The sequence below is a fragment of the Mustelus asterias genome, chromosome 16 (assembly GCF_964213995.1).
Source record: "Mustelus asterias chromosome 16, sMusAst1.hap1.1, whole genome shotgun sequence".
NCBI classification, from domain to species: Eukaryota; Metazoa; Chordata; class Chondrichthyes; order Carcharhiniformes; family Triakidae; genus Mustelus; species Mustelus asterias.
Genome location: NC_135816.1, coordinates 91,185,250 through 91,257,338, shown reverse-complemented (window position 1 = coordinate 91,257,338; position 72,089 = coordinate 91,185,250).

Here is a 72,089-nt window from a genome sequence, read left to right as displayed (position 1 = left end):
TTTTACTGAGCGTTCACTCTTAAATTGAACATTAACTCTAACTGAACTTTAAGTTTTAACTGAACATTAAGTTTAATTATATAACTGAAAATAGACACTTCCGGGTTTAGGAATATCCCCGATGTAGAACCTATATTCGTAGTCTTCTCTGAAGAACCTCTTCAGGGCATGCTTCATATGATGTTTAATCTCTATAGCATTGTTGCTAGAAATAATGGGCTGCACGTCTTTTATCTACAAATTCCTTCACTTGCTTCCAGAAGATTCTGTCATCCAGCCAATTATGTAACTGGAAACCAATCACACGGCTCAAACAACCAATGCAATTACTTGAAAATAACGCCATTATGCTTAGTTCAGATGGTCTGTCTGCCACATAAAGGCAATTAAATTCGCTGCCATCCAGTCGACTGGAAAGTAAACAACTTCCCATATTTGCTCAAAACAGGAAGCTTCCGATCACAGTTGCCAGACCAAGTCATGACTCAGAGTAACTTTACGACCTGCATCTAATTTTAATTATACTTTGACCAAAAATCCCAGCATGCTTAACTTACTGTCAGAGTAGCTATTTTAAAGCCACTATTGCCATTATTATTTTCAAAATCAATCCTGCAGTTGACCTGTCCCTGCTACAACACCCTGAAGAGCAACAATGTGCAGAAACTGGGGAGAAGGCTGCGGAGTGACACTGGGTGAATTGCTTCATTGGAGGGATAGCACTGAGGCAATGGGCTAAATGGTTTTGAGAAAAAAATTAGTGAGATACAATTTGAAAGGTTGCATCATTGTTTTGTGTTGTAACTTGGCTTTGTGGCTTACTAGGTTAAAGCGGCTGTTTTAATAAACAGCTATTCTTGAACTGCAGTCTGAGCGTTGTCTCTATCTGCTACCTGGCTTCCCACTCAATTAACTCAGAAATAACTTGCCTTTCAAATTGGGCAGAACCATTTAGAATTAAGCAGCGATAGAGAAAAACACAATATAATCGAAAAAATCTTTATCACTAATGTGCAACTATTATGTTTTATAATGTGCCTGAACTAAATGCACAACGAGACAGATTGAATTATTGTTGGTGATAACAGAGCTGAGAAAATAAGATAGATCATTATACATTCCTACATAATTTAATATATTTTCTATACATTTTCAATTTGAATTCGGAGACTGAGATTGGCTTTCAATAATAATCATGACACATTTAATTATTAAAAAGAACAGATTCCATTGTTTCACTGAGCGTGAGACACATGTTTCACAATCGACAACTTAGCTCTGCATCTGGTGGAAAGATGTGAACTTTCAATCGATGGCCCAAGATGTGACTCATTTCTCTTTTCAAATGGGTATCATATGCAAGGGCTCCATTTATCAATGAGAGATCATGCCCGACACTGACATGCGAGAACATAATTTTCACACCAACTTTTAGTGCCACTGTCAATATCGACCAGCGCAAGAACTCTGCAAGGTTCATTCACTGCCTAAATTAGTACTGAGACTAAGGAGTCCAACCTCGGTATCTACATTGCAAGAGAAATTGCTCTGCTGTCTGCAAATTTGATGCCACTGTTGAAGAGCTGTTTTTTTAGTCGGACACACTCACTCAAAATGTGGTACGTTGTCCGCAGGTCTTTGGGCTTGGTTGCTGTTTAGCTGAATTGTCCACTCTAAATGGTTAGGTTATGGTGCGGTATAGCTCCATTTCCAGCTGCTTCAGATTCCCCATTCTAACATCCAGCACCAGCAAACCCCTCTGACAAAACTGCTTTAAAAAATCCCGATTCAGGATGAAGTATGGACAGGTGATGACCCAAGATTAGGTTTCTGGAGGAACACTCATCAGATGTAGGTACGATGTACTCTGTAAAATAAACATGAACAAGGACAACTTGAAGAAGAAAATTATGTTGATGGCAAATCCCTCCCGTTTCTCACATTATCTTGAAGAATGAGAATTGACGATGAACGCAAAAGATGATTCAGCTTTGCAGAAGTTATTGGTGAACTTGATTCATTTTGACCTCATTTTCAGGCCAATGCCTGGATTAGTCAATGGCAATCCCACTACATTCGTCAACTCATCGCTGAATTTCCTCTGGGTCACTGCAATAATACTTGTGTTGGGACAGGATCTCAATAATTTCAGCATGGCCCCTGTTTCTGCGGCGATATATCCTGGGCTTGTGCGATTGCCTCGGTAATAAGTGGTATTTGCCAGTCTGACCATTACAAAACACACAGCAGTTGTCAGCCACAACTATATAAAACTGGCTAATATCGTGAACAATAAAATGATGGACTTCCTTTGGATCTCCATCTCAATGTCAATCTGATGCACGCTACTCTGTCTCTGGAAACCCTTCTGCTCTCTCCTGGTCACTAAAATATACCACACAGTGAAATAATTAACCAAGAGAATAATAAAAGGGAACCAAACAAGACAGATGTTATGAAAGCAGGTTTACGCTATACCTGTAGGCGAGGGGAAAAAAAAGGTGGACTGAACTTACAGTCCCAGTGCACTTTATTAAGTATTTCCTGAGCTTGAACTAAAAACAAGAGAGGGATGTTCTTGAAAAAGACGAGCCCTGAGACGGTTGTTAGAACTACTGCCGCTGTGTTTTTGGTGCAATACTTTGTTTTTAAGTTCTGACAGCAAATAACTATAAATCAGTCAAATGTGAAGGAGACGGTGAACCAAACAGACAGGACGAGGGTGACAGCACCCATGTATAGAATGATCCTGCACACAGGAGTTTGGGATAGGAAAGGAAGTGGAAAGTGGTAACTTAATACATAATGAATCAATGCATTGTTGGACATGACTAATAGATCCGCTGTTGCCATGGCCATCACACAGACAGCGATGCATTTGGAAAGACCTATTTCCTCGGGAGAGTATTATAATTTTCAGCAAGTTCGCTGTGAGAGAAATACTGTTCCAGTTATTGAAATATATATAGCATTATATTATAAATTATATTACATGAGATACAGAAAGAGAGGGAGAGAGATGTGGCATAAATTGTAGTCCATTCAATGCCATCAGCAACACGAAGCAGTGTGAAAATAGGATCAGCATTGGATCCATTACTTGGGAAATCTGGTTGCAACTTCTCCAACGCTCCCACCACTGGGTGAAATAACAGTCCCAAAATCAGCTAAAATAATTAATGTGAAAATTTAAAGAACATTCTAATGTCAGTAATCCCCATCTGATCCTGAAAGACGTGCTGGTTAGGTGCATTGGTCCGGACTGTGGCGACGAGGGGAATTTCACAGTAACTTCATGAGAGTGTAATGTAAGCCTTACTTGCGACAAAAAATAAGTTTTACTTTTACTGATTAAGAAAAACATGAAGAAAATTCAAAAGCTGGCTCACTTGTCTGTTGCAGTAAATAACTGACTCTCAGAGTAGGCAAATACATTTCCTTACGGAAGTTGCAAAAGGAACAGGGAGATGGTTAACACAAATTAACTGAAAGGATATAGTGGCTCACCAGGAATACCGATGGCAGTGATAAATTGGGTAATAAATCTCTTTTATCAGCAAAATACTGGTTTCCTCATTTTCTTGATGGTTAATTCTGTTGGAGTTGAAAACCTTAGAATGGCGTACAGCAGAACTGCAGTAATGGAAAGGAGCTTATATTTATTCAGATATCAATGCTTGACTGATTCAAATGGGGTATTTCATAATTAGCATGAGTCACTGTCATTTACAGAAAGGCTCAGCTCCAAATCTGATCACAATTGGTACCCAGGGAATAGGTGAAGTCGTACTTGGAGAATTTGGAAACACACATTCAGGATAGTACTTGCAAGTGAAAACTGCAACTCACTGGTACAGGTTCTGACCCCATCCGTACATGAATATTGAAGGAAAGTTTTCTTTCAGGTAATGGTCCTGGCCTAGCCCTGCTTCACTCCTGTGTCCTACTACCTCCAGGATCTGACCCTGACAACAATCAGGCTGTGTATGGGCAGCATCCATTACTTTTTTTTCCCATTCAAGTAAACAGCATTCCTGGTTGCATTGAGATACAGTGCAGTTTCGTTCATTCAGTCAAGGTCCATTTCAGCTGATGCAACTATTTTCCGGAGGGTTCCTGGCCCTCCACCAGTGTTTGAATATCACTGAAATTACCTGAAAGATGGCACTTTGCTCCGGGGTTTCTGGTCACTTTCTGAGTTAGTTACGTGTAACGTGATATGACAAAACATTTAAAGCATGCTGACTGGAGCCAGAGCGCTGATAGAAATGGACACACGTTGATGAAATCTCCTGGAGCAAGACAAGCGACAGGGTCATGCAAATTCCACAGGAGGTTTGATCTGTTCTGTCGGTGGGCTCACCAGCATGAATTGGTTGTTTATCTCGCTTAAAACTGTGCAGAAATCATGAGCAGACGGTCTTGAGTACAAAAACTGCTATTTTATGAACTGATTAACACCTTGGTGTCAAATTTGAAATTATTTAGTAGGTTGGCAGCTTCATCAGCCTGATTTAGGGCAGTGAGATCACTACTGAAGCACAGATCTGAGCATTTGTCGATTATATGCACCATGGTTTGCATTTGTCCGCACAGGGGCGAAACCCTATTGTTAAGACCCAGGCCAGAAACATCAACTTGGTTTGTGAAGTGAGCCGAGACTCCTAAATTTAACATTTGATTTGGCAGAGGTGAGCATAAGGTGTTTCACTCCAGGTATGATTCAAGTGACCCACTAGGAAGCTTTTATCAAGCAAAGGTTATATATGAGCACCAGTCGATTATACCAAAAAGAATTAGCATAACTTTTACAAATTACAAGATTTAAACATGGCACAGTAGAGCTCGTAAAACTTAACTATCTCTCTTGTTCCAAGTTAAAGCAACATCCCACAGATCCATTCTTCAGACTTGGTTAGCACACAAAATAAATATGCTCAAACACAGCTGGATTTTCAGCTTTGTAACATCTATGGACAGGAATCCAAGCCAACTGTTTGCAGAGAAGGATATAGCCTCAAAACAGTCAAACTTCAGAGAGGTAAATCCAGTCTCTGGCAGCTTCCAACACAGCAACACTCTAACTTGAGAGAATGGGAACTAAATGTTGCTTATCTCAGCTTCAAGTTGCTCCTGAAAACAAAACTAAAAACTGGAATGCTCTAATGCTCTGTGAAAACTAGCTGCCCCTCCCAACCCCCCGGCATATCACCTGACCTATTAATCACCCCAAATCAATCTCTGCTCAGCAAACCCAAGGGATTATTAAAACCACGTAGACTGCATTAGTTCAGATAAAAATTTTGATTTAATTTATTATTTTCACATGTATTAACATACAGTGAAAATTATGGTTTCTTGCGCTACACAGACAAAACATGCCGTTCATAGAAAAGGAAATAAGGGAGTGCAGAATGTAGTGTTACAGTCATAGCCAGGGTGTAGAGAAAGATCAACTTAATGCAAGGTAAGTCCAATCAAAAGCCTGAAAGCAGCAGGGAAGAAGCTGTTCTTGAACCAGTTGGTACGTGACCTCAGAATTTTGTATGCATTTTCCGACGGAAGAAAGTTGAAGAGAGAATGTCCGGGGTATTTGGCGTCCTTAATTATGCTGGCTGCTTTGCCGAGGCAGCGGGAAGTGTTGACAGAGTCAATGGATGGGAGTCTAGATTACGTGATGGATTGGGCTACATTCATGACCTTTTGTAGTTCCTTGCGGTCTTGGGCAGAGCAGGAGCCATACCAAGCTGTGAAACAACCAGAAGGAATGCTTTCTGTGGTGCATCTGTAAAAGTTGGTGAGAGTCGTAGCTGACATGCCAAATTTCCTCAGTCTTCAGAGAACGTAGAGTTGGTAGGCTTTCCTAACTATATTGTCAGCATGGGGGAACCTGGACAGGTTTTTGATGATCTGAACACCTAAAAACGTGAAACTCTCGACCCTTTCTACTTCGTCCCCATTGCTGTAGACAAGGGCATATTCTCCTTTACGCTTCCTGAAGTAAATGACAATCTCCTTCGTTTTGTTGACATTGAGGAAGAGATAATTGTTGCCGCACCAGTTCACCAGATTCTCTATCTCATTCATGTACTCTGTCTCGTCATGGATTGTGATCCGACCCACTACAGTGGTGGGATCAGCAAACTTGAAAATTGTATTGGAGAGGAATTTGGCCATACAGTCAACAACATGATATCAATCATATTGCCTCAATAACAATAAAGGACACATCCTGCAACAAACATGATTAAACTATACGTCCTAAGGGCACAGTATCATCACACTAAAAAAAATTATCTGCCTCGCATTTCCCCTTAGTTTCTCTGGTTAAGCATCTCGCCAACATGATTCCACAGTGATGAAGGTACGAGTGATCGCACAATGTGCTGCTGTACTGAATATGAGAACCTGGCACAAACTGAGAATTCATAAATACATACTCCGACTCTTAGGGAGAGACATGGCATAATAGATTTAAAGGTCAAGGGACAGAGACAGTAGGCAAATCGGAGGAAGAAAGCACAAAGAAGAAAATAATCATAAACCTATAATCAAAGTCCTACATTGAGAGAGATTTTAAGTCAATTTGCTTTAAAAAAATACGGCAGTAATGAAGTTAGAAAACATTTAATTGTGCAATTGTCGATTCTCTTTTGGAACTCACTTGCGCAAATACCAGCTGTTATTTTTCATTTGATGATAACAGCCAGTCAGCAAAGCCATTCCAGAATGTCATGAAGCATCAAAAAAAATGCTAAGATCCCGGACAATATTTTGACTCCAGTAATGAAGGTTTGTACGCATTGATTGGTTGCACCTTTCACCTACCTGTTCTAATAAAACACGGGAATAGAAACATAGAAAATAGGTACAGGAGTAGGCCATTCGGCCCTTTGAGTCTGCACCACCATTGAATATCATCATTATTGATCATGCACTTTCAATATCCCACTCCCGCTTTCTCCCCATACCCCTTGATCCCATTAACCGGAATGGCCACATCCAGCTTCCACTTGGACATATCTAACGGACTGGCCCCAAAACATTTTCCGTGGTAGAGAACTCCACAGGTTCACAACTCACTAAAGAAGTTCTTCCTCATCTCAGTCCTGAATGGCTTACCCCTTATTCATAGACTAGGACCCCTAGTTCTGGACTTCCTCAACATTGGGAACATTCTTCCCGCTTCTAGCCTGTCCAATCCCATCAGGATTTTATAGGATTCTATGAGATCCCCTCTCATTCTTCTTGATTCCAGTGATTACCAGCCCAATCGACTCAGTCTCTCATCATACAACAGCTGAGTTAAAATGACACGCAACAGGATGTTTGTGATCATTCCTTCGGACTGAGCAAAGTCATCAGTGGTCAGTGGTCATGGTCGGTGCAGGCTTAGAAGGCCGAAAGGCCTGTTCCTGTGCTGTAATTTTCATTGTTCTTTGTTCAAAGGTTCCACAAAGCAGTAAGCCAATCTGCATTTAGCCTCTCCAATATAGAGGAGACTGCATTGGGAGCAACAAATGCAATAAACTAAATTGAAGGAAGTGTGAGTGAAACGCTGCTTAACCTGAATGGATACTGGCGGCTTTGTATAGTGTGGAGGTAAAGGGGCAGATGTTGCATCTTCTGCAATTGCAAGGTAGGTGCCCTGGAAAGGGGAAGGAGAGTTGTGTGTGTTGGAGAAGTAGATTGCAGGGAGCAGTCCCTGTGGAATTTTGAGGGGGCGGGGGGGGGGGGGGAGAGCAGGCGGGGGGGGGGGGGGGGGGGGGGATGAGGGGAGGATGCGCTTAATGCTGGCATCATGCTGAAGTACGCAAAATAGCAGAAGATGATCCTTTGAATCCGATGTTGCTGAGTGAAAAGTGAGGACAAAGGGGACCCCATCATGGTTCTGTGAAGGAGGACAAGTGTTGAGGGACGATTGCGAGAGATGGGCCAAACCTAGTTGAGTGCCCTCAGTGTGCCAGGAGGGGGGAGGAAGTGAGGGGAGGTGAGGGGTTTGTCGGGGGGGGGGGGGGGCGGTGGTGGGACTTGCTTAAGGGAAAATGCAGACATTTCAGAAGCACCATTTTCGAATGTGACATCATCAGATAAGTCGTGATTGTTTTGCAGAAACTGGGAGAACCGTATTGAGTCTTTATCGGGAGTCCGATTTGAGGAGCTATAGTCCAGATAGCTATACAGACACAACCAATGTTAGTTCATGGTGCCACTAGTTGCAGAGGACTATTGGTGTCTCAAGGGTCGGTACAGCTCTCACTGGTGAAGACGGGAATGGGTTAATGAACTTTGTCACACTTAAGCATTAAGACCCGAACTCTGTGATTTTGTTGAGAACACTGCAGAGTTCATGTTTTCTTCAGAGTTCGGTGTTTGTCATGTCTGTGCCAGATAAGAGGAACAGCTATTCTTGCTGTCTCCACTTGATATTAAGAAATGCGATTAACCCAGCTCGAAATAAGTTAAACAATCTCCATTTTATGTACCTTTGTTTAACACGATGGAGTTGACATATATGCCTTCTGAGATCGTATAACCATAGATTCATATATATATACTCATCATACGTTAATCATCTTATCCTGATATAAAGTATTATACAAACCTGGATGTGTATTAGTTAACCTGTTTGTGCAAAACCTTTGATGTTGTTTCAAGGATATAAATGATGAACAATCGTGGCCTTGGAGATCGAACAAACTACGCAGAGGAAGATACTGCTAATGCAACAAGAATCTCACCATGAACAATGACAGACATGTTAGAGAATTGCAATGTAATGAGGGCGGGGCCCGGAACATATATAAACTCTGTTCTTACATGTGTTCGAAGAGGAGGCTGGGGGTCCACTGTTAGGAACCTCACTTCTCTCACAATTGTGAAAGTAAACCTGCACTTTGATCCACTAATAGTGTCAGAGGTTTTTTACCTACAACAATTGCGGGCTCGTCCGGGATAATCTGTTTACGGTCCGGTTGAATGGCCACGACCGGGACACCAGAATAGATTATCGAAATTTAAATAGAGTGGGTCAAAATGCAGTAGGTAATCATCTGTGATAAGAGTGTGTGATGTTCAGACGTGAGTGAGATATAGACTGTCTGAGTGATCGCCGGAGTTTGAAGGAAAAGCCTTCATGTGTAAGAGTTAGAAGGAAAAGCCTTCTGAGGAGAAGCCGTCTTAAACAAATATAGTATATGTGGTGGTACGGAGGGATCTGATCACCCCTTACAGGTATCACCGGACTCTGATAAGAGCGACCTGGGAGGGGGAGAACGAGAAAGGAGAATAAGTCACTCCAGGTGGTGAGTATAAGCTTATCAGTGTTACGGCGGGACAAAGGCTGTGGGGACCCCCTGGGTCCCTAATAAATGAATTTATGATTAAGAGGGACAGACTCATAAAACAGATGATAAAAGGAGGATGGGATTTAGACCACCCACTAGACCAACAACGAAAATGGTTGGAAAAGGAAAAGAAAAACAAAACTAAGAAAATTGGAGTTCTCTTAGTTCACCAATTGGCCGGATTAATTGAACAGGTCTCAGTCTTGGGTCAGAAATGGGCTGATGACAAAGAAAAAAATAAAATGTTAAACAACAAAGGCATGAAAGAGCCTCCGAATTTGGGGAGCGACTCTTTAGAATATACCAAGAATGTTCAGGGTACCCGAAACTGCCCGAACAGATAGAACCTTTTTACAAGCATTTAAAGATGGGCTGTCACCAGCTCACCAAAACATCCTTAAAATGGGAGTTCTCAATACCCAGACTTATGATGAATTAGTGGAATGACATCTGGAATTAGAGATGGACCAGATGAGAAACCATACCTACAAATAAAACAGGAAAATGTTAGTGCAAACAGTGGAGGAGCTAAACCAAGGGGTGCGTGCCATATTTGTAGGAAACTGGGTCACTTTGTGAGGCACTGTAGGACTCCAAAGGTGGGTAGTGAAGTCTGAAAAATGGCAGATAATAAAGGACGAGGGGAACTGCAGGTCGTCTCATTGACGTGTACTTATCAATGAAAAAAGCATTAATAAAGAGGATGCAAAAGGATGGCTGGGATACGTCTCAGACCTTAGAGTAGCAGAAAACGTGGATATATAAAGAAAAGAGAAACGAAGCAAAGAGGATAGGAGTATTGTTAATGCATCAGTTAGCTGGACTAATTGAGCAAGATAAAGAAAAGATTAGAGAGTTAGAATTCAGAATAAGAGAATTGGAGAAACGAAACCAAGTCTTCGAAGAAAAACAATAGAGAGGGGAAACTGTTCCTCTACCTCCTAATTAGTCCACACAGGGACCAACCGCTCCTCCAGAGGAGTGGGAAGTGCTAGAATACAACTCAGCACCAGTAACCTGGTGCGCAGCCAAAACCAAAAATATAAACCCGTCAGCCAGTGTAAAACGGAGATTCAGAGAGCACTAGGGAATGCTCCCACTTATTGGAGCAGAATTACCACAATAAAACAGTTAAGAAGAGGGATCAGTGAATGTGAGAATCAAAGAAAAGATAAAGAGGAATCTGGCTTGCCAATGTTGTTCCAAAATCCCGATACGAATGAACAGGAGTGGTGGAATTGACCCAGTGTAGATAATCACCAGACATCTAAGGTAGCTGTCATTGCCCCAATGAATAAGACAGACACCAGCGCCAGAGGCGCTGCAAAGACAGAAGGGACTACTCAAATCAGGCTAACTTGGTTAGTTTGAAGTGTGATAAGACTAAAAAGGGAATAAAGGGTTAAAAGAAAACAAGCAGGCTACGAATCTCTCTCTCTCACTCGAGGAAGAGAGAGAGAGAGATGTAAGATGTAATTGCGATCGAGAGCCTCATGTGGTGGAATGGGGTATAGCAGATCAATGCGAGTTTAATAAATTAATACATTTTACGATAGGGGCATCGGACAGTGATTTGGGGAATGTGGGAATAATAGCATTAGATTATATCTGAAGATTCGTAAGGAGAGTTAACCATTTAAGCACACAGTAGATTCGATCTTGCATCTGCCTGTGTAAAAATAATGAATTTAGTAGGGATATTTAAAAGTGATAAAATAAATGGATTATTTGGATCAGGCTTTTGTTAAATTTGAAAATGTATTCTTGATAGAACTGAAGTTGAAAAGATAAATAGAAAGAATTATTCCTGAGTATTTGAAATGATGATTAATCACTTGTTTATATTCCTCTGAGTTATAAGACTTGCAGTAATTTTAAGATATAGTCAAAATTTAACAGAGAAGGGAGTTACATAAGGTAGAATGGGAGTGCGTGTGCGTGGGAATTATTATATTGCCATAATGCATTCTAATTAAAATGTGTTACATAGATCAACCATGAAACTGTATTAAATGACAGACTGGTTAAAAGAGAATGCCCGCCTATAATACCAAATTGACAAATCAATATAATTAGAGATGAAGGAAATAATTCAGTGGAATAAATGAGATAAGAAAATGCTGGGGAAGTATTTGTTACAAACGGTTAAAGATTAAAGTAATAAGATTTCTTGAATTTACTTCTGTTTTGAGTTGAATTACAGCTTGGAAGGCAGCAGCATAAAAGCGACTGTTAATCAACGGTCTGTATTCTTAAATATTTTACTTTCATCTCAGTTTAAGATGTTAAGTCTGAATAAATGTTGGAAGCTTCCATGTGTATCTGTGTGTATCTATGTGTATCTGTGTGTTTAACAACGTGATTGCGTGAATGTTTTGTTGTTGTTCGTTTTAATGTTGAGAAAGGAGTTAAACCTTGGAAGGACCATGTGCTCTTTCCTTGTCTTGAAGTTGAAATTATAAGAGTGTAGTTGAGAAGTTAAAAAAAAAAGTAATTTTGTGAAAAATAGAAAAGCAGGAAGAAATTAATAAGGTGAATATACTGTCTCTGAGTCAGTTTAAAGTCTATCAAATCAGTGAATCGTAGTTCTGATTACCCCAATTAACAGCAGGAGATAAAAACAGTTAAAACCTCAGTTGTTAATACAAACAAAGATGTTATCCTTGAGTATTTTTAATTTGCTTTTGATGCCAACCATTGAACATCATGAATTATTGGAACTTGTGTTGCCAGTTAGTTACCGATATGAAATTCAAGACTTGTGTGATGTTCCGATAACATGCAACAAATTACATCATTTAAATCATCTAACATTGATGATAGTTCTGATAGTGTAACTAGTTAAAATTATATACTGCCGTTGGAATTGTGCCATCTATTGTTCAAGGTTTTCCAAATATAAGACACTGCAAAGCTTAAAACCGAGCCAGCGAGGAAGCAAACCAAAACATTTCTAATCAAGTAACTCTGAAAATGAAGGAATTCTGATCTGGAGCTCAGTTTAAAAATGAAAACAGATTAATTTAAAAATTAAATTAAAAGGGTTTTGAGATACCTGAGAAAGGCAAATCCTGAAAAGCCTTAACCAATTTTATAATATATATTGTGTATTGATAAAAATATAAGTCTGTGAAAAAAAGGCTAGTTATTCCAAACATGTAACCATTCTTTGCCATAATTTGTAATAGCTTGTACAATTAGTATTAACATGACAGGAAGTAAAAACGGATTACTTGAAAGAGAAAAAAAGAGTTGGAGATTGGCTTTGCAGCCAGACTCAGAAATCTTGCATCATTTCGGTTATCTGTGTTTTTAAAGAGCTGTGTCTGGCAGCATAAACTATTGGTATCTGTGAGACCTTATGAGACAATCTGTCTATCGAAGCATCATTTCTGCTTAAACATTGCACTTTCAAATGTGGACAAACAAATGATCAAATTAGATATAATGTAAGAATACATCATATAAAGATAGGAGTTGTATGGCATGTGATTTCAATGAGAAAAGCGATGTCTTTTGATAGAATTAGCCAGCTGCAGCCAGTGCAAAGTGTTGTGTGATTCGCACTAAGCCAACTGAAGGGTCTGTTTATTTCTTCATAATAAACTCCACTGATCTGAAGTAAATATGTCTTTCTTTAAGCATTGGTTTCGAAATAACGGTTACTTGAGAGAAAGGAGAGCGAGAGAGAAAGCAGCCAAAAACCAGCCTGAGATTGAACAAAACAAAACATCTGTTTCTAAAGCATAACTAAATTAGATATTATTATTACATACAAGCAGTCTCCAGCGACATCAACAACTTGGCCATGAGAAAGTTTGTTTACCTTACATTGTACTTTCAGAGAATGCAGCTAAGTTCCTAAGTTGGACTCAGAATTCCAAGCTGATGAGGCCAAATTAGCTTAAATTAACTTAAAGCATAGCACAATTAATCACATTGGGCAAAAATACTGTGCACTGGCGAAAGCCATAAAGACATCGGAAAAGAAAACGTGGATGAAGGTATTTCCCACCATACTAAATAAGATTAAGGGTTGCTACAAACCAAACAACCGGATTAACCCCTTATAAGCTAATGACAGGACGGACGATGCAATTACCAAAAAGCATCATAACAGATGGGACCGATGTAGGTCCACGAAAAGATAAAATCAGGAGTATGTTTTGGAACTAAGCACCCAATTAAAAGGGATGCATAAATCGGTAAAAGACAATCAAGAAATAAGAGATGCAGAGAGAGCTTGAAATGCTCCCTGACAGTCCCAACAGTGGGATGTCCTAGTAAAAATATTACCTAACAAATCAGGGCTTGTACAAAAATGAAATGAGCCATATGAAGTTATAATTATGGAGATATCTGTGCCTGTATATACTCAGTTGAATATGCTGAAATTAATTGGAAAAATATGTGATATACTCCACTTACAGATATAAACAAACAACAACTGACCTCCAAGCAAGCTGAACGGGTTCGCGGATTCGTGGTGTCGCGCGTGGGCGATATAGCTTTGGACCATTGTATAACGGTCGCGCGGGATATTAGTAAGTGATAAGATGCTTCTCATGCTGATACTCACGACCCTGGCCCTGTTAGCCATAGCGGGAGAATATAAATTGAATTATGAGGAGTTAGGGATGAAGCACAGTGATCATCTCTGTAATGGTGACTCTGTCTATTGTATGAACACCTTTGTGTATATATCTTATCTGTATGCATCACAATCGAATCTGAGCAAGTGCTGGGTCTGTTCACACATTCCCAAGCACAGAGGAAAGGGAGGAACTCCCTTATTTCCTATCCCTTTATCAGCTCCAGAAGTAATTGAATGGGTTTAAAATCAGAATGGAACCCAGAAAGAGACAATGAAACTGACATTTAAAAGCCCATCGGGTTCCACTAAGCAGGGTATCAGCAACAGTGATGTTGTTTCAAGGCGAGGGGGCGGAGGGTGCACTTTATCGTCCTTTAAGAAGAATTACCAGCCCAGCTACGACAGATCAGGATCCCCACCCTACTTTGTTGTGAAAAATAAACAGAGGGGATCTATCTGCCTGATAAGAAATGGAACCATACCTGTTGGCCGTAGCTACTGTATACAGCAGATTGATATCACTGATGATGCTGAGACCATGATACAGGTCACAATCCAGTGCCCCATAGCCACCGTCCTGGTTAGCCTCTCCTCCGCTGAAGTAAGCGAGATGACTGCATATAATGGTAAATATTTTGTCTGTGGAAACAATGGCTATCCGTGGCTTCCCTGGAATTGGGCAGGATCGTGTTATTTGGCATATGTGGTGCCTTATATTCACCATTACACTGACTTATGGGACCACCCCGAGATACACCTGCTTAGGGCTAAGCGAGCCATTAGTGAGACAGAATGATTCTTCATGACAGCCTACACATTTTTGAGATGGCAAAGGCAGCCCAGGAACTTATACGGATGGCCTCAACCCTCGAGAAAATTGCAAATGAGAATAAAAATGGGTTTGAAGAGGTGAGCACAGCCGTCTCTGAAATATCAGCAGAGGTCGTAGCAATTCGGACTGTGGCGTTACAGAACCGATTAGCACTCGATTATGTGCCAACCTGCCACGGAGGAACATGTGCCATAGTTGGCTCCGAATGCTGTACGTATATTCCCGAAGCTTCGGAGAATATAACTCGCTTAGCAGATCATATTAAACAAGTAGCAAAAGCAATACAGGAAGAAGGGAACGAATATCATGATTATAACCCTCTGGGCTGGCTGGGGCAATGGTTCGGGTCATGGGGTTCATACCTGATGCATGGATTGATTGTATTTATTGTAATTGTAATTACTTGCTGTGTTTGTATGGCATTATTGAACGCCTGTTGCAAAACAGTAACAGCGCGAATTATGACGGTCGCAAGTGTACAGTTGGAGGGGGCAGACCTCCCGACTAAGGAGCTCGGCCCATTCCCCGATAACATGTGGTTCTGAGTTGGTCATAGATGCCATGTTTGGTCCTGGCATCCGACCAAAAGGGGGGAAAATGAAGACGGGAATGGGTTAATGAACTTTGTCACACTTAAGCATTAAGACCCGAACTCTGTGATTTTGTTGAGAACACTGCAGAGTTCATGTTTTCGTCAGAGTTCGGTGTTTTTCATGTCTCTGCCAGATAAGAGGAACAGCTATTCTTGCTGTCTCCACTTGTTATTAAGAAATGCGATTAACCCAGCTCGAAATAAGTTAAACAATCTCCATTTTTATGTACCTTTGTTTAAGACGATGGAGTTGACATGTATGCCTACTGTGATCGTATAACCATAGATTCATATATATATATTTATCATACGTTATTCATCTTATCCTGATATAAAGTATGATACAAACCTGTATGTATATTAGTTAACTTGTTTGTGCAAAACCTGTGATGTTGTTTCAAGGATATAAATGATGAACAATCGTGGTCTTGGAGATCGAACAAACTACGCAGAGGAAGATACTGTTAATGCAACAAGAATCTCACCATGAACAACGACAGACATCTTAGAGAATTGCAATGTAATGAAGGCGGGGCCCGGAACATATATAAACTCTGTTCTTACTTGTGTTCGAAGAGAAGGCTGGGGGTCCACTGTTAGGAACCTCACTTCTCCCACAATTGTGAAAGTAAACCTGCACTTTGATCCACTAATAGTGTCAGAGGTTTTTTTTTTACCTACAAAACTGGTATTAGAGAGACACAGTCATCACTGGTGTAAATATAAGAGTATCAGGAATCCTGGAAGAACATGCTCCAATCTGATGTAAGTGTTATGTAGCACTAGCACCATAGGATGATGGACATCCCTACTATAACTGTTTTTTGCTATTAGTAGAAGAGAAATACAATATCTCTTAATTCTACAAGATTAACATATAAGAAAGACTTATTATATCCTACAGGCTATAGGAAAACGGAGACAGTTAAAACTGCTTAAAAAACAAACAAGTTACAATAGCTCCGCTCTTCGCAATAGTGCAAGTTTTATTTTGCTGCCTGGTCTCGAGAAGTTGAGGTAATAGGAGTGAGTCAAGAACTGGAGAGGGACATTTACTGGAAAAGAAGCTAACTCTACCCTGCCAGTGAGAATACTGAGAGGTTTCAAATTGTAAACATTGTTGGAGAGGAAAACGTTGCTTGAAAGAAAGGTGAATTCTATTGTAGTTTTATGATTTTATATCTGATAAGTGTTGCTCACAGGTTATGTTGCCTGACAAGGTAGGTATATTGAAAAGTTGCAAAAAGAGTGACAATCCTTGATGCACTCGAGTGGACTGCATTGTACAAGTCACAGTTTATAATACTGTCAGTCATTTTCCTGTTGCAATACTTCATCAGTAACGTCACCAAATATTATGAAAAAAGTACATTTTTTGATAAAAAGTGCACTTTTAGCAGTATAATCAAAAGGTTAACTTTCTCTCAATCTAATACAAGCTAAATAAAAAGCAACTGCTGATTCTTTATCATTTTTTGAATATCCAATAAAAAACATTGTTCTCTTAATCTACCAAAACAAACTAAATAAGCTTGTTTATGTGTTAAATGACTGTAAGTAATGTCAATGATGAATCCACATGATTGACTACTTCGGGGAATGATTAGTGTATAAATATAGAATTTCTTCCAACGTCTCAGTGTTAGAAAGCTCGAAGTAATATATGTTACTCATCCATTCTCAGAGGAAAGAAAATGGAAAAACCTATTATTCTGTTGATAAAAGAGATTTACTATCCAATTCTGGCAGCTATTGGTGTCCCTGGTGAGCTATTGTAACTTCTTTGTTTTGAAGCAGTTTTATCTGTCTCCGTTTTCCGAAAGCCTGTTGGATATAATGAGTCTTTCTTATATGTTAATCAGACGCTGGGACACTATCTATCTTTTCTTTTCAGGAAACCTGCTGACGATTGTGATTCTCTTCCGAGGCAAGTGTGGGCTTTCCAAATGTATCTCTATAATCATGTTGGCCATGGCAACAGCAGACCTACTGGTCCTAATTATCAATGTAACGATTTTTCATATTTTCAGTTATAATTTTGCATTTTCCTTTCTGCACCACACTCCCGTATGTAAGTCCGTTCTCTACATGGCAGCTGTTGCGCTTGATTTGTCTATTGGATTTACTGTCTTCTTCACATTTGATCGATTTGCAGTAATCTGCTGTCAGAAGTTCAGAGCAAAACATTGCACCGAGAGATCTGCAGCTGTGGTTATAACAATCTTTTCTGTTGTGATATTTTTCAAGAATATCCCATTTTTCTTCGTATATGAATATCAGCAGATAATCAGCAACCTGCAATGGGGCTGCCAGTCAAGTATAGCTTTTCTTTCCTCACCCTTCGGTGCGGTTTTTTTCTGGTTTCACGCTGCTTGGGTACTTTGGCTTCCTTTCACTTTAATTGTCTTGTTGAATTGTTTGACAAGCAGACGTATTTTAGTGGCAAGCAGAGCCCGGAGGAAACTCCGGTCCCACACAACTGAGAAACAGTCTGATCCAGAGATGGAGAAGCGGAGGAAAGCCATCATCCTACTCTTCACTGTGTCGGGCAGTTTTTTACTGTTGTGGTTGCCGGTTGTCATTGGTGTTATAACTTCTAGACTGGTTAACATCAATTCTTACAGAGGTGACCGCACAAACTCTCGATATATAGCCACGGAAACAGGAACTATGTTGAAGTTTTTAAGTTCCTGTCAAAATACGTGCATTTATGCAGCGACCCAGAGGAAATTCCGGGAAGAGCTCAAGAAGATGTTTAAATCCCCCTATACACTAATTCTGCGTGTTATTAATATTAAAGGAGCTGCAACATCTAGCTCCAGCTGAAACAGTAGAATTCATTTCCAGCTTAGAAACTTGAAACTTTCACTCCTCAAGTGGTTCCTGCCGAGCACTAAAGATGCGCAACTGCGTTCATCCTCTTGTGGCACTCAACGCCAGTATAGACGATGGGTTTTCCACAGCTCATTTGCTGATATTTGGAACCAATTAAAGATACACCACATTCAATGTTAAATGTGTCCGTGATGAAGAATTGAATATTTGATTGCATATGTTTGGACCAATAGTGTTCAACCTGAAATCTATTTCTACTCTGCAGTTGGACGGATGAGATCCATCCAAGAATATTAATGGAAATGAGGGACCGAAGTGGGAGAAGGGAGCAGGGCAAGATGTAGTCCAAATTTCCCAATTATCCTTAAGCTTAGGGAATGGGAAAATCATGAATGCAATGCCCGTGTTCACAAAATAATGTAAAGATAAATCCAGCAAGGACGGTTACATTAGATAAGCCTCGGTGATTGGGAAGCTTTGACAAACAATAATTCAAGAAATAATTGGTGAAATGAATGATAAACAAGTGGAGTCAGCATGATTTCTTTTCGAAAGGGAATCCTGCTTAACTAAAGTGATTGAATTTGTTTTTTGCTGGAATGACAGTGAGGCTTCATCAGGGTAATTATGTTCACGTAATATGCACACACTTTCAAAGGTAATTGTTGCAATGCTGCACAGCAGAACTGTGAGCAGTTAGAATCCATGGAATAAAAGTGTCAGTAGCAACATGGAAAATAAACTGGCTGATTTTCAGACAATATTAACTCGTGGTTAATGGCTGCATTCATACGACAAAAATGTTTACAGTGGCGTTCCACAGGAGTCAGTGTTATAATCTAATTATAGATTAGAACAAACTAAGTCTTGTAGATAGGGAAGAATTTCAATTGGTCGTTATTAACTAATGTGAAATAGGCAATCCCAGGCAGAGTTATGTAATAGGATCCCCTTACTGCCAGCAGACCGCCCATGTGCATACTGCACGACACTTGTACCACCAACACTGTACTTGAACATCCTCATTTTCTTTAGGAATCCTTCCATGTCTCCTCCTTCCACCCTGCCCCCCCCCTCCCCCGCTGCGCCACCAGTACCACCTCCGGTGTGATGCCTCCCCCAGCCTTTACGAGTCTTCGAGGCTGTTGTGCTTCTTCAATTGTGATCTCGTGCATGTCCCTGATTGTAAGGTGTGCTCCAAGCGGCTGTATGTCCAGCTGCTTTTACTCCAAACCTGGAACCTTTGTGTGGACATTCCCGTGAATTGCTGCCATGTTCAGAATGAAATGGGAGTCGGCGAAAGCCCTAGATCTTTGTGAGCAGCTCTCTTCGATCAGCCGCAAATACTCTCGCTTTTTCTGTGGACTGAATGATCATGAAATGGGATTATATTTGATTATTTCAACAAAAATTCTCTCAACTTCTTCTGACAGACAGGAGAGATGATGTTTTGAACATGTGTCCTCTCTTCGGACAATATCAGTGTAGGTTCTTTATATTGTTTAGAGTCAAAACGGTACTTGGGATCGTTCATTACCGAGAGAATCAAAACAATGAAAATAATATAAGTGAAGGAAAATAGACCACGATCACTGACAATCCTGTGATGCTCTACCTGCACTTTATTATATACAAAAAACAAAGAACAATACAGCACAGGAACAGGCCCTTCGACCCTCCAAGCCCACGCCGCTCCCTGGTCCAAACTAGACCATTCTTTTGTATCCCTCCATTCCCACTCCGTTCATGTGGCTATCGAGATAAGTCTTAAACGTTCTCAGTGTGTCTGCCTCCACCACCTTGCCCGGCAGTGCATTCCAGGCCCCCACCCCGCTCTGTGTAAAATACGTCCTTCTGATATCCGTGTTAAACCTCCCCCCCCGCCCCTCACTTGGAACCTATCACCCCTCGGGAACGTCACCACTGATCCGGGAAAAAGCTTCCCACCGTTCACTCTATCTATGCCTTTCATAATTTTATACTCCTCTATTAGGTCACCCCTCATCCTCCGTCTTTCCAGTGAGAACAACCCCAGTTTACCCAATCTCTCCTCATAACTAAGCCCTTCCATACCAGGCAACATCCTGGTAAACCTCCTCTGCACTATCTCTAAAGCCTCCACGTCCTTCTGGTAGTGTGGCGACCAGGACTGGGCGCAGTATTCCAAATGCGGCCGAACCAACGTTCTATACAACTGCAACATCAGACCCCAACTTTTACACTCTACGCCCCGTCCTATAAAAGCAAGCATGCCATATGCCTTATTCACGAACTTCTCAACCTGTGCAGTCACCTTCAAGGATCTGTGGACTTGCATACCCAGGTCCCTCTGTGTATCTGCACCCTTTATGGTTCTGCCATTTATCGTATAGCTCCCCTAACGCGAGTTCTACCAAAATGCATCACTTTGCATTGATCTGGATTGAACTCCATCTGCCACTTCTTTGCCCAAATTTCCAGCCTATCAATATCCTTCTGTAGCCTCTGACAATGGTCCTCACTATCTGCAAGTCCAGCCATTTTCGTGTCGTCCGCAAACTTACTGATGACCCCAGTTACGCCTTCTTACAGATCGTTTATATAAATCACAAACAGCAGAGGTCCCAATACAGAGCCCTGCGAAACACCACTAGTCACAGGCATCCAGCTGGAAAAAGACCCTTCCATTACCACCCTCTGTCTTCTGTGACCAAGCCAGTTCTCCACCCATCCAGCCACTTCCCCCTTTATCCCATGAGATCGAACCTTTTGCACCAACCTACCATGAGGGACTTTGTCAAACGCTTAACTAAAGTCCACATAGACGACCATATATACAGTTTAACGTGTCAGTTTCCAAAACAGAAAGTTACCCCTTATATGTTAACCATTCAATATCGAGACAGCACATGAGAACACAATTAGAAACTGGAGTTTGAATAGATGATAAGAGGCATTGATCACCTTGACATTCAGTAAGATCTTTTGTTTTAGAAATAAAATATAACTTGTATTGCGTAAAGCTCGTCTATTTTTATCATACATCAGCACATTGCGGAAGGAAACTATTCTGAATTGAAAATGTTTCACAAAAGATCTACTGTGAAGATCCATTTTGCTTACAATAGAGTGGCTGATTATGAGCTACAGTAGCTGGATGGCTCTATTGTACACATTTGCCAGATCAGTTTACTTAAACAGATAGAATCCATTCCAGACAGCATGTATGAGCAGTACAATTTTGTTTTGGGATCTAAGGTCTCGGGGGACTCCAAAAAGGAAATTTAAATATCATTGTTCGTAGAAACCAGAAATGCACAATGTTCTTGCTGAAAAGGGCTCACAGACTCAATATCTCATCATGTCAATGCCCATTTTACAAGAAGTTGACGGAATCAGTTCGAATGGCTGCTGTTTGTGGGTTTCAAATCATGAGATAATTCAATTTTGATAATAACACGACAAAATTGGGAATGTGTAGGTTAATAAGGATCATGAATTCCAGATTGGAATTGAAACAGAGTTCAGTGAGAGAAGATATCGTTCCAACATTCTAATCTCATTCTGAGATTACTGAAGAAAGCCCGCAGCCCCTCCAGTTCCCCTGTTCGTGGTTACTTCTCGTAAGCATTTGGAAACCTATGTATTGTCATATGAATTTGAAGTAAACCCTGGATTTTTCTACTGCTTTTGCCAGTTAAAACATTCCTCACTTGGCTGAGTATCATTGCCTGGTACACAGCGGACCTGGGTTCGATTCCATACTGTGGATACTTAATTGCAATGGAAAATAGTACATGAATGTGGCTATATACTTTTAATTTGAAATTGGTTGTTAAGTACGGAGAGAACAAATAAATAGAGCACTCTATCAAGGGCAGGCAGAGTCAGCAATAGTGTTTCTCCTTCATTCAGGGTCCAGCGTTTTGCGAGACCCGAGAGGAAGGGCCCTTCACATCAACAGCCATGTCAGATTTCCATTGTGTCTTAAGACAGAAACTGGCTCTTTCACCTAACCTGGGCTGAATCAGAATTTCTGTAAAATCAGTGAATTATTGCTTCAGTTTGCTGATATAAAATATTTTAAAACCTCGTGGAACCAGCCATCATAGGGATAGTATCGAGTATTGAGCAGAGTTAATGAATTCTCTACGGTAGGCACGTGTCCTATGAAGAATTATGCTGTAACGAGAGGCAGTAACTTTCACTGTAATATCTGCCATTACTTTGTTTTTTTTCCCTTTTTTTTCTCCTCATTCTCTGACAACAGCTATTCACGATCCAGGCTCCCACCCATCCACACACCCGCAGTCCCCACCACCACATGTTTCGTTTCTTTGTTGATCCCATTTCCTCTCCCTCTGACCTTACCCCATTTTTGTCACTTTTTCTCACTGAATCTCTCCTGCCCTCTACTCCATCACATACTTCTCTTTTTGTTCTTCTTTCCACCCTCCATCTATGGTACAAGAACAGCTCCTTCTCACACATCGTAGGCATATTACCACTCACAGAGACACAGACAGCTGATCAGTACACACAGCAATTGCCCTTCATCAGATGGAATAACTCTGTTCCTTTCTCGACAGGCATTGCCTGAGCTGTTGAGTATTTCCAGAATTTTCTGTTTTTATTTCATATAGAGTCTCAACTTGTTCAGAAGGCACGTACGTTACTTGATCACAACACACATTCTCACGTTTTCAAGTTCATCCCTCGTTTTAAAAAGAAAACACCCACACCTGGTGAAATGTAATATACATCTACTTGTATATTATTACATGAAAACTAGAGCGGAATGACCAACTCCCGGTCTTATCTCTTATGTTCTTATTGCAAGCTGAATGGAATATAAATATAGGCAAGTTTTATTACAGTTGCACAAGGCCTTAGTCAGACAGCATCTGGAGTAATGTGTATAGCATTTGTCCCTTAGGTTAAGGCACAATGATGAGTAGATTGGACTCTGAGCAACAGACACTGAGGCTTTTCAGGGAAGGGGAGAGCTATCTGGATAATGTGTATAAAGAGAAAGTCACGCCGCTTAGACTGACTAACTTAGCTGGGGGTGAGGGACAACAGGGAGTGGCTGCAGGTGAGGCGGGCAGTGGGGGGAAGAAGGCGGGCAGTGGAGGGAAGAAGGCGGGCGGGGGGGGGGGGGGGGGAGGGTAGGGGGGAAGAAAGGAAGTCGTTTGCGGGAGGTAAAGTCCCAAGAACCTCAGCCCTTAAATCTTTGCAACAGATTTGAGGTTCTTGCCACCAGTGCAGATGGGAAAAATGACTGCGAGAAGGACGAGCAAACTGTCAGCAGTGCCAGGGTGCAGGGTGCTGCTGCAACGGAGAAATCAAAGAGAAATGTGGGAGTAATTGGGGATAGTGTAGTTAAGGGCATAGACGCTGTTCTCTGTGACCAGGATAAGCAATACCGTAGGTTGTGTTGCTTGCCTGGTGCTCGGGTCCAGGATGTATCATCTGGGCCGCAGAGGAATCTGGAGTGGGAGGGTGAAAATCCAGTCGTCGTGGTCCATGTAGGTGCCACTGACATAGACAAAACAAGAACTAAGGATCTGCTGAGGGAGTACGAAGAGCTGGGGAACAAATGCAAAAGCAGAACCAACAAGGTGGTAATCTCTGGATTACTACCTGAGTCACGCACAAATTGATGCAGGGTTAATAGGATTAAGGAGACGAATGCGTGGCTCAAGGATTGTTGTGGAAGGAATGGGTTCGAATTCATGGGGCATTGGCACCAGTATTTGGGCAGATGGGACCTGATAGATGGGATCGTCTCCGTTTGAACCGTGCTGGGACCAGAGTCCGAGCGAATCATATCACTAGGGTTGTAGATAGGGCTTTAAACAAATTTACGGGGGGGGGGGGGGGGGGGAGTGTGCAGAGGTAAGAGTAAGTACGAAATCAATGGGAGAGGAGAGGGTGCGAGTGCAAATGAATGAGGGCATTCAAGTAGTTAAAGGAGTAGAGGGCGAGGGAGAGGTTGATAGCATTTCATCAAATCGGGTCCAGATAAAAGCTGGAATAAAGACACTTTGCCTGAATGCAAGAAGCATTCGGAATGAAGTTAACGAGTTGATGGTGCAAATCAGCACAAATGGGTATGATCTCGTGGCCATTACAGAAACGTGGCTGCAGGGAGTCCAGGACTGGGAGCTGAATATCCAGGGGTATCAGGCATTTAGGAAGAATAGACAGGACGGAAAAGGTGGTGGGGTAGCTCTGTTAATAAAAGATAATATCAGGGTAGTAGTGAGGGATGACATAGGCTCTAAGGAACAAAACGTGGAATCGTTATGGGTAGAGAGAAGGAATAGTAGGGGGAGAAAGACACTCGTAGGCATGGTCTATAGGCCCCCAAATAATAATGTTGAGGTGGATAGGGCTATAAACAAGCAAATAATGTATGCGTGCAAAAACGGAAGGGCAATAATCATGGGGGACTTCAACCTGCATGTTGATTGGCTGACTCAAGTTGGAAGGGGTGGGATGGAGGAAGAGTTCTTAGAATGCTGTCGGGATAATTACCTTGAACAGTCTGTTACAGAACTGACGAGGGAACGAGTTATCTTAGATCTGGTAATGTGTAACGAGGTAGGTAGAATTAAGGATGTTCTTGTGAAGGAGCCTCTCGGGTCAAGTGATCACAATATGGTCGAATTTCTGATACAAATGGAAGAGCAGAAAGAAGGGTCCCATACCACTGTCCTCTGTTTGAACAGAGAGAAGTACGATAGGATGAGGGCTGAATTGGCTAAGGTGGACTGGGAGAGCAGACTGGTAGGTAGGACAGCTGAGGAACAGTGGAGGATTTTTAAGGAGATCCTTTTCAGTACCCAGCAACAATATATTCCGGTGATAAAGACGGACTGTAAGAAAAGGGATAACCAGCCGTTGATAACGAAGGAAATTAAGGAGAGTATTAAATTAAAGACCGATGTGTACAGAGTGGCGAAAAATAGTGGAGAGTCGGAAGATTGGGAAAAGTTTAAGAAACAACAAAGAACGACTAAGAAAGCGATAAAGAAAGGAAAGATAGGTTATGAAGCTAGGCTAGCTCTAAATATAAAAAAATGATAGTAAAACCTTTTACAAATATATAAAAAGGAATAGAGTGGCAAGAGTGAATGTTGGACCCTTGGAGGACGAGAGGGGGGATTTAATAGTGGGAAATGAGGGGCCTCAACTATTTACCATTTATATAGACGATCTGGAGGAGGGGACTGAGTGTCGGGTAACAAAGTTTGCAGACGACACAAAGATAAGTGGAAAAGTGAATCGTGTGGAGGGCGTAGAAGATGTGCAGAGAAATTTGGACAGGCTGAGTGTGTGGGCGAGGATCTGGCAGATGGAGTATAATGTTAACAAATCCGAGGTTATTCACTTTGGAAGAAATAATAGCAGGTTGGATTATTATCTAAATGGAAAGAAATTACAACATGCTGCTGTGCAGAGGGACCTGGGGGCCCTTGTGCATGAGACCCAAAAACCCAGTCTGCAGGTGCAACAGGTGATCAAGAAGGCAAATGGGATGTTGGCCTATATCGCAAGCGAGATAGAATATAAAAGCAGAGATGTATTGCTGCATCTGTACAGGGCATTGGTGAGGCCGCAGGTGGAATACTGTGTGCAGTATTGGTCCCCTTATTTGCGGAAGGATATATTGGCCTTGGAGGGAGTGCAGAGAAGGTTCACCAGGTTGATACCAGAGATGAGGGGTGTTGATTATGAGGAGAGACTGAGCAGATTGGGTTTGTACTCGTTGGAATTTAGAAGGCTGAGGGGGGATCTTATAGAGACCTGTAATATAATGTAGGGGCTGGATAGGGTAGAGGTGGAGAGATTCTTTCCACTTAGAAAGGAAACTAGAACTAGAGGGCACAGCCTCAAAATAAAGGGGGGCCAGTTTAGGACAGAGTTGAGGAGGAACTTCTTCTCTCAGAGGGTGGTGAATATCTAGAATTCTCTGCCCACTGAAGTGGTGGAGGCTACCTCGTTGAATATGTTCAAATCACTGGATTCCTGATCGGTAAGGGAATTAGGGGTTATGGGGATCAGGCGTGTAAGTGGAACTGATCCACTTCAGATCAGCCATGATCTTATTGAATGGTGGGGCAGGCTCGAGGGGCGAGATGGCCTACTCCTGCTCCTATTTCTTATGTTCTTACGTTCTTATGATTCATTTTGGTAGGACAAATTTAAATGTGGATTACAGGGTTAAAGGTAGGGTTCTGAAGACTGTGGAGGAATAGAGCGATCTTGGGGTCCATATCCACAGATGTCTGAAGGTTGCCACTCAAGTGGATAGAGCTGTGAAGAAGGCCGATAGTGTGTCAGCTTTTATTATCAGGGGGTTGGAGTTTAATAGCCGTGGGGTTATGCTGCAACTGTACAGGACCTTGATGAGACCACATTTGGAATATTGTGTGCAGTTCTGGTCACCTCACTATAAGAAGGATGTGGAAGCGCTGGAAAGAGTGCAAAGGAGATTTACCAGGATGCTGCCTGGTTTGGAGGGTAGGTCTTATGAGGAAAGGTTGAAGGAGCTCGGGCCGTTCTCTCTGGAGCAGAGGAGGCTGAGGGGAGTCTTAACAGAGGTTTATAAAATGATGAAGGGGATAGATAAAGTGAACGTTCAAAGACTATTTCCTCGGGTGGATGGAGCTATTACAAGGGGGCATAACTATAGGGTTCATGGTGGGAGATATAGAAAGGATGTCCGAGGTAGGGTCTTTACTAAGAGAGGGGTTGGGGTGTGGAATGGACTGCCTGCAGTGATAGTGGTGTCAGACACTTTAGGAACATTTAAGCGGTTATTGGATAGGCACATGGAGCACACCAGGATGATAGGGAGTGGGATAGCTTGATCTTGGTTTCAGATAAAGCTCGGCACAACATCGTGGGCCGAAGGGCCTGTTCTGTGCTGTACTGTTCTATGTTCTATGTACTGTCTCAAACCTCTAAGTGGAGGCACTGCATGTCAACATACAATATGGGGTCAAAAGAACAAAACGTACATTGTAACTGAGCCCTTAAGTTGCAGTGCCCCTCCCCCCGGGCACCCCCCTCCCCCCACCTCCCCCATGAGCATCTTTGACATTCCCACAGTGGTGCATACAGTGCGGCAGCAGAGAAGCTAAATGGGGATACATTTCCATTAATAATTCACTTTGCCCAGGAAGGATTTCAATTCCATGGGTCACCTTGGAGTTGGTGTCTCACCTTGCCTTCCACTGGATGAAGACCCTTGACATCTGCCCAACAACCCAAATAGGTTACAGCACTTGCTTAGAAAACACATGTTTCCCTTTGTTTTGCATACCCCGACCTCTGAAAACCACCAGAGGACTTTTTCCGCGTTCTCCAGCTGTTCATGTACTAATGCTCCTGTGACCACGACATCAGAAACTCATAGAATCATTGATTCATGCAGTGCAGAAGAGGCCCTTTGGCCCAACGAGTCTGCACCAATAAGCAAGTAAGGCCTGACCTCCAAACTAATTCCATTTACCAGTTCTTGGCCCATAGTCTTGAATGTTCGGACATGCCAAGTGCTTATCCATGTACGTTTTAAAGGATGTGATACAACTCGCCTTTGCCTCCATCTCTTGCAGCACATTCCAGACTGTTACCACCCTCTGGGTAAAAATGTTTCACCTCACACCTCCTTAAACCCGCTGCACCTCACTTTGAATCTATGTCCCCTCGTGACTGACCCTTCAACTCGGGAAACAGCTGTTTCTTATCGACTATGTCCTTGCCCCTTATGATATTGTACATCTTGATTAGGTCGCCCCATCAGTCTTCTCTGCTCCAAGGAAAACAATACAAGCCGATCCAACCTCTTAATTGTTCCTTCCCAAGCAGCATCCTGGTGAATCTCCTCAGCACCTCCTCCAGTGCAATCGCGCCCTTCCAATAATCCAGATACTAAAGCTGCCCTCTGTCATCACTGTCTCCTACAACTGAGCCAATTTTGAATCCAATTCATCAAATTAGCTTATTTTGCATGTGCATTTGCATTCTTGTGAAAGGCTTTGATGAAATCCATGTAAACTATGTCAACTGAACTACCCTCATCTGCTCACCTCATCACCGTGTCAAAAAATAATTCAAATTTTTTGGGCGTGACCTCCCTTTGACAAAGCCATGTTGACTGTCCTTGGTCAAGCCTTGCCTCTCCAAGTGGAGATGGATGCTCTCCTTCAGAATTGTCTCCAATAGATTCCCAACCACTGACGTGGAACTCACTGGTCTGTAGTTCCCTTGCTTATCTCCACAATCCTTCTTAAAAAGCAGACCACATTAGCTGTTCTCCAGTCCTTTGGCACCTCCACGTGCCCAAAGAGGAATGAAAAATTCGGGTCAGAGTCCCTGCAATCTCCTCTCCTGCCTCCCACTGCTGCCTGAGACAGAATTGATCAGGACTTGGAGATTTGTCCACTTTCAAGCCTGCCAACACCTCCAATATCTTGTCCTTCCCTGTGTCAATTTGCTCAGGAGCCTCTCACTATCTCTCCCTGATTCCATACATTTGTCCTCATTCTCTTGGGTGAAGACGGATATGAAGTGTTCGTTCAATACTCTACCAAATCCTCTGGCTCCACCCACATATTGCCCTCTTGGTACATAATGGGCTTCGCTCTTTCCCTGGTTACCCTCATCCCATTGACATCATTATCCTGGGACTTTTACCAGTCAGAACTTTCTCATATCGCGTCTTTGCTTCCCTAATTGCTTTCTTAAGCTCCACCCTGCAGTTCCTGTATTTCTCCACTGATTTGTTCCCCTTGTCCCTTGCTAACCGCGGTTCTTTTTCTTTTTCATGGTAGACTAAATAACCCTGGCCGTCCACAATTCTCCGGACTTGTTACTGCTTCATATCACCGTGGCAGGAACAACAATCAGGTGCACGGCTACCTGAGGTCACCCATGGAGTATCTTCTCCATGACCCATTGGAAAATAATGCATGCAGACGAGACCCCAAAGGGCAGGCTAATTTATTCATACAGGATTTTCTGCGTATTAAATGTTGCATACTTAAGGAAAGGTACATCTATTTGAAGTTGGAGACATGCATCGCTTATTTCAAACTTTGAAAATGTTTGGCCCTCACTAATTTGGTGTACAATTCTTCGATCTGATCAACCTTAGAAACCCTGTTCACTTGTCTAGCCTGCACAACGTTGGACCGACTAATCTGGTTTAAGAACAGGAGCAACAGGTATGGCGCACTCCATGGTCTATGTGGTTTTGTTATGCCCAACTTTTCTCGGCATTCTAGTTGTAACTCTACCTTTTCCAACAGTGAGTATGGAACTAGTCTCACTCTAAATACTTTTGTGTAGCACGTCAGCCCTGATGCTACCCTCCCCACTAATTTCTCGAATCACAGATTCAGTGCAGAAGCAGGCCATTAAGCCCATCGAGTCTGCACGATTCTCCAACAAAGTATCCCACCCTGACCTGTATCCCACGTTTCCCAACCCAACCAGCCCCTTTACCTGTAACCCCATGCATTTGCCCAACTTATCCCCCTAATCTGGGACAGTAAGGGTGGGATTTCAGGGCCTCACTTGGGCAAGACTCAATGCCCGCCCAAGGTCAACAGAGATTTCTATTGTCGGGCCTCACCCGCCACGAACTCAGTGCGGGCGAGGTCTGGCAATGGAAATCACTGTTGACCTCAGGCGTGCATTTTCAGTCTTGAAAAGGCGAGGCTGTAGAAAGTGTGCCAGGTTAGGGGGTTTAATGGGGTAAATGCGGTAAATCAGGACAGAGCCTGATTGGGATGGGCCACGGAATCAGCGCAGACGATGTGGTAGAGTTCCAGCTTAAGAGTCAATTTTGCATCATGAATCAACCGAAACTGCACATCTTTAGAGCGTGGGAGGAAAATAGAGCACCGGGAGGAAACCAATGCAGACACAGGGAGAATGTGCCAACTCGATACAGATAGTCTTCCAAGGCTGAAATTTAACCTGGCGCCCTGGGGCAGCAGTGCTAACGATAGTGCCACCGTGCCAGCGAATTGACTCTCCTTATATCATAGCCTCGCTTTTGGTCATCTGCAGCACTCGTCTGTTGTCTGATATTTGCAACGCACAGCAGCTAAGCATCAATAGAAAGAGTGGCAGGGCTGGAGGCCTGCGCAGGAGCAGTTGGCCCTCCAAACAATTGCAATGATTCTGGGGTGGAACTCTCGCCGGATCTCTCTCATTGGCTGAAACTCGGCAACATTCTGAAAATTGACTTCGCTCAAAGTCGAGGAGAAAACTGGACTTTGCTCTTTATGAATTTAAATGGATCAAACCCTCTGGGTTGGAGCAAACATTTGTCACTGAAATGTGTCAACATTGTGAAATAATGGACAAATTCAGGGTTGACTTGAAGGAATAACTAGGCAGGCATGTAATGTCACCATTGGAACAAGGAGAGTTTTTGCTTTCAATAAATGAACTGACAGATGGGTTAGGTCAGAGAAAGAGAAGTTAATATTGTTATTCAGAATAACACTGACTATAAAGGAAACACGAATCTCAAAGAAAATGTACTAGTTTGTGTGTGTGTCTACGGGGAGAGCAAGTGGTGCGGAATATGCTGAATGGAATTTCAAGGAGCTAAATGATGTATGTTTGCAGTAAAGGACAAGCACATTATAATCTAGAGTACAGATGGGAACATGGATTCGCATTTGATGGTTATACCCCAGGAAGCTATCAATTCTGGCTCAGCATTTCAGAGCTGATTTCTTTGATTAAAGCAATCTGATTGCTTTCTGTCAGTAAATCAATGGAAATTTATAATGTTGGGCCGATAGGAATGTTTCAGGTGCTGTGCACAAGAAATGTGTGAACTAAAGATAATAGTGAGGGAAAGGGAAGGAATCTGGGAAACAGCGGGCACCTCCAAGCGAAGTGGAACCAGTTCTGGAGATGCCAGGTTTGTCACAACACACAGGAAATCAATTGTTTCACCCTGCAAGTAGCAATCTCCTAATTGTGCCATTCAAATCCTTCAAATAATATTTTCAGGAGCCACATTATCTGCCTGCAGAGGAAGGTTTATCTTACAGCTGATGAGAAGCAGAAAACACAGACACCCACACGTCGGGAATCATGCACCCACCCACATTCATGCACACACACACACACACACACGCAGACACACACAATCACACACATTGGAGCCTCCTCCCACCCCCGACACAAACACAAATCCACACAAGCAAACACATTCTCTATGTTACACACACACACACACTTGTTCTCAAATTCACACCCGTGCACATTTACACACATGCATCATCCCCACACAGACCCATCATACAGACCTATCCAGACCAACGTGTAGGCACACACACCCAGGTACAGACACTTAAGGACACCCCAAATCTCTCACAAACAGACACATATGAGACATTTGCTGTGCCTTTAAGTGGACATCATCAACCGGCCTGACTAATACTGGGATAATGTATAATGGCGGCGATATTCAAAAACGTTCAAGAAAATAATCCCCTCCAACAAATACGAGCTGTTTTGGCAATCCTCTTCCACTTCTTTCTCTGATAGTTAAATCTAAACAGAACGACACCTGGAACAGAGACAACAGCAAAGCATTAACATTGAACCATCCATTGGTCGCCAGGTTATGAACCACCCCAGTGGAAAATAGTGGACAATATAAAATAAAATCCCGGGACAATTACAACCACTAACAACCTGCTTGGAATTGCAGAGAATAGTATTCGTCTCATATCATTAATCTAATTATAATGAGAAAGGTTATAATGCTGTAATGACTCTCCAGTCCAATATTTTTCTGGCTTTTTCATTATTGTTCCAAGATCCTACGACATGTATTGCACCATTCCCAACATTTTTTGAAATTTAAAACAATGTTTTATGATGCGCATACGTTGTTCTTCTTTTCCATTCGTTTCATTTGCGGATCTGCAAGTAACTGTCATCCTGAAAAAGAAACACTTTTCATCATCCAAGCCAATAATCTGGGAGAAAATCAACTGGCACTTTAAAAAGTATGGAGTGCTGAATGGAAACCAGCATAGGGTTTTTGAAAGCAAATTGTGTTTGACTAATTTGATGAAGTAGTGGAGAGGGTGTGGTAAAAAACCAAGTTGTTGTTGACAGTCCAAATAGACTGAATTCCTTGTCCGAGCTGGAAATTTATGGAGATGGGGATTGACTGCTTAGCTGCAAAAAAAAATGAAACAAATGCACTCAGTCATCCGATAAACTGAGAGCGTAGCACCGTCACACTGCAGAGAGATCATTCGGATATTTCACATGAACGACAGCATTTTTCTGTTTTCCCAGGTGTTCACACTGGGGAGGCCGTTCACGTGCCCTGAGTGTGATATAGGATACACTCCGTAATCCCATCTGCTGAGACAACAACCAGTTCATGCTGGGAGAGGCTATTCACTTGTTTTGATTGTGGGAAAGGGTTCACTCAGTTATCTAACTGCGTGCGCACCAACGAATTCATACTGCAAAGAGGTAATTTGCCTACTGCTAATGTGGGATAGGAATCCCTGACTCATCCAGCCTGCTGAGGGACAGGCGAATTCACACTGGGTTGAGACCTTTAATGTGCTCCAATTGTGGAAGGTGATATAAAAGTTCCAGCGAAATGGTGTACGATCAGCGTAATCAAACTGATTGGACACTGTTCAGGTGTTCTCACTGTGGGAGTGTGATCAGGACAATGTCTGCCCTTACTAAACACCAGCACACTAATGAGAGACCATCCAGGTCCTCTGATTGTGGGATTTGATTCAGCCAACCGGGCGACCTCACTGGCCAAAAGCGAGTTCATACTGGGGAGAGGCAGGTCATCTGCTCTCGGTGTGGGAGGGAAATCCCTCGTTTATCCTGCTGGTGTCTACGTTCATACTAATGAGAGGCCTTTCATTTGTTCCATGTGTGTGTAAGGGTTCTGTCAGTCATCCACGCTGCTGAGACACCAGCAAGTTCAGCCTGATAGGAGACCTTTTAAATGGCCAGATAACTGAAATAGCTATATGAGTTGCAGGTAAGGAACTGATGTACCATTAACCTGCACACACTGATCAGAGAACATGGACATTTACAATCTATCTCACAGAATCTACTAATATTAGCAAGATACCCTGTGAGAAGGTTAGTGATTGTCTGGTATTACTGTAGGAGAGTTAATGCTTGCAGCATATATCCATAAAACTATCAATGCTTATGGAGTGTCTCTGTGAAAAACTTAGGCTTAAATTTTTCAGATGGCGGGATCTTTTCATCTTCTGAAGGGTTGGCAGGAACACATCACTCCCAGTTTGCATGTCCGGCAGCTATTACATGCACAAATGATTGCTAAGTGGCTGCAGGTCTGACTTTCACTCACGAGGATGTTCCACCTTATGCAGCTACTGGCCAAACTCTTTGGCTGGTAACTCGCCAGTCCCTGCAGCAACAGCGCTGCAGTAGACAGAAGGAGAAAACTAGGAGGATGCCTGACACTATGTCAGTGTGGTAGAGACCCAGGTCAGGTCAAAGTTTCCCAGCAGGGAGGATAGTGAAACTGGTCGAGAGAGGGGTGTGGCGTGGGTGAAGCGGGCTTGGTGCGGGGGCGGAGGGGGGTGGGGGTGGTTGCACAAAGGGGGTGGTCGAAGAAGAATTCGAGAGAGGAAGGTCCAGAGACCAGTGCATATTAAGATGGGCATGCGTGACCTAGGAATGGGCCTTCTTCTTCACTTCCCACCAAAGATAGAATGCTTCAGATTTTCAGGCTTTCTACAGGCAAGTGCAATCCTCCAGCCAGACGAAAAATTGAAGCTGGTTGTGAAAACTTGCCTTAAGTCGTCAGAAATTTGCGATGGAAGGCAGTAATTGCGGCAAGGACACATTGCCAGTCTGAGGGCTTGTTTGTCACAATGAGAATTCAGGGTGCTGCTAGGATGCACGGGAACCTGGAGGGAATGCTCTGCCGCAAATTGAACGTTCAGCTGAGAAAGCAGACAGCCTTGGTTTAATACTTCATTCAACAATGCAAGTTTTAGTCAGTAGAAGTTGACCCTTCAATGGCTAGGAATGGAAGATGAACCCACAGCTGGGTGACTCAGAGACAAAGGTAAAACGACTAAGGCGTAAATGAAGCACAGGTGCCAAGAATGAATTAGTCAGATTCAATACGAGATCCGATTCAGCTGCAGAAAAATCTTCCTTTATTCTTTTGTTGTATTTATTTTCACAATTACAGTAAAAGGATATTTCAACATATTAGATAGCTGATTTCTAAACTTAGTCTGTGTCACTGCATATATACAAGTATTTGTGCAGCAGCTCAGGAGCTGAAGCATCAATCCTAGTTCTCGTACAAATGGAGGTAAATATATGTAACGATAGCCTAAATATAGCATCCGCAACCACATGTAATATAACATGAATGCTGCCCATAAAATGATGAAATTTGCTGAGATAGCAAACAGTAAAATTATGGATTTTATTCGGCTGTCCATCTCTGGATCTCTGGGTGTTTCCTTACGAATGTGACCCCTTATTCTCCGACGGGCTCTGCTGGCCATTAAAATATCTCTTATGATTAAAGCATTGAGTAGCATGACCACAGAAAATGGGATACATGGGTTGAGAATATAATGGGCAAGCTCAATTACTATCCACACTTTTGAATTTAAAACACCAAATCTTTCGTAGCAAAACCAAGGGGCGTTTGCTAACTTGTAGCGACCTCTCAGTCGGAAATACCAGAAAATGTTCTTTGAACAGCTCAACAATGACACAGATCCAATAACTACAGCTGCAGTTTTCTGTGTGCAATATTTCATTTTCAACTTGTGCCAGCAAATAGCCACAAATCGATCAAAGGTGAAAGTGACGGTGAACCAAACAGAACAGTCTGTAACAGCATAAAGCAGCACAGCATGGATATTACACACATGAATATTCCAAAGGAAAACAAATCGTCTCCAATAAGAAATTGGAATCTGCCTCAATATCAGGTCAAGGATGGCGACCAGCATATCTGCTGTTGCCATGGCCAGCAAGTAGACAGTGATACATTTGGAGAGACCACACTTTCCCTTAGATAGTACCACCATCGTCAGCAAGTTAGCTGTCAGGAAAGGAAAAAAAACATCAAATTATGAACCATGTTATGAAAAGATGTAGATGTTTGATGGAGGCATTTATGAAATCAAAGGAAGCATAGAATTTTACAGCACACAGCAAGGCCTCTTTATGTGATTTGCCAATGTCAGGTTTCCAAAAGTGAGATATACTAATCCCCACTATTTCTACTGCATCGATTATGCACTCTAACAGTTAATAGTACATTTGGTTCCTCTTGTATCTTCAGATGCATTTCCCCATAATGGGTTTTGATTACTGGTTCAGTTTTCAGTTTCCCGCTAAATTTAGAAATAGTTTTAAGACCTGGCTGTGTAATTCAGTAAAAATTCTGATTTTTTTGCAGACTTGAATAAATATTCTGCTGTCTCGTCCTTTGGATGCACGAAAAGTATTAACGCAATTTCCATAATCTTCTGAATTTGACAAATTATTTTCATTTCCAATAAATGCAAAGTATACATACAGTATCTGAATGTTCTGGAAAATTTGATGCCCTCACTGATGACTTTGTTTTCATTAGGAAGTTCACTGCTTTCTCCTATAAGCTTCAGAACAAATTTCAGAAGGCCGTGTAATATCAGATTCTTTGATGTATTCCTGGTTTTAAATGTCGGAATGGTCTTCAGTTCAAACTTTAAATATTCCATCTGCTTGAAACCATAAACTTGCAGTCAGGTAATCCTTAGTCTGAATAAATGTATGCAGATTTCAATCACTGTGAGGTCGCATTGACATAGGTCACATGGGATATGTACACCGACATTCACTCGAAATATCCTGTAAATACTGACTCTCAATTAGGAATAGCCTGTAAATATGGCACTCTCAGAAATCACCTTAAGTATGGGCAAACATACAATAATGCCTTGTACTTACTGAGGATCATGCACAGAAATGTTAAATGCTGATAACAACTCAGCAACCGTAAATAATAAAGCACATATAGATAAACCAACAGATGCATACACTCACCCAGGAAAATATTTCACGAACTGAAACATTCTGAGTCCTGACAACCACACAAATGGTCTGCAAATACTAACATTACTCAGGATCATTTGGCAAACACAGATGCTCCCTAACAAAAATTTTGAATACCGATCCTGACTCAGGGACATCCTGAGACAACATGAATAAATGTTGGCACTTCATCAGGAACTGGAAGGCATCAAAAATAAAACATATATCCAGCCACACATCATGCATTGGAGCTCAGTAAATGTTCTTTTATCTATATTATGTTCCAGAAACTCCACAGTGATGAGAGTTTGTGAATCAATGATCAGCTTGATCATTCAGTGAAATACATGTCAGGATATTAGTAGCTGGGTAGAGATACTCAGCAGGAACTTTAGCCACAATGAAGTCAGGAATGTTATTAAGTCACCATCAACAACATTAAACATGCTCTAACACTTAATTATAGAGCTTAGCAGAATTCTGGATTCAAATTAATGGAAAGAACAATGATAGAGTTTAACACAGTTAGAAAAGTAATAGTTAAATACAGAGCCTTACACGGAACACCAACAGCAGCGAGAATGGGATAGTAAATTTTCTGCATATCATAAAGTATATCTTGTATCTGGAATACTAGACTCCAATTCATTCTTTAACTCTCAGTAGAATGACTGTTGGTGCTGTAGCTGATGACTCTGCTGTATGGGGTAACTTGCTGAAATAAAGCAGTTATTTGTAGTGAAGAAAATCCCTCCAGTGAAACAATTAGGGCCAAAGAGACTGACATTAATTGCAGTCACTGAACAAACAAGTTCTGTTAATCCCTGTAGGATCATCGCTTATTATATCACAAAGTGGATGCATTGGTGATTTATTTTGAACATTCTGTTCATTTTGAAATGGTTTTTGTGGATTAAAAAGTAGCGCATGTCACCCCCGTAGTGACGAATGGAAGGAAAGGGAAATTATAGAACTGTAGACCTGTTAGTTTTACGTCAGTAGTAAGGAAAACGTTAGTTTCTCAGTTCAGATAGTAAATGAAATAAATATGTATCTCGGTCAACAGGCTAACCTGCAACGTTATAATTTTTACTTTTAAAAATAGATAAGATTTAACCTGATTAGCTATGGCTCATATCAGAGGAATCACTCACCTTCGGACATCCCAGCAGAGTCTTACTTCTTAAGGTGTCAGTGCCACTTCATGGGCTTGCACAAAGCTTCTTTGCATTTCCAAGGAAGAATTCTGCCTACCAGAAGCACTGTGTTCTCGAAAGAGAAGGACTGCTGATTGTGTCTCCTTTTATCCAATGTATTGTTAACTGCTCAAACATTTGGTTTCAACCAGCGGACTCAGAGGTCAACCTGGAATTATGGTTACATGACTGAGACTTATGCTGTCTGATTCACTTAATGAATAATCTTTTGTATCTTCCCTTCAGTCACTCTTTATCCTCCAAAGAGAGCAGGACTCCAAAACGTATCTGTCTCTGTCACCTTACCATTCTCACCGGAAAAGGAGTTCCATCCAGGTTCAATCACTTGGTCCTCATCTATACTATGAACCACTGGAAGCAGTGCCTTCAAGATGAATTCAACTTTATGTGCCTTCCCCCCAGGGAAAGTCCATACTTCTGGAAAGATGGATCATTCCGTGACGAGGCAATGAACCAATCTCTGATGAAGCAGTCTATTTGACTTTTGACTCAAGATTTGACGCTCACGTGAAACCATAGCTTCAATTTGTATTGTGATCTAATTTGCCCCTTTCTTTCCCTTAACTCACTTTTATTGTATGAGACCAAAAGGGGCATACAGTGCAATACCTTTTTCCATATTGTGTATGTGCCTTTGTTTGTCTTTGTCTGTTACTGTTTGCATGTAGCAGAATGTGTTAAAAGCAGAACAAAGAAAAGTTTTAGAACAAGTGACAGATGATCATGGAGAGGAAGGGCTGCATCGGGAACAATTAGATTCAAGGAGGAGGTAACTTTGATCCTATCCGACTTCTGGCATCCAGAGGATTTTCTGCATTTCCTGTTTTCAAAATGGAAATACCATGTCTTTTCGGGACAAAGCTGTTTTGAGTTCAGATCGATGCATTGGCTGAATGGAAAAAGGCACCACTGAGATTTGAACTCTCGATTTCCCTGCTTACTAGTCAGACGGTGCCAACTTGGTCAAATGCTCACGTTGTAAAGTTATGAACTGTTTTCCACTATTTTGCTTCAATGTTTGTTCTGCTCATTTGTATGAGTGTGCGAATTAAGAACATTCGGTTTTCAAATCTTCGAATGTTGCATTTATTTCTGGCAGGTATTAAGTGCTAGGAATTTTACTGGAAAACACATATTGATTTATGAAATGATTGAACATGATGTTGTGCGAAAATGTGATGCCATCCTTGTGAAAGCAAGAAAGCTCATTCGGAGTAAGTTTTACATTGCATGAACACGGAGTGCCTTGGGTGTGATTCGATATGGCATCGATAAGAATCTCCACCATTTATTCCTCCCCACTCTCTCCTGCATAATGTTCCATGACACAAATCAGCCAATTCCTTGCCTTACTCTCTGTTACCGCCGACAATAATTCAAAGCGCTACCTTAACGTGGTATTGATCCAATCGGACTTATTTATATTAACATTTCATCCCAGCTGCTTTATCTCAACGTTGTTAGACCAATTTATACTTCGTAATATGTTGCTGTTGTTTCTTCCTGAGTTTTGCTGGATTTATTTGTTTGTGTAATGGTGTCTGTCTCTTTAAGAGAGTATAGCATAACAGGTCACCTGACTTCAGCGATCAATGGGATCTGAGATTGAGTGATCACCAGGGAGAGAGTCCTGACGCATTCAGAATACAAGTAGCAGCCATGTAATAAACATATCAGAACTGGAGCTCTGATTCAGGCAGTCTCGTGCTGCAAGAAACCCTCCTGTACCAGAGTCTATCTTTATCAATAAACACCTCCTTGTTCCAAACCAGGTCTGAATTATCTGAACAACCCTACAAGCTGGGCACACCAAAAATACATAACATGTTTTGTCACGGTTGTTTCTTTATTCCTTCATGTTACATTGGGACGGTGGCAATTCAGCCATTCACTATATTCTCTGGACAGATCTCTTGTTTCTTTACTCGAAACATTACAACTGGCTTTGGTTTTGCATCAAGAAGCATTCCCTTTTCTTTCCTCCTCCCTCAGCGTACATATTGTCCCATCCCGCAATCCAGTGGTGTAAATTCATGATATTAATTTCTTTGCAGAAACGTGATCGGCCTGAAACGTTCACTCAGTTTCTCTTCACAGATGCTCCTGACCTGCTGAGCATTTCAACAACCCCACTATTTTGTACTCTATCAATAATATGGTGTATTCTAATCAAAGAACAGAGGAGCAAAGTGCAGCACAGCACATGAACAGGCCCGGCCCACCAAGTCTGTGCAGACGCAGACGCCTCTCTAATCTAATATTTCCTATCCCTCTATTTCTTGCCTCTGCATGTATCTATTCAGATGCCTCTTGAATGTTGTGATAGAGCCTGCTTCCAGCCCCTCCTCCTGCAGTGCGTTCCAGGCATTCATCACCGTCTGTCTGAAAAACCTGTCCCTTACATCTCTTTTAAACTTTCCCCTTTCACTTTTAACCTATGACCCTTGGACCCTGGGGAAGAAAACCTCTGATTATCCACTCTACCAAAGCCTGTCATAAACTTGTTAACTTCTATCAGGTCCCCCCCTCATCCTCCAATGAAAACAATCCAAGTTTGGTCAAACTTTCTTCTTAGTCCATTTCCTCCAAATCAGGCAACATGCTGGTAAATCTCTTCTGCACGCTTTCCAATGTATCAACATCCTACTGGCAGTGTGGCAAGCAGAACTTTACACAATACTCCAAGTACGGCCTAACCAAAGTCTTATGCAGATGCAACACGATTTCCCAATTCCTATAATCAGTTTCAACATGGACTTAGTGTAGAATTCGTTTGTAGTTGGATTGCAGAACCGTACTTTCCCAGAGCCAGTAGAGTTTAGATGGGCTGACACTGCTTGCAGACTTCATGACTGAAATGATGATCTTCTATGACCATCCCTGGGACTTGACAATGCATTAAATTTAGTCAATTGAAACAACGCTTGGAAAGACAAATAATTTACAAGAACATAGGAACAGCAGTGGGCCATTCAGTCCATCGAGTTTGTTCCAGCATCATCGCTGATCAGGCATGGCAATGCCTTTTACGCCCACTATCCTCATAACCTTTAACGTTATTGTCAGTCAGAAATCTATCAATCTCTACCGTGAACCTACTCAGTGACTGAGCTTCCACAGCTCTCTGGGGTACAGAATTCCCAAGATTCATAACGCTCATCTTGGTCCTAAGTGGCATCCCCCTCATATTTTGAAATTGTGCCCCTTGGTTCTTGGCTCACGGCGGAGGGAAATATTTTACCTGCATTTACCCTGTCTATTTCTGAAGGATTTTGTGTGTTTCAATTAGGTCACCTTTTCATTCTTCGACACTCTAGAGGCCCAGTTTGCCCAATCTATCTTCACAGGACAATCCCACCAGCCCCGAAACAAGTGTGGTGAACTATCGTTGCACTCCCTCTGTGGAAATAATGTCTTTCCTGAGGTAAAGGTCCAAAAATCGCACACAGGGCTCCAGGTGCTGTATAATCAACTTCTGTACGTTTGAAGCAAAGCTTCATTGCTCCTGTCGTCTAATTCACCCAGATCAAATATATAATGTTGATTTGTTTGAAACTGACAGAATTACAGAATTCAACTAACAAATTTTAACGAAGAGCCGGGAAATATTTGGGACGAGTAAGAATAAATAGCATTTGGTTTCAGTCAGTCACCTGATTTATCTGTAAAATGATCGCAGGAGGAGGTGAAACTGTTTTCCTTTCCGGATCCTAGGCAGCACACGTTAACCACTTATCTATTTGGATATTGGCATCAACACAGGGCAGTACAGATGATGTAAGGATTCAGTAAATATCATGATTGATTTTCAATTCTATTTCCTGGATGCTGTTCTGATCAGCAGCTCCTTGGCAGAAAGCGATGTGAACTCGATCCCAACTCCTTGCGCTTTCTCCTCGCCAATATTCCTGTTTCTTGCTCACTATTTTTCCCTCAATGCCACACATGGAACCAACGATCAGTCCCTTCATTTCAGTCAACGATAGTCCATTTATCGTCGTCTTTCCTCAGGGTTGAAGGAGTTATCTGATCCCGATTTCTACTGTCAAGGGCAACAGAGGCACATATGCAAAATAGAGGCATAGGATAGGAAAAAAGCCAAGTGTTTTAGACCTTAGACTATATTCTTCTGCCTCTTGCGATGCACGGCTGGTGAGAGAATGTTTCGTGGGTTCGACCCCGCACTGGCCAATGAAGCTTGCTTGTTTGAAACTGGAGTGTTAGGTCCAGTTGCCAGTGGTGATTGTGCCTCTGCGAGAGACCGATTGCTCCAGTTGCAGTTTATTTTAGCGGTGTGTTCATGATGGAGTTGTATAAAACGTTGCTTCGCCAAATGCTCGGATCAAGTTTGGAGTTGATAAAGAGAACATATGAACACACATAAACATAGGATGGGACCAGGAATCTAAAAGCATTTCGTGGAGAAAAAGGCCGAGGTGCCACTCCAATTCTAACTTAGGATTTCCTGAGTATTATACAGATATTTTCACGCACTACCTCATGGCGTCAACTTACAAACAAGCATTGTGATGCATTATCCCACCATTTTGCTGCAATGTCATTGGGAATTCATGAGCTGTTATGAACTGTGCGTCAGTGAGAATTGACGATTATCCAGTAGGCGCAATTCAGGCAGAAGATCAGCCAGGAAGTTATTGAATGCTTGTGAAGCCGCAAAATCCGTGATCCACCTGTTCTTATTTCTCATGATCTTAGAGACATTCCTCAAAGGAAACACCAGGATTACATTGAGCTTGGAGTGCTTCACAGTGAATCTTTGTTTATTTTGGTCTCAAGTTCCAGAACCCTAGAGTCGTTTAATCATCGAATGGGTGCAGCACAGGAGGCCAATCTGTTTGTCCTCTTTGTGATGGCTCTCTCAAGGACAAATTTACCCATTGTCAATCCTTTGCTTTCTCACTTACCCCTGCACATTTTCTCCTGTTCAATGATTCCCCATTGTCCATATTTTATTCACGATAGAAGAACGAAGGGTGATCTGATTGTGGTTTATATCTTGTTAAAATTAATTGATAGGATCAAAACTGAAAGACTGTTAAGAATGGGTAAGAATGAGGTTGGGTTTAGCAGCCGATCCACAGGGATAGAGTTCAGAACAAAGTCAGGAAACATTTTTCACATTAGTTGAAATTCAGCCAAAAGCAGCACCTGGACAGGGACTTGAACATCAGCTTGAAAGTCTGATGCTCTACCGACTGAGATAGTAGCTTTCTCATGGCTGCCTTCGCTACTTTGCAAGATACATCACAGCCTTTTGCATTTCTTCTTTGGTAATTCACCTCTCCGGCGCATTTGTTTCACAGACAGACCGGCAGCCTCCCTTTGGCTTCATTTCGCAAATCTTCTAACTTGCCTGAAGTATTCGCTCCTTCCCAGGGGCGAGAGATGTGAGAACTGTTGTTACCCAGGTGTCTGCACTGAAAGGTCACAGCTTTGAAGATTGTATTAATTTTGGAGAGACATTATGTTGCAACATTTGGAGCGGGAAGCCAGAATGGCAAAAGGATTGATTTCACGAGTGAGTAAACAATGTCAAATGGAGTTTGTTGAGGAAGAGTATGAATGCCAGACATTGGGAGTAAAATTTTAAGTGTCCTGATTCACAAATTGTGGGGCTATCATTACCCTTGCCAGAAAAAATATGTTCATAAAAAAGCTTCACCCTTCCCGTTGACACCTCTGTCCTCCATAACACAAAACAGGTCATTTTTGTTCTGAGTAATCGAGGGATAACATTGATCACTTATAGCTCAAATGTTGCCCTTCGACCATTTTAACTTAAGCCCAGACATTGGTCAAACGAGCAAACAACGCTGAGATTTGGACTCGAGACTTTCTATTTATCAGACAAGCACTGCAACCAGCTAAACCGCAGCACTGCCTTGATGCTGGGCCAAGCAGTACAAAGTTTTGAATTGTATTGCTTTGCTTTGACTCAAATTCTTTGTTCTCCTCTGTGCCACAGTGAGAATTGGAGCGTTCATTTGAAAGAGAGTGTCGCTGCTACTGAACAGATTTGTGAAGATGGAGACATTCAGGAAGCTCTGTGGAAATGACAACCAGAGAATCGAAAATTGACAAAATAATCAGAGGGGGAAATGGAACATTTTATTTGATGCAGCGACTTGTTTTGGTCTATAATTCACGGCCTGAAAGGGTCAAGGAAACAGATTCAATAATAACTTTCAGAATGGATTAAAATGAATACATAATAGAAACATAGAAACATCGAAAAACTACAGCACAAACAGCCCCTTCGGCCCACAAGTTGTGCCGAACACATCCCGACCTTCTCGATCTACCTATAACCCTCCATCCTATTAAGCTCCATGTACTCATCCAGGAGTCTCTTAAAAGACCCTATTGAGTTCGCCTCCACCACCACTGACGGCAGCCGATTCCACTCACCCACCACCCTCTGTGTGAAAAACTTACCCCTAACATCTCCCCTGTACCTACCCCCCAGCCCCCTAAACCTGTGTCCTCTCGTAGCAGACATTTCCACCCTGGGAATAAACCTCTGAGAGTCCACCCGATCTATGCCTCTCAACATCTTATACACCTCTATTACGTCTCCTCTCATCCTTCGTCTCTCCAAGGAGAAAAGACCGAGCTCCCTCAGCCTATCCTCATAGGTCAATCCAGGCAACATCCTTGTAAATCTCCTCTGCACCCTTTCAATCTTTTCCACAACCTTCCTACAGTGAGGCGACCAGAACTGAGCACAGTACTCCAAGTGGGGTCTGACGAGGGTCTTATATAGCTGCATCATTATCCCCGGACTCCTAAACTCAATCCCTCGATTGATAAAGGCCAGCACAACATACGCCTTCTTAACCACCTGCTCCTCCTGCGGGGCAGATTTTAGAGTCCTATGGACCTAGACCCCAAGGTCCTTCTGATTCTCTACAGTACTAAGAGTCTTTCCCTTTATGTTGTACTCCTTCTTCCCATTTGACCTACCAAAATGGACCACGACGCATTTATCTGGGTTGAAGTCCATCTGCCACTTGTCCGCCCAGTCTTACATCTACCTATCTCCCTCTGTAACTTCTGACATCACTCCAGAGTATCCACAACCCGACCAACCTTCATGTCGTCGGCAAACTTACCAACCCATCCCTCCGCTTCCTCATCCAGGACATTTATGAAAATGACAAACAGCACGGGTCCCAGAACAGATCCCTGGGGCACACCACTGGTGACCGACCTCCATTTAGAAAAAGACCCATCTATACCCACGCTCTGCCTCCTTTGGGCAAGCCAGTCCTGGATCCACCGGGCAGCAGCCCCTTGGATCCCATGCCCTCTCACTTTTTCCAGAAGCCTTGCATGGGGGACCTTCTCGAACGCCTTGCTAAAATCCATAAAAACCACATCTACCGCCTTCCCTTCGTCAATGTGTTTACTCACATTTTCGAAGAACTCCACCAGGCTCGTAAGGCACGATCTGCCCTTGACAAAACCATGCTGAATATTCTTGAGCATACTAAACCTCTCCAAATGCTCATGTATCCTGTCCCTCAGGATCTTCTCCATCAGTTTACCAACCACTGAGGTTAGACTCACCGGTCGGTAATTACCTGAGCTATCCCTATTCCCCTTCTTGAAAATAGGAACCACATCCGCAATCCTCCAATCCTCCGGCACCTCTCCCGTCTCCATCGACGATGCCAAGACCATCGCCAGAGGCTCTGCAATCTCTTCCCTCGACTCCCACAGTAACCTGGGGTACATCCCATCCTGACCCGGCGACTTATCTATCTTGATGCCATTCAAAGCTTCCAGCACAACCTCTTTGTTAAAGTCCACGTACTCAATCCTTTCACTCCACCGCACGCCCGCAGTACATCCACCCAGGTCCTTCTCCTCTGTGAAAACCGAGGCAAAATACTCATTAAGCACCTCTGCCATTTCTACTGGTGTTGGGAAGTTATGGCTATGGAGAAAGGAAAGATGGTTGGGACAAACTGGATAACTCTATCAGAGAGACAGCACAGGCAAGATTGGCCGAATGTACACCATCAGTGCAGTATCATTGTATTATTCTAGAAGATATTGAAACATTTTTTACTGTTTCAGATCATAGTGAAATGTGAAAAGGCCCATATTGATATAATGTTCCAGAGATACAGAAACGGTAACAATCCTAATATTAAAAAAATAATGACTGACACTATATCCATTTCACCCCCAATATCTGACTAAACTACATGATATTAGACAGACTGTCAGAATGTTATCAGATGAATAAACTGTATTTCCACATCCTAAATATTGTCCAACTCAGATCGTACCTCAGCTTATCTGCTGCTGAAACCCTCCATCCATGCCTTTGTTCACCCGAGGCTTGACTCTTCCAGTGTTCTCCAGGCCGGCCTCCCATCTTCCTCCCTACATATACCTGTGCTCACCCAAATTTCTGCTGCCTGCAATTTCACCTGAACCAAGTCTAGTTCACCAATCAGCCCATGTTTGCTGATCTAGACTAGCTCCCTACCTGACAATGTCTCCATTTTAAAATCCTCACCCTTGCTTTCAAGTCTCTCTAAGACTTCACCATTCCCTTTCTCTGTAACTCCTCCAGCCAAATAAATATTCCAGATTTCTGTTCTTCTGCCACCTTGTGCATTCCCAATTTTAATCTCTACAACATTGACAGCCGTGCTTTCAGCTGATATGTTCTAAAATTCTGGACTCCTTCCCCAAAACCTCTCCACTTCTCCAGCTCCCTCTCCTCTTTAAGACGCTCATTCAAATCTCCCTGTTTGACCAAAACAAATCTGATTAAATCATTCCTTTATGTCTCAACATCAACTTTGTTTTCTTTTTAAAGATAATACTCTTAGTAGTTGCCTTGGGTTGTTTTGTAATAGCGCATCTCCGTGACTAAGCGATGATGGTATGATGGTGAGCAGAGCTACCTTCCAAGCAGTTGACCCGGGTTCAATTCCCAGGAATCGGTTTTTAAATCTCTCAAATCAGAAATCCCAACCTTGGACTGGTAACAAAGGAACACCCGTTGAGGGCAGAGATTTAAACTGCAGCAATATAGAGGAAGCAACGGGTCTGGCAACTGTCATATCGGGATTGGGAAGACTTTTTAAAGAAAAAACTTTGCTGATTTTGCTTTTAAACACACAATTCCAGGAATTGGATTATCTTGATATTTTTAGTGTCATTTCAAGTGTCTTTTTTATGATTGAAGATGATTATTTGATATTTATAAGTGAATATAGGTCATTTGTTTTAAATTTGTGGAACTACTATTTGAATCTGCAGTACATTTTGATTATGTAAATTTACATGTGGCATACGAGAAAGTGTATATTTTAATTTAGAGAATAGCAACTGAAAACTTAACAGGGAAGTAGGGAAGGCAGAATTCTCCTGACCATGATTTGTATACCTTTTTACATGAGTTTGAGCAAAGGATAGCCCAAACTTTGAGCCATGGAAAATCTAAGCCACCAAGAAAGGTTGGTGGCTTAGATTTTGGAAGGACAGCGAGGTGCCTCGGGCCACAGCTCACTGCCAAAAAAAGTTTAAAGTTTATTTATTTGTTTCACAAGTAGGCTTGCAATAACACTGCAATGAAGTTACTGTGAAAATCCCCGAGTCACCACACTCTGGCACGTGTTTGGGTGTACAGAAAGAGTTCAGCATGGCCAATGCACCAACCCAGCATGTCCTTGGGACTGTGGGAGGAAGCCAGAGCACCCTGTGAAAACTGATGCAGACACAGGGAGAACATGCGAACTGCACACAGACAGTGTTGCAAGCCAGGAATTGAACCAAGGCCCCTAGCACTGTGAGGCAGCAGTGCTAACCGATATGCCACTGTGAAATTTAAGGGTTTGATGTGTTCAGGCAGGGAATGTAAGTATCTTGATGAAAAATGTCAAAGAAACGTCAAAAACCCCTCCCTGCAAAGGTTAAGAAAAGCTTTCCGTCTGTATTGGGTTTGGTATTGTAAAGGGGAAAATACAAGGGGGGCACACTCTAAAATGGCAATACAAGAAAGCACACTCTAAAATGGCTGCCTGGCACATAAAGGGTTAACTGGGAAAGCCAAAAGAGCAGACGCAGGCTCCTGCTGTTCAGAAAAACCTAACAGACAAGCCATTTCCAAATCACAGACAGTGACTCATAGCAAACAAACACCTCAGGAAGCCAAAGCCAAGGGTCAAGACATCTTTTAAGATAAGGAAACCCCAAAACAAAGAGCTTAGATTAATGTTAAAGGAAGGCGGGAAATATGAATGCGAGGGAACCGATTAGCACCTGAACGAGACGAAACTAGCCATTGATAGATACAGACATAAGGAGATGTACCCATTCATAAAATGCTAAATGTCTATACCTGTTTGTACTCTTGTAAACATGGGGAAATGTACCCATTCATGAAATGTTAAATACTTGTACTCACTTAAACAATGTGATAATGTTCGAATCACCGGTATGCCCATTGTGTAAAAGGTATAAAAATGAACCGCTCCCGGCATACAATTGAGAGAAGGTTTGCTACAGACCATGTGACTTGTCTCCACGGATCCGTTTAATAAATCGTATTTTCTGAATCTCGAAGTCTGACTACTGGTGGATTTTTCCCACAACAAATGGCATAGTCGGCAGGATCCTATTACTGGTGAGACCGATTGGCCACGGTCGCAACCGGGGTAGAGATCACGGAATCAGTGACAGTCGGACTGGATCAGAAAATACGGTTTATAAGGGGGAGATATTTGTACTGTGTATTTGTGATAGTATTTGTTATAGTGATAAGTACTAACTGCTGATAGGAATAAATAACTGTGATTTGTGTTGATCGACAAAAGGACAAGGTAGTGCCTGTCTCAAAAGCTCTGCCTTAGACTGGCTATTAAGAGCAGAAATCTGCCACGTGAAGGTCAGGAATTGTAGTGAGTGAGAGACACCAAGGGCACTAAAGGATTGTGAAGCACAAAAGGGCAGAAGTCGGTTTAACATCACCCTCTGTAGTGGCGAACAGACACAGAGGTGCCAGCTGATTGCATGAATGTATTGAAAAGTTGGGAACTGTACTGTCAATGTGGTGAAAAGCGGGGCGGAACAGGAGTTTGATCAACTCTGACCTAAACCGAAATCCGGTGGAGAAGCACATTGCCGAAGTGGTAATCGTGGAAGCCGTGAGTATAACTTAAAACCCTGCAACGGCAGTAAAACACGGTGTGAGAATAGCAATCGTGGCCGGGGGTAGTGAAGTCCCTACGGTAGTTAGCACACTTTGCTAAGAGTAGTAATAGTGGCCGGGGGTAGTGAAGTCCCTACGGTAGTTAGCACACTTTACTAAAGAATAATCGTGGCCGGGGTTAGTGAAGTCTGCGAAATGGCAGACAGTGAAGTTAAAAGGGGATCTGCAGGTTCCCTGATTGAAATCTACATGACAGACAGGAAGGAGTTAATAAAGAGAATGCAAAAGGATGGCTGGGATACTTCTCAAACCTTAGAGCAGCAGAGAAAGTGGATAGATAAAGTAAAAAGAAACAGAACGAAGAAAATAGGAATAATGTTAACACATCAGTTAGCAGGTCTAATTGAACAAACAATTGCCTCTGCAAGGAAATGGAGGGAGGATAAAGAAAGAATTAGAGAACTAGAATCCCAAGTGAGGGAATTGGAAAAACAAAATCAGGTTTTAGAAAGGCAAGGGGGAGGAGAAACTGATCCTCTACCTTCTTATGAGTCTACCCAGCAAGGGCCAACGGCACCCTCAGAAGAGTGGGAACAGCTGGAACACAACTTAGCGCCCATAACTAGAGGGGGGACAGCAGCGCGACCCAAGGCAAATTATAAACCCTTTACCCCAGGGGAAAGACAGCAGATAATGGCTTCCCTGGGCAAATTACAAACCAGAAGCGCGAACACGACATTCTGGGAAGAATTAGACACAATCTGGGTAGGACATCAATTACACCTAAGAGACGTACACCAGCTGGTCAGGGCAGCCTGTCCAGCGGATAAGTGGAGGCAGGTAGCAGGGGGACCCGTTGCCCCTATAGCACAGGATTATAGTGGGGGACGGTGGACACATGTAATCCCCCTAACAGCAGAAATAGATACCCAACAGGCACCCTTCTTACAGTTTAAAGAAGAAATTCAGAGGGTCTTAGGGAATGCTCCCACTAACTGGAGCAGAATTACCACCACAAAGCAGCTAAACGGAGAAGGAGCCTCTGAGTATGGGGAACGATTGTTCCGAATATACCAAGAGTGCTCAGAACATGGGAATCCAGGGCGAGGAGATCGAGCGTTCACCCAGGCTTTTAAGGATGGACTCTCTAGTTCTCACCAGGTCATCCTAAAAATGGGAGTGATTATGTCCCAAGATTACGATGAATTGGTAGAATGGGCTAGTGGCATACCTGCAGATGGATAGGAGAGATCTTAGTTTTTGTATTTCAGTGTGTTTGTGAGATCTGGTAGCCTGTCGAATGTAGGTGGTTGTTGTTGTAATTAGATTGAGAGCAGGGAGCTCTTTGTTCCTGTGGAATGTTTGCTGCAGGCAGTGGGTGCAGTACATTGCACCTTGGTTTAGCCTCAGGGGGCTGGGAGAGTGTTAAAACTGTAAAGATTAAAGTGATAGGATTTCTTGAATTTACTTCTGTTTTGAGTCAATTACAGTTTGGAAGAAAGAAGAATAAAAGCGACTGTCTTAATCAATGTTCTGTATTCTCTTTGAATGTTTTACACTCATCCCAGTTTGAAATGATAAGTTTGAATGAAAAAGGATGTGCTGTGGAATGACTTTTGGAAGCTTCCATGTGTGTGTGTGTGTTTAAACAAAGTGGTTGCGTGGATTCTTTGTTGTTGTTTGCTTTAATGTTTTAATGTTAAGAAAGAATTTAAATCTTGAATGAAAAAGGATGTGCTCATTCCTTTGTCTTGAAGTAGAAATTATAAGAGTTAGTTGAGGAGTTAAGAAAAGAAAATAAGTTATTTTGTGGAAAGGTAGAAAAGCAGGAACAAAAGACTAAGGTAAATATATTGTCTATGAGTCAGTTTAAAGTATACCAAGTCAGTGAAATACAGTATTAATCGCAGAATATCGCGATTTACGAACGTCAGATAGTTTAGTATTCTGAACTAGTTAAAACTATGTACTGCCGTCGGAATTTCATGTGCCATTTATTGTTCAAGGTTTGCCAAATATAAAAACACTGCAAAGCTTAAAATCTAGCCAGTTAAGAAACCAAAATGTTCCTAATCAAATAACTGGTATGTATCGTACTTGCTTTGATTTTGATTCGGCGCCTGTTACTTTTCCGAGAGTGCGGGGGTTTCGATCTGGAGCTCAGTTTAAAAATAGAAACGGCTTGAATTAAAAGGGTTTGGATATCACGGTTACGATGTGTAAAGTGGTATGATACAACTGCCGCTTGATTATTTTTTATTATACAGTATAGCACTGCCATATAGATACAAGAATAACATCAAATCCTGAAAAGCCTTAACCAACTTTGTATGATATATTCATATACTATATTGTGTATTGATAAAGACATAATTATTTTGTGAAGTACTGTGGTGCAGCCCTTGCACGCAAACAAATGATCAAATTAGAGATAATGTAAGAGTACTCATATAAAGATCGGAACTGAATGGCATGTGATTTTAATGGGGAAAGCGATGTCTTTTGATAAGATTACATACAAATGAATGGATGTCCAATTGCAGCCAAAAAAGGCCAGTACAAAGTGTTATTTAATTCACACTAAGCTTGCTATGGAAGGGGGATATATAGTTAAAATGTATAATGCACTAGCTAAAGCCATACGAACATCAGGGAGAAGGTGGACAGAGGTATTGCCCACCATACTAATGAAATTAAGAGCTACCACAAACCGGACAACCGGATTAACCCCTTATGAACTAATGACAGGACGGGCGATGCAATTACCAGAAAGCATCATAACAGGTGGGACCGACGTCGGTCCACTAAAAGATAAAATCAAGAGATACGTTCTGGACCTGAGCACCCAGCTAAATGGGATGCGCAAATTGGTAAAAGACAATCATGAAATAAAAGACGCAGAGAGAGAGCTGGAAATGCTCCCTGACGTCCCAACAGTGGGAAGTCACGTCCTAGTGAAAACACTACCCGACAAACCAGGGTTTGCACCAAAGTGGAATGGGCCATATGAAATTATAATTAGTGGGGACACCTGTGCCTGTATAGACATAAGAGGGAAAGGTGTCTGGAAGCACTGGACGCAGCTGAAATTATACAAAGGAGATAAGTAGCTAAATTGATGAACTAACAGAACTGCTTTCCTCAACACAGGCAAAGACTGCAAGCAAGAGCCGGCGTGCGCGGGTTAATAAATGAAATAACTGTAAAAAAATTGAATTGTAGTGTTAAGTTTTATAACTGTTGCGAAAATGTATGTAATCGCGTATGTAATTGTATTATTTTGCGTTGTGGCAACTGTAAATCTGACTGGGCTAGAAAATAACTTGTTTTACAAAGCCCACATACATTTACATGGGAATCGAACTGTATGTTACCCATTAACACAATCTGTAGAAGCCCTATTTGTAGCCACCCCTGGGTGGACCCCTCATGACTTATATACTGTAGATACATCAGAGACACCCTGTAAGGGACAAATTGGCAAATATAAAAGAGGTTTACAGGGGAGATGTGTGGGACTTGTAAACCCCACAAATCCTACATGCGAGGGGCCCCAAAAGGAGGGAGGAAAAGCTTGCCCAGATACTGCAAGCTATCGGCTTTGTTTCACGGGGCAGGGATGGGGATGTGCCTATGCCTTAGTCCCTAAGAATGATTCTTGTGTACAGACACAGTGTGTCCGTCAACATTGTCCAATCAACAAGGGACAGATTATTTGTATTTGTGACGGACGAAAATGTTTAAATATAACCGCGGGAAGACAGCTTATTTGCGGGCAATGTAATGGGACTCACGTAAGCTCAGCCAAATGGACATACCCCTTTGATACTTACCAGGTGTGGGATCAAACGGGAAGCCAAATAAACTGAACAATTGGCAGTATGAGCAAACTCACAATCGGGACACTAAATGTTACCGGGCTAAGAAGGGGTATGTATTCCTCTTCAATGGTACCTACATGACAGAAACACCAAACCTCCCAAACCGTTTTGCGGTAGGAACAATCGGGCCACTGACTGTTCCATGCCCTCAGAAGGGGTACATTCGGAGGAGAATCGTAACCCGGGCTATTAGCAGGGAATTCTGCGCTGACTGGGAAACCCCGGGTACACTGGGATCCTCACTGGAGTATGGGTTCCTCGGAGCTTTATCTCTAGGAGGGTCAGCCTGGGTAATTGGAGCAAAGAATAGAAACCATATTGGTTGTGGGCTAACAATCCTGGGAAACAGCACTTCAAAAGCATTGGAGGCTGTCAACCAAGAAATGGCTGAGTTAAGATTGTATGCTCAGCACACACGATACGCAGTGGACTACCAGTTAGCACAAGGGGGAGTATGTGCCATCATAGGCAATAAATGCATAACCCATGTCACAGATGAGTCTTACAATATTACACAGGTCATCAATGACATCAGGACGCAACTTGATAACTTTAGACAGGGACCCAAAAGAGGAAGTAGTTGGCTGTCATGGCTGGTGGGAGAATCCTGGGAATCGTACCTGTTACATGGGTTGATTATACTCATTGTCGTTATACTTGTCTGTTGTCTGACTGTGGGATGCCTTAAAGCCTGTTTTAAAATAATGTTGACAAGAATTGTGCCAGGAGCCAGTGTGTCCATCGAAGAAGAACCCCTAATGAAGATCCCCGAAGACGTCAGAAGAAATGAAGATACTGGAAGAAATAAAGACATCAAAAGAAGCAAAGAAGGAGAGAAGAACGGAGACCTGTATATGTGAATGTATGATTGTTGGTCTGAGGATTGTCCAAGCTATAATCCGACCAAAGGGAGGGACTGTAAAGGGGAAAATACAAGGGGGCACACTCTAAAATGGCAATACAAGAAAGCACACTCTAAAATGGCTGCCTGGCACATAAAGGGTTAACTGGGAAAGCCAAAAGAGCAGACGCAGGCTCCTGCTGTTCAGAAAAACCTAACAGACAAGCCATTTCCAAATCACAGACAGTGACTCATAGCAAACAAACACCTCAGGAAGCCAAAGCCAAGGGTCACGACATCTTTTAAGATAAGGAAACCCCAAAACAAAGAGCTTAGATTAATGTTAAAGGAAGGCGGGAAATATGAATGCGAGGGAACCGATTAGCACCTGAACGAGACGAAACTAGCCATTGATAGATACAGACATAAGGAGATGTACCCATTCATAAAATGCTAAATGTCTATACCTGTTTGTACTCTTGTAAACATGGGGAAATGTACCTATTCATGAAATGTTAAATACTTGTACTCACTTAAACAATGTGATAATGTTCGAATCACCGGTATGCCCATTGTGTAAAAGGTATAAAAATGAACCGCTCCCGGCATACAATTGAGAGAAGGTTTGCTACAGACCATGTGCCTTGTCTCCACGGATCCGTTTAATAAATCGTATTTTCTGAATCTCGAAGTCTGACTACTGGTGGATTTTTCCCACAACAGTATGAATAAGCCGAGGGCTCATAAAAGTCATTACCAATGGGCATTCTTTAATCATGCTATGAAAATAACACAGGCTCCTCAACAATTTACAGAAGCGGTCATAAAATATTGTAACCATGGGGATCTTTGAAGAAATTTCTCCTCACCTCAGTTCTAAAAGGTTTACCCCTTATCATCAAACTATGACCCCGAGTTGTGAATACCCCACCATTGCGAGAATTCTTTCTGAATCTACCCTCTCTAATCCTGTTAGAATTTCTAAACTCCAGTGAATTTAATCCTAACCAAATAAAACATCCGTATCCCTATACTCAAATCCTCTTGCTATGAAAGTCAACATACAAGTTGCCTTCTTTACCCTTGCTGTACCTGTTCACTTCCTTTCAGGGTCCGATGCATGAGGACACCAATGTCTCGGTGAGTCTCTACCTCTTTCAAATTACACCCATTCAGGTAATAATCTGTCTTCTTATTATTGTTACCAAAGTGGATACCCTCACATTTATCCATGTTATACTGCATATGGCCACACTATCAGTCTATCCAAATCATGCTGAAACATCTCTGCATCCTCCTCACAGCTTGGTTAACTTTGAAATGATGCCGACCTGGTCATGAGATGTACAAGTTCCAACTTTCTTGTTTGGAAAAAGCAAGTAATCCAAGTGCTAAAGCAAGAAGGGCATCCGTTAAAAGGAGAGAAAAGAGCCAAAACAAATAACAAAGCAGAAAGGAAATTTAAGTCATTAAATCAAAATGTGCCTGAGGGGTTCGATAATGCACCCCAGTCCCTACACTGCCCAGTGAGCACAGAAGGCCTCGATGGTTCCACGGACACCGCATGCTCCCTCTCCAGGGACACCCAGCTGTGAATATATCAGCGGTCGAGTGGCAGACAGTCGGGTTGGATGACTCCCTTGGTTGCTCGCTGCCTGGATTGTTTATAACACATTTAGCGAGGCCCTGGAGTAGGTTCACGAGGAAGTCCTCTGCCTTTAAGGCTGCCCTCCACAATAGGTGCCCATAAATCAGGAGCGTAGGTCTGAAGCATAAACAAAACCTCAATAAAAGGTTTGTTCAATAACAAAAACGTGTGCATAGACATGATTCACGGCCTCCATAACATTGCAAAAAGGGCAGGTTTCTTGGAAGCCCGTGAACTGTTGCAACATATTGGATTGGGGGAAGAGTAGAGTTGAACAGAATTAGGCAGGATTTGTCCAAGGCAGACTGGAATGAGTTACTTGTGGCGAAATCTACAGAAGAGCAGTGGGGGCTGGATGAAATGGGGAGGATACAGGTCCAACATCTTCCCTCTAGGGTAATAGGAAACTGTAACAAACCCTGAGAACCATGGATGATCAGAGACATTCAGGATAAAATGAGAAGCAAAAGAGAGACATTTAACAAGTATAAGGGGAATAAGTCTGCGGAGGCATTTGTGAAGAACAGAAAGTGCAGGATGGAGCATAAGAAATCAATTAAGAGAAAAAAGAGGGGATATGCGAAAGCTCTGGCTGGAAAAAGTAGGAAAAATCCGAAGACAGTCTGTAAGTGTATCAATGGGACAAGGATACCCAGGGCAAGAGTAGGGCCCATGACGGGCTAAGGTGGAAATCTGTAGGTGGAGGCAGAGGACATTGGCAGGGTATTCAACGAATATTTCATATCTGTCTTCACCCACGAGAATGAAGAGGTCGTTATGGAACTCTGAGAGACAGACTGTCATGCTCTCGAGAAAATTATCACGGGGATTGACAAGGGACTGGCGGGCTTAAAAGTAGACAAATATCCAGGTTTGGATGAATTATGTCCCAGGCTGTTGTGACAGCCAAGGGAGGGAATTGCAGGGGCTTTGACCCAAATTTCAATCCCTCCCTGGCCCGCGGGGAGCTGCCAGAGGACTGGGGAACAGCTAATGTGGTCCCACTATTTAAGAAAGGTTGTAGAGACAAGCCAGGGAACTGCAGATCAGTGAGTCTCACGTCTGTGGTTGAGAAACTACTGGAGAAGATTCTGAAGGAGAGAATCTATTTCCATTTGGAGAGGCAAGGTTTGGCAACGGATAGTCAACATGGTTTTGTCAGAGGGAGGTCATGCCGAACGAATTTGATTGAATATTTTTCAGCATGTAACCAAGTGTGTGGATGAGGGTAGTGCGGTTGATGTAGTTTACATGGATTTCAGCAAAGCCTTTGACAAAGTCCCACATGGGAGACTGATTAAGAAGGCTACTGCACATGGGATACAGGGTAATCTGACAAGGTGGATTCATAATTGGCTTAGCGGTAGGAGACAGAGGGTGGTGACAGACGGCTGCTTTCGTGACTGGAGGCCATTGACCAGTGATATACCACAAGGATCTGTGCTGGGCCCCCTATTGTTCGTCAATTATATAAATGACATAGATGTCTATGTGGAGGGTAGGATCAGTAAGTTTTCTGATGACACAAAGATTGGCTGAGTGGTTAACAGTGAGGTTGAGTGTCTTGGGTTACAGGAAGATATAGATGAGATGGTCAAATGGGCAGATAAGTGGCAGATGGAATTTAACCCTGAAATGTTGAGATGATGCACTTTGGAATCAGTAATTTGACAAGAAAGTATACTATGAAAAGTCTGCCTCTGGGAAGTTCTGAAGAACAAAGGGACCTTGGCCTGTTTATCCATAGCTCTCTGAGGGCGGAAAGGCATGTAAGTAGGATGGTGAAAAAAGGCATATGGCACACTGGTCTTTATCAATCGGGGTATAGATTACAAAAGCAGAGAGGTCATGATGGAATTATATAGAACTTTGGTGAGGCCACAGCTGGAGTAGTCTTGCAGTTCTGGTCGCCAAGTTATAGGAAGGATGTGAACACACTGGATGCGGTGCAAAGGAAATTTACCAGGATGCTGCCTGGGATGGAATATTTAAGTTATGAAGAGAGGTTGGATTGGCTTGGGTTGTTTTCATTGGAGCAAAAACTGAGGTGAAATCTGATTGAGGTGCTCGATATTGAGGGGTGTGGATAGGGAGCAGCTTTTCCTCTTAGTTGAAGGGTCAGTTATGAGGAGACACAAGTTAAAAGTGAGGGGTGGGAGGTTTAGGGGGGATTTTTACTCAGAGGGTGGTGAGGGTCTGGAATGCACTGTCTGGGAGCGTGGTGGAGTTGGGATGCCTCACATCCTTTTAATAAGTAATTGGATGAATACTTGGCATGCCATAACATTCGAGGCTGTGGGGCAATTGCTGGCAAGTGGGATTAGGTGGGCAGGTCAGGGCATTTCATGTGTCGGTGAAGACTTGAACGGCCAAAAGGCCTCTTCTGCAATATGGTGTTCTGTGATTCATAACATATGGTTGTATGGTACTGTTGCATGTGCTACGCTCCACCCCAGGACCGCAATGAAGTGGGAGAGAATCCCTCCTTCGAGGGACCTCCGTCGCCGGACAGCAATATGACATGTGCGGGCAAGGGCATGGTAATGAAAGCTGAACAGCAGCAGCCCATATGAGAAATCCCTTTGTGCAGTGGCAGAGGGCACCAAGGGCATTTCCATGAGGCAGCTCAAACTGTGGAGCTCCATCCCCGTGAAGCGGGTCTGTGGTCGAGGTAATGTGGTATTCAGTCCAAGCAGGGATATGCTCAGACAGGATTCCAACACAGTTGTGCCTCCTCAAGATGATGTGGAATGTTGAGTCCAAGCATGACTGTTCTGAGGTGATAGATCGCATAGGTTACGAGCTGAATGCCCACTGCTGCATGTTGAGCCAACTCGTGGGGCGTCATTCAGCCCATTCCTTTGCCACCCAGCATGTCGCCGACCCGAGCATCCACATCCCGCCTCTCCACCAGTCACTGGAAATGAATTTGGAGTAGGAATGGATTGCTGAGCAGCAGCTCCCTGACGACAGCGTCTATTCCAGATGGGAGAAAGCTGCGGTGCAAGGCGACCATATCCCAGATTTTATGGAGGTCCTGACCAAAGACGGACAGCACCTGCAGGGAGTTCTGAAGTCTCCTTATGTCTATGAACAGCAGTTACACATCATAGTTCAAGACGTGGAAGAAATATGTCACCACGGTACACCATCCCATTGATTAGGGGCTCAATGTAAAGGTGTCGCTCCAGGGTCTGAAGGGGGAAGGTCACCACCTGGGTGTGAAGGCACATCAATGCCTGACGGTCCTCCGTAAGCGGGACATTCAGAGCCTCAGCAGTCACCCAGTGCAGCCTTTTGCCCGAGAAAAGTATATGAGGGTTATCTCTGTCTTTGCGTGATATTTTAGACGGAGGTGGTCAAGGTGACCTGCCCCAGCATGGAGGCAATCTGCTGGTTTATGATGGGGACTCACGCCCTGTAAGACCGCATTTGGATCAGTCCTGTTCAGCGATTACAGGTGAGTGGTGACCATGGCTTCCAGCTCCTGCCAATTTGCCAGGCAGGCAAAGAATGACTCCCAAGGACAGGATGCTGATCCCCCCACCCCACCCCACCCCACGTCCCAGCAGTAGCAGTTCACAGCAATAACTCCAGAGACAGCCGTATTACACCCCCAGCCCCCCACCCCACCACTGCAGCAGTAGCAGTTCACAACAATAACTCCAGAGACAGCAGCATTACCCCGCCCCTCCCGAAGTAACAATTCACAGCAATAACTCCAGAGACAGCAGCGTTAACCACGCCCCCCCCTGCACCCCCCCCCGCCCCCCAACCCCTCCAGCAGTAGCAGTTCTCAGCAATAACTCCAGAGACAGCAGTAGTACACGCCCTGTGCTTCAGGTGTAATTCATTGTCCACTAGGCCCTGCAGTGCAAAGTGCACGCAGGCAATGTGGAGCAGTCTCTCCACAGCAGTTGTTCTCTCCATTTCTCCAAATAAGGTACAAATCGAAAATTGAATCACTCCAGAAACCCACCAGCTCTGTGGTGTAGAATGCAAGAGCCAGAGAGGGACATAGTTCTGCAGACCAGGGGGGAGTGAAAGAAAATGACTGTGTGGATGAGAGAGGAGAGTGTTTGGACATATCACTTGTACATTTTACAAGCTCAATGTCCAAAAGAAGCAGCTGCCAGGTGCTCTCAAACTGCCCTGACATCACATGTATCCCAGCTTTTCACATCTGCACCAGGAGGCATGTCTTCATCAGGCTCCACATAGCCCTCCTCCATCTCCTCCTTTCACTCAGAAGATGACTTGACACCAGAATGCTCAGTCCATGCTGAAGGGTAACCTTTTTCAATGTACAAAACACCATAACAATCTTTGTGACTATCCCCGGTGCTTACTGAAACATACCCTCCGGGTGCTCCGGTTTCCTCCCACAGTCCAAAGATGTGCGGGTTAGGTTGATTGGCCATGCTAAAAATTGGCCTTAGTGTCCTGAGATGCGTAGGTTAGAGGGATTAGTGGGTAAAGTATGTAGCGATATGCGGGTAGGGCCTGGGTGGGTTTGTGGTCGGTGCAGACTCGATGGGCCGAATGGCCTCTTTCTGTACTGTAGGGATTCTATGTTTCTATGTACCCCATGAGCTGTCCAGACATTGAAAACGTGATTTCAAACACCTCCAGCACCTGACATGTTGCTACATGTGCACAGTTTTAATGTTCCTGTTTTTCATTCAGTCCTCCAGAATGTTGTCCTAAGACATGTTCTCAGTGGGCATCCTTCATCACCCAGTAACCGTCCTGTAATTTCTTCTATTGCTGTCATGGCCTGGTGTAACATTGAGTTTGCAAGGCTGAATGATTCATGGGCACAGACCCGATTACTTGTGGGAAACCAGCAATCTTGTGGAATATGATGGGCCTCTCCTTTCATCTTCACAGGAAATGTGTCAAAGTAATAAGCTTGGAAGCCCTATGATAAATTGCATTAGTTACCTGGTGATTGCACATCCTTGCAGCATGCTGTGAAATGTTACTGATGCCATGTTGAAAGGACCCAGATGCAAAGTAATTCAGCTCTGTTATGAGTTTAATCTCCACTGTTAAGGCAGTGTGGCAGTTAGAGTTTGGTTTCAGATCTTCCTTCAACATTTCACAAAAGCACCCATTGCTTCCTTGCTGAAGTGCAATCTCCTGGCACACATCTCTTCTCACATCATTTCATATGATGTAATTTGCCTGAACATGCTTTGGGATGGGTTATTGATTTCCTTCCTCACCAGGCAGACATGTAGTCTGACTCTTCTCCTTTGATATCTGTGCTTAAGTGAAAGCATCAAAAATACTTCAGTGACTTCAGAAGGCCAAACTAAAAGTGCTATGTACCATCCGTGGACTTGACTGGATTCTGCAGTATTCATCTGAGAGAGAGTTCACATCAGCTAACAGGGGTCTTGCATACGCCAACTATGGCATTAAATTTTCCCAAATCATTTGAAATAACCACTAAGGCTTGTTACAATCAACATTACATCAGGGGGAGTCTAAAACAACACATCCTAAACCAACATTTACTTTATCTGAAGGTCATTACAGGATCCTGAGAGAGGCAAGGGAGGAAATTGCTGGGGCCTTGAGAGAAATCTTTGTATCCTCACTGGCTACAAGGGAGGTCCCAGAGGATTGGAGAATAACCAATGTTGTTCCTTTGTTTAAGAAGGGTAGCAAGAATAATCCAGGTAATTAAGGACCTTACGTCAGTGGTAGGGAAACTATTGGAGAGGATTCTTCGAGGAAGGATTGATTCCCACTTGGAAATAAGTGGACGTATTATTGAGAAACAAAATCGTTTGGTCAAGGGGAGGTCGTGTCTCACCAAGCTAATCGAGTTTTTCAAGGAAGTGACGAAGATGATTGAGCGTAGGGCAGTGGATGTTGTCTGCATGGAATTCAGTAAGGCCTTTGACAAGATCCCTCATGGCAGACTGGTGCAGAAGGTGAGGTCACACTGGATCAGAAGTGAGCTGGCAATGTGGCTACAGGACTGGCTGAGTCATAGAAGACAGGGTGTAGCAGTGGAAGGGTGCATTTTTGAATCGAGGGCTGTGACAATGGCATTCCTCAGGGATCAATGCTGGGACTTGTACTGTTTCTGATGAGGGCAATCATAGGATACAGAAGGATATAGATTAGTTGGAGACTTGGGCGGAGAGATGGCGGATGGTGTTTAATCCGAACAAATGTGAGGTAATGCATTTTGGAAGGTCTAATACAGATAGTAAATGGCAGAACCCGTAAGAGTATTGATAGGCAGAGGGAATTGGGTGCACAGGTACGCAGGTCATTGAAAGTGGCAATGCAGTTGGAGAAGGTAGTCAAGATGGCATACGGCATGCTTGCCTTCATCGGCCAGGCCATTGAGTTTAAAAATTGGCAAATCATGTTGTGGCTTTATAGAACCTTAGTTCAGCCACATTTGGAATATAGTGTTCAATTCTGGTCGCCACACTACCAGAAGGATGTGGAAGTTTTGGAGAGGGTACACAAAAGATTTACTAGGCTGTTGCCTGGTACGGAGGGCATTAGCTATGAGGTGAGGTTGGAGAAACTTGGTTTGTTCTCATTGGAACAACGGAGGTTGAGGGCGACCTGATAGAAGTCCACAAGATTATGAGAGGCATGGACAGAGTGGATAGTCAGAATCTTTTTTCCAGGGTGGGAGAGTCAATTATTAGGGGGCATAGGTTTAAGGTGCGAGCGGCAAGGTTTAAAGGAGATGTACGAGGCAAGTTCTTTACACAGAGGATGATGGGTGCCTGGAACTCGCTCTCAGGGGTGGTACTGGAAGTAGATACGACAGTGACTTTTAAGGGGTGTCTTGACAAATACATTAATAGGATGGAAATGGAGGGATCTGGTCCCCGGAAGGGTTGGGGGTTTTAGTTCAGTCGGGCAGCATGGTCGGGACAGGCTTGGAAGGAGCTGTTCCTGTGCTGCAATTTTCTTTGTTCTACGTACACTCCAAAACCACCCTATTCATGATGGTTCCTATTAGCCTCATGATAAACCAAACTCTTAAAAAATATATATCTTTCTTTCACTTTGTGTATTTTTAAAAAGTAATAAAAACTGCTACAAAAGATTATTCCACCTAAAAGAATCCTCGAAGATATGTCATCTGCCTCTGCTTGCTGACTCTGGAAAAAAATGTGCCAATAATCTGATGTAAATACTCACCCAACATTGGAGTAAGCAGGTCAATTAAGCGCTGTTTATTTTACTTGCAATCAGCTGCTTCAGCGCAGTGCTTGCATGAAAAGACAGGGTTAGAATTTGGATTGCTGCGTACTTTCAGTGCGCATTGGAGCAGAAGCATAGGATAGGAACAAGAGCAGAAACTTCAGACCTTAGAGACCATTTTACCTTCCATAAAGCTTGGCGGCCAGTTAGCTCTGAAGTCATGAGTTCAATCTGCGTACTGGTTAAATAATCTTGTCCATTTGAAGTAGGTGTGTTATGTCCAGTTGAAGTAGGTGTGTTATGTCCAGAGCAATTGCAAGAGGTTTTCTATCAGGCAGTCGTGCCCCAGTTGCAGTTTATTTCAGCAGGGAGGTTTTAATGGAACTGGATAAAATGTTCATTCGGCCAAACATTCGATTCCAGTTCCTCCCTCTTTGTAATCATCCATATTTCAGTTTTCTCCCCGCTACAACTGGCTTTGTCTCTTCCATTCTTTTCAAACTGTCCTCAATTCTATACATTAAACCAAAGCTTTGTCCAGACAGTTATATCATTTCACAAACTTCTTCCTCATGCTTGAAAGATTGAATAGAGTTTCAAGTTGATGAAGGGAAGATATGAACATTGGACAGGAACAGAATTTGAATCCGTATTCTGGGGAAACAGGCTGATTCTAACTCAGGATCTCCAATTTATTAGGCAGACACTTGGACCCTCTGGCTCAAAGAGCCAACTAACAAGCACACATTGTGGTGAATTATTTGGAATTATATCCCATTATTTTGCTGGACTGTTGTTGAGAATTCTTCATCTGTTATGGGCAGTGTGACAGTGAGAGTTGACATTGTCCTGAAAGTGCAATTGAAATGGAAGATCAGCCAGGAAATTTCTGAATGTTTGAGAAGTTGCGAAAACCTTGATCCACCTGTTCCTATTTCTCATGATCTTACAGACATTACTTCGGATTATATTGAGCTTCGAGTGTTTCACCAGTGTGACTCCTAATTTTGTGGGGTTACATTTGAAGCTCAAATTCTATAATCCTATAATCGTTTAATGATAGAATAAGTGCAGCAATGAAGGAGGACAATTAGTCCGTCCCCTCTGTGGTGGCCCTCTCAAGGAGAAATTTACCCAGTGTCAATCCCTCGCCGTCTCCTTTGTCCCTGATTTTTTATGTTCAACGATTCTCCTTTTTTCTATTTTTTTCAGGATAGAAGAATAAAGGGTGAGCTGTCCAACGTTTATATAATGGCACGATGGTTAGCACTGCTTCTTCACAGTGCCACAAAACCGGGTTCATTTCCTGGTTTGGGTGACTGCCTGCGCAGAATTTGCCCATTCTCCTCTTTTCTGCGTGCATTTCCTCTGGTTGCTCTGGTTTCCTCCCACAACCTGAAAGACGTGCTGGTTAGATGCATCGGTCACGCTAAACTTTCCCTCAGTGTACCTGAACAGATGCCCGAGTGTGGTGACTGTGGGATTTTCACAGTAACTTCATTGCAGTGTTAATGGAAGCTAACTTGTGACGCGAATGAATACACTTTAAAAATGAATTACGAGGCTAAAAACTGAGAATCTGTTAAGAATGGGGTTGATTCTTAACATGATTTGTCGCTGATCCACAGGGAAAGATTCCAGGAAAAAAGTCAGGAATAGCAATTTAAAACATTAGTTTTAAATTGATTCTTGAAAATGCTGATGCAATGCAGCAGAAACGTTCTTACATTTCTTCACATTGTTAAAGCATTCATTACTTGTATTTGCTGTCACTCGAGCACCTTCAACCACGAGCAGCCCTCAGACAGGGACTCGAATCCTGCACCCTCAGGTTAAAAGTCGGATGTTCTATTAACTGAGCCAGCCAATCTTGGGTCAGCAGCTTTCTCATGGCTGTCTTTACTGTCTGAGAGACATCACAGCCTTTTCCAATCTCTCCTTTGGTAATTCAAACTCTCCAGCGCATTTCCCTCAGAGAGACTGGCAGCCTTCCTTTGGCTTCATTTCACAAATCTTCTAACTTGCACCAACTACTCGCTCCTTACCAGTGGCGTGAGATGTGACAACTGTTGTTACCCAATTATCTGCACTGGACCTTCACAGCTTTGAAGAGTGGACTTAATTCAAATAAATGTTATTAAGTTGCAGATATTGGAATCTATACAGACACAGAGATACATTTCACGAGTGGCTAAACAATTTCTAATGGTGTTTGTTGAGACGGAACATGAGTGCCAGACATTGAGAACTGCTGAATATTTCCAGCATTTTCCGTTTTTATTTTAAATTGGTAAAAATTGTCAGATCAGCATGAAGTCCCAAAGGTGCATCACTTGTGCGTAAAATTACATTCTTCCTAACGCCATTCCTAGCCGTTTGTGCTTTAAGCCTCTGCATTGACCAAATAGACCAAAGCACCGGTGAGCTTTGGACTTACGAGGCAGGCGCTTTAACCAACTGTACATCCGTCTTCACATCATGATATTGAGAACTGAAAACTTTCATTTGAAAGAGAGTGTAGCTGTTACTGAACAGCTTTGGGAAGATAGGAACATTGAGACGGCTCTGGGAATAACAAATCCTTACAGCTCATTGGCAAACTGAAACTGTGATTTTGTAAATACAAGAGTTCTAATGTTCCAACTTGTGTGCGATTGGTCAGCAAGGAGGAATGTTGAATTTTCCACTCATTGAATTTGAAAAATACTTGATTACAGCAGGGAAGTTTCAAACAAATGTTGGGAAAAAAACTCAATGTCTGGCAGAATCTGTGGAGAGAGAAACACAATTTAAATTCTGAGTCTTTACGAATCTCCATTTGAGTTACTTCCAGACCCGCTGCCCATTTCCAGCATTTTCCGTTTTAATTTTAAATTTCCAGCATCCAGAGGATTCTGTTTGGTCCGTAATAAACTGACAAAATTGTGACGTCGACTGTGAATAACATTGAGACATTTAACCAGATATTGTGACACGATTTGGATTTCATTTGTATCTTTGGGTCTGCTATTCAGTTAGTTGTTGCAGGTTCTTGTTGAGGTTCACGATTATGAGGGGCATGGACAGGGTGGATAGGGGGCAGCTGTTCCCTTAGTTGAAGAGTCAGTTACGAGGGGACATGAGCTAAAAGTGAGGGGTGGGAGGTTTAGGGGGAATTTGAGGAAAAAAGGTTTTACTCAGAGGGTGTGATGGTCTGGAATGCACTGCCTGGGAGGGTGGTGGAGGTGGGATGCCTCACTTTCTTTAAAAAGTACCTGGATGAGTACTCGGCATGCCATAACATTCAACGTTATGGGCCAAATGCTGGCAAGTGTGATTAGGTCGGCGGGTAGGGCATTTCATGTGTCGGTGCAGACTCGATGGGCCGAAGTGCCTCTTCTGCACTGTAGTATTCTGTGATGCTGAATCTTATTGTGAGATTGACACATCCCCTTTCAAACTTACAACAGAAGTGATTTGGGGGCTGGGAGTTCTGTATAAGCCTGCCAGCGGGACTTAGTTGGAGTGAAATGGAAACGATTTATTTCTCTCTGAATGTGGGAGGAGAGCTGTCTGAGCCTGTGGAACGGATGAGCTCTCTGTGTCTTTGTATCTCTGAGTGATAATGTATCTACTGTGTATGTGAAGGAACTGTCTGCACTGTTCATTGTATCCTCAGTTGTGGATGGAAATAAGGGAAAGTCTGTGGTTTGTTGGAAAGGAGGAAGATTCAATGATAAATGTGACAGGAATGGCGTAAGGCCAGAGAGAGAGGCAATGGGATCAGTAATGAAACAAAAGATGGAGGGATGAATGGCAAAATGTTGAATAGTTGCCGCTGAAAACAAAGAATGAAATACCAGAGAGTAAATAAAATCTTTCAAAATAGTGACAGAAATTGCAGCTTCGATTACTCTGTCCTGTACAACGCTGCTGTTTACAAGATGCACATTTACTCCCAAATTATTATTCAATCCTGGCTTGTTTCTCATTACTAATGGATTATTGCAGGTTCCTCTCGGGTTAAAAGTATCTTCATTCAGCAAACTGTCCTGAAATTGAGTTACCGATTCACTGATTTTGCAGATACTCCCATTCAGCCCAGTTTACGTGAAACAGCTGATTTTTGGTTTCGGGCACACAGGGGGAAGTCTTCTGGTTGTTGGTGTGAAAGACCCTTCCTCGAAGAGATTCTCATATCCCGTGATTTCTGTGCAAAAAACACTGTTAGGGACTCTGTGTACCAATTCCAGCCTCAGATTGTGAGTGATTCAAGTCACCTCCGGCAAGAATCTTGCTTTTAATTTCGGAAAACACAATATTGAAGGCAGACTGCAAGTGCTAAAGCTTCATCTTCAGAAGATAGGCAATGCAGATAAAGCCCTGAAGAAAATTCACCTGGTCTCAAAGTTAACAATTTCTCCCTCGAGAGATGCATTTTCTGAATTTTTTTCTGATTGTATTTAGGGCAGATTGCGATGATCGTGTGCTCTTGATATATTTTATGTTCAAGGGGAATGATGTAAAATTCAGGTTTTTTCTGCAGGTGGTCGGTAGGTCTGGTGGAATGCAGCTCAGATGCTGGGAAAACAGAATAATTGCTCGTTTTAGCCATGTAGTGTTTACGTAGATGAGAGCTATGGATTTTTGTTTGTAGATGAAGATTTCCCCGAGGTTTTTATTAAAGGAATTGCTTGTGGGTTTAGGTATGCAGCCTTATGTGATGTGCTAATTAGAGGAACTTGGTCTGTAACAAGGATATTTTGTTGGTTTAATTTCAGTTTAGTTATTTTTCAGTTCAGGCTCTGGTTAGTTGGCTGCTCTGAAACTCAAAATCTCCCTCTGACTGCTTCAAAAGTGACCACTCATTTTGTCGTGTACATATGGTTGCTAACTATATTCAAAGTGGAAGTGTAAGTTGGAAATACAACGTTGCTTATTTGGAACTCCGCAGTGACATGTTAGAAATTAAAGTTGTTTCCTTTCAGTTTAAATATTATTCAATTGTTCATGGCAAGCTGTTTCCATTGTTAGAGTTATACTTAATCTGCGTTCTGGCTTACGATAAAAGATGTTGATTTTCTCAATGGAATTACTCCTGGGGCAAAGCATCTTTTGCTCATATCTATGCCAAAATCAAAAAGATTGTTGCGGTCAAGTCTGGCTTCCTAATGTAAATTGGGTTCTGGTCTGGGACCATAAGATAACGGTTTTGCTTTAGTCTTAGATTCATAAACGGTCCCTTAGACAGTAATGTTCAATCCGCTGGCTTCGAAGTTCATAGTCAGCCCTGAGTCAGAAACATAACTGCAATACAAAAGCAGGGAAGCTATGCTGCTTCTTTCTGAATAACGAATCAGAGCTCGACTGGAGGATTGTCATCCATTCCTGACACCACACCTTAGGAAAGATGACAAAGTGCAAGAGAGAGTGCAGAGGAGATTTACTAGAAAAGTACCAGAGATGCAGGACTACAGTTATGTGGACAGAGTAAGAAGCTGGAGTGTTCTCCTTCCAGCAGAGAGAGTTAAGGGAAGGTTTAGTGGAGCTGTTAAATTGCTGAAGACATGCTGAAGTAGATGAGAATAACCTGTTTTCATTGAGTGAAGAGGTGGTAACCAGAGGATAGAAAATTAACAAGATAATCAGGGGGGAAATGAGAAGAGTTTCTTTGATTCAGCGGATTGTTTTGACCTGGAATTAATTGCCTGAATGGTTCGCGGAAGCAGATTCAATAATAACTTTCAGAATGGACCTTAATAAATCTGTGATGTTATATGGCTTTGCAGAAATGAACAAGAAGTGGGATAAATTGGAAAATTAAATGAGAGAGCCCACATTGGCAAGATGGGCCAAATGGCCTGCTTCTATGCTGCACTATTATCTGATTTCATGTGTTGTTGGCACAATCAACGTCATCCTGTGTTTGCTGAAATACATTGTCTTCTGCATGCGCAGTGCCTCAGACATTCCAGATTTTAATCTCTACAGCATTGACAGCCGCGCTTTCAGATGGCCCGGTCTAAAACTCCAGATTCCCTCCCTAATTCTCTCCACCTCCCATCTTTATGATGTTCCGATTTATCTTCTTCTTTGAACAAACCTTGACTCCTTACCCAATATCTCCTTCAGCATCAACTTTATTTCATTTCAGTACTGGCTTGTTGCTTTCCGTCAGTCATTTTTGGAAACCAATTTTGAACAGCGATGGTGGAATAATGGTCAGCACTTGGCCCGGCATCTATTGGAGAAATACGTTCACTTACAAATTTTTCAAATCAGAAACCCCAAGCTTGGAACTGAATGTGTTTGGTTTCTCTGATTCTGCTCTGAAAACACACGTGGCTGTAATTCGAATAAAAAGATTTCCAACCTCCACCCGCCTTCCATTTAAAATGTAACTCAGGTTTGTTCTTTATTGCAGATAATTATGTTTTTCCCTGAACTTTAGTGTGGATCCGGGATAGAATTACTCGCTGAAATCCACTGATTCTTTGAATCTTTTCACTCTGCTGATTCCCATTTCTTATTTAATATCGATTCCCGCACAGGGATTGCTTTGTTATTCAAAAGTGAGATCCTGCTCACTCTGGGAATCTGAAAAGACAACAGAATGTGCTGGAAATACTCAACATCTCCAGCAGCATCTCAAGACTATTCTTCAAAATGCTGAAGAATGCACAACAGATCTGCTAATCATAACTTTGAAACTGCCAAAATTGCCGAGTTTTTCCGTATTTTCCTTTTTTATTTGAGATTAATTCTCTTCGTATTTAACCTCCTTCCCATTTCAAATTATTCTCTGAAACTATTAAAATTGTTGTTAGTCCTTCGACTCATTTATTTGAAATATCTAAGATGAAGAATTCAGAGTGAAACCGTGCTCAAACTCGAGTAAAAAAGTGGGCAAAGCCATCAATACGTAAACAGATTTTTTAAAGATGAAGTGACGAAGATGATTGATTGAGGGTAGGGCAGTGGATGTTGTCTATATGAACTTCTGTAAGGCCTTTGACAAGGTCCCTTTTGGCAGACTGGTACAGAAGGTGAAGTCGCACATGTCAAATGTGAGCTGGCAAGCTGGATACGGAACTGGCTAGGTCATAGAGGACAAAAGGGTCGCAGTGGAAGGGTGCATTTCTGAATGGAGGGCTGTGACCACTGGCGTTCCACAGGGATCAATGCTGGGACCTTTGCTGGTTGTAATATATATAAATGATTTGGAGGGAGATATAATGATTAAGTTTGCGGCTGATACAAAGCTTGATGGAATTGCGATAGCGATGAAGACCTTGAGAGCAGACAGCAGCAAATAGATCAGTTGGCGACTTGGTGGAGAGATGGCAGATGTAGCTTAATCCGGATAAATGTGAGATAATGCATTTTGGAAGGTCTAATACAGATGGGAAATATGCAGTAAATGGCAGAACCCTTAAGAGTATTGATAGGCAGAGGGATTTGGGTGTACAGCTACACAGGTCACTGAAGGTGGCAATGCAGGTGGCGAAGTTAGTTAAGAAGGCAAAAGGCATGTTTGCTTTCATCAGCCGGGGCATTGAATTTAAAAAGTGACAAGCCATGTTGCAGCTTGAGGCTTAGTTAGGCTGCACTTGGAGTATAGTGTTCAATTCTGGTCGCCACACTACCAGAAGGATGTGGAGGTTTTGGAAAGGGTACAGAAATGATTTACCAGGGTATGACCTGGTATGGAGGCCATTAGCTATGAGGACAGGTTGGAGAAACTTGGTTTGTTCCCACTGGGACGATGGAGGCTGAGGGGCAACCAGATAGATGCCGAGAAGATTATGAGGGGATTGACAGAGTGGATAGTCAGAAACTGTTTCTTAGGTGGAAGAGTCAATTACTCAGGGGCACAAGATTAAGGTGCGAGGAGCAAGGTTTAGAGGAGATATAGGAGGCAAGTTGTTTACACAGAATGTAATGGGTGCCTGGAACCGCTTTGGCGGAGGTAGTGGAGGCAGATACGATAGTGACTTTCAAGAGACGTCTTGATAAATACATGAATAGAACGGTGAAAGAGAGATATGGTCCCCTGACGGGTCAGGGGTGTACGTTCAGACGGGCAGCATGGTCGGTGCAGGCTTGGAGGGCCAAAGGGCCTGTTCCTCCGTTGTAATTTTCTTTGTTCTATGTGTTTTTTTTTTCAATCTGCAAAGATCAAACAATATGAGTCGAATTTACAGAAATAACATACGTCCGCACATTTCGTGCTTCAACACTAACAGTGGGTTAACTTGAAGAGGATAGAAACAAAAAAAAAGACCACCCTTCATTCTTCTAAAGTCAATAGAATAGGAACAAAGGGAACATATTATTTGGTGATTATTTCCAGCATCGTCCAAGCATTCTCGCTCAATGGACAAACAGACTTTGTTAACAATCTCCTCTTTTATTCAGCACTTTAGATTTAAATAGTTGCAACTCTTATTCTTTTACCGAGCGTTTACTCTTAATTTGAACATTAGCTCTAACTGAACATTAAGTTTCATTATATAACTGAAAATAGACACTTCTGGGTTTAGGAATATCCCCGATGTAGAACCTAACTCCATAGTCTTCTCTGAAGAATTTCTTCAGGGCATGCTTCATACGATGGTTAATCTCTATAGCATTGTTGATAGAAATATGAAATATGAAATAGAAATCTCTGTAGCATTGTTGCTAGAAATAACGAGCTGCACATGTCTTTTATCTACAAATTCCTTCATTTGCTTCCAGAGGATTCTGTCATCCAGCCAATTATGTAACTGGAAACCAATCACACTGCTCAAGCAGCCAATGAAATTACTTGAAAATAACACCATTATGCTTAGTTCAGATGGTATGTCTCCCACATAAAGTCAATAAAATTCGCTGCCATCCAGTCGACTGGAAAGTAAACAACTTCCCATATTTGCTCAAAACAGGAAGCGTCCGATCACAGTTGCCAGACCAAGTCATGACTCAGAGTAACTTTGCGACCTGCATCTAGTTTTAATTATACTTTGACCAAAAATCCCAGCATGCTTAACCCTCTGTCTGAATAGCTATTTTAAAGCCACTATTGCCATTATTGTTCTCAAAATCGTTCCTGTAGTTGACCTGTCTCTGCTGCAACACCCTGAATAGCAGCAACGTGCAGAAACCGGGGAGAAGGCTGCGGAGTGACACTGGGTGAAGTTCGCTGTGAGAGAAATGCTGTTCCAGTTATTGAAATCTATATGGCATTATATTATAAATTATATTACATGCGGTACGGAAAGAAAGGGAGAGAGATGTGGCATAAATTTTTGTACATTCAATGCCATCAGCAACACGAAGCAGTGTGAAAATAGGGTCAGCATTGGATCCATTACTTGGGAAATCTGGTTGCAACTGCTGCCCACACCACTGGGTGAAGCAGCGGCCCCAAAATCAGCTAAAGTAATTAATGTGAAACTTTAAAGAACATTCTAATGTCAGCAATATTATCTGATCCTGAAGGACGTGCTGGTTAGGTGCATTGAAACGGACTGTGGCGACTGGGGAAATTTCACAGTAACTTGATTAGAGCGTTAATGCAAGCCTTACTTGTGACTGATAAATAAACTTTACTTTTACTGATTAAGAAAAATATGAAGAAAGTTCAAAAGCTGGCTCACTTGTCTGATGCAGTAAAGAACTGACTCTCAGATTAGGCAAGTACATTTCCTTACGGAAGTTGCAAAAGAAACAGGGAAATGGCGAACACCAATTAACCGAAAGGATATAGTGGCTCACCAGGAATACCGATGGCAGCGATCAATCGGGTAATAAATCTCTTTTATCAGTAAAATACTGGTTTCCTCATTTTCATGATGGTTAAT